Here is a 72,089-nt window from a genome sequence, read left to right on the forward strand (position 1 = left end):
TTCTAGGAGTAGGGACTAGTTTGGTATTTTTATGAAGAACACCCCTAACGCTAACAGTAAAGTAAATTTACAAGAGGAAAGTGGCAAGGTCAACCAAATTACTTGACACCAACAACAAGCTCTCTTGCTAAGAAAACTCCTAGACCTTCTATTTCCATGGTATAAATCCATGCAAAAAAAATTGGAAATGAAAAGATCTCTGATACAACATAAGATTTTATTTTTTATAATCCAACTTTCCATATTATAATGCAGATCTCTTTGGAGAACAAAAAATACCTTCTTGAAAATCAGTTTAGTGGTCAAAACCTTCTAGAAAGTGAACATTGTCCTTTTGAGGAATACCACCATGAAAGCAAGGACTTTCCAAAATCTTTGACGACACCTTCAGAAGTAGAAGACATTCCTTTAGAAGAGATAACACACTAACCCGTCAAAGAAGAATATGACTCCTTCCGATTCCCCATCACGAACATGGACTCAAATTCTAAAGTGAAGAACACTCCTCACTTAGCACTATCAAACTTCCATGGTTTCTCTAAGGAAGACATTGATATATTCATTTTTTAGTTTGATGCACTTTGTCGAAGCTATGATTATGTAACTAATGCTTAGAAGCTGAAGCTATTTCCTACTACATTGAAATATGCAACATTAAATGGGCCTCGACCAAGGTATCATTGGTTCATGGGAGTAGATGATGTAGAAATTATTGAAAAAATACCAAGATTATTGTAAATCCAAGGAAATAAGGGAGGAGGTCTTTAGAATGACCTAACAGGAAGATGAGAGTCTTGAGGATTATGTTCAAAAATTCAATTACAACTTGAGAAATACAAGGAAATAAGACTTAACCCCTAAGACATTATGAGTTTTTTTGTTACGGGGAATTCAATATGAATGCATGAATCTCCTCAACCTAATGGGTGGAGGAGTTTTTTCTTAGTTTTGATATCATAGAGATCTTTTGGAGATATACATGAGGAGCATCCAAAGAAAGTAAAGGACCACAAGAAATGATGGCAAGAAATGTGAAGGTTGTTGCAAATGGAGTCACCAGAGTTAAGTTAGGGAACTTACTGGAAAAACTCAAAATGACCTGCTTATTTCCCTAGGTTCTCAATTGGATTTACTGAAGACTAAGAATAAAGAGGAATTAAAAGTGGTTGTAGATATTTTCTATTTGAAATGAAAAAAAATAAAAATAAAAAAGCATTCACTTAGGGAATGTCGAGTGAATTAGGTAGAGATTTGTGCTATATGTTGGAATGACCATAACTGTAACAACTACCCATATTTGTATGGTTTGAAGGTTGTATATGAAGAAGTGTAAGATTAAGAATAGTGCACTTCATTGCTTCAAAGAAACCATGGTAGCCCAAACCTCCAGATATGGTCCAAGACCAATCTCAATTTTATAATAATACTTATTGGACTAATCATGTTACATAGTACACTTCACAACTATGGAATTTATCAACACAATCAAGGTCTTCTTTCCCCCAAACCAACTTTAGCAACCACGGTGGAGGAATCCTATGGATCACACTAACAAGTTGTTATACAACCTCCCTCACAACTCCTTTATCCACAACTATAAGTGCCCACTGTTGATTTTTCGAACATCCTTTAAATTGATAATTATTTCTTATGATTTCTTTTAGGTTAATATTTTCTTGCACTCATATTCATCATAAATAAATTACAGAGAGGATATCAATAGTAAAACAAAATACCAGTAGGATCATAAACAAAACATCCAAATAAGAACACAAAACATTTACCCTGGGAAAACCCACATAGGGGAAAACCCCAACAACCTTTTCTTAGATGAATTCTTCAGTTCAACAAGAGACAAACCTAGATCTTCTAGTCATTTACAAGGTCAAAATTCCCCACAAAGATGTTGAAAATGCAACAAGAAAATATCAATTTGATTTTCCCTTGGTCAAACTAGAGAAATTTTGAATTTCTATTTTAGCATAAATCTTGGAGGTAGTTAACTGAGGTGACATGGCACTTGTCCCTCAGTTAAATAAATTTATTCAAGTTGGGGAAGCTTGAGTTCAATTCAATATGTTTTATTTCTAATTTGTAGCAATTTTTTTCAGTTAATTTGAGTTTTTGTCAGTTAAACTAGTTCTAACCGTCAAAAGAACTAGTGGAAGTCAAGTTGTGGAACTGGAACTTCAACCACACTCAGTGATCAACTAGTTAACTGATCAATCAACCAAAAATAATTGTTGCATGCATAGAATTCGAGTTACCCAGTTGAGATGGAGATTCCAAAGTAGTGTACTATCAGTTGTAGCATATTCCCATGTGTACAGGTGGTGCATGTAGTCAGAGGAAGGACCTAAAGAAATTGCACAATTCAATAGTGGGAAATTCCTAAATAATAGGGGCTAATTTCCTCAAGGAACAACACAAGGAAATAGGAGCTTGTAGGGCTTAAAAATTGGCTAAGTTTTTTCCAGAGTTAGTCAGACAGGCAAAGGGATAGGCTATATACTTGTAAGTTGTACTCATGATTGAGATTGCATATGTATTTCATCTCTATTCTCTGATTAATGCAATACATATAGGAAGGGGTTTTGAGCAGTTTCTTTCCCCTAGATAAATCTTTGTGCATGTGTGATGTTTCCTTTTCATGTCTATTATTTGTGTTTTATATGATGAATTAACTTCCACATATTAGTAGAGTAGCTTCAAGTCTTGTGATTTAGTAAATTTCATGAGAAATTTCAAATCTACACTTTAATTTCTACATGGTATCAGAGTAGGATTCAGTGTAGAGCAGAGATTTCGAAGTTGTCATTGCAGGAGGATTAAAGTTGTAGGATCGATTCTTCATAGCGAGAAGGATGGTTTTCTATGGACTAAGGCTCGAGTATGCCTTGGAGGGAAGCTTGAATTATGTTTCTTAGAAGGACCGCATGGAGGTAGTTCTAGAAGATAATGGACTGAAGGAATTCATTGATAATGATATCTCGAAACCAACAACATCTGATGCTAAGGATCTAACAGAATGGAAGAAGTGTGTAGCCAAGGCAAGTAGAATCATATTAGAGGGAGTACGAGACCATATTGTCTCAAATATCCATGGGAAAGAGACTCCATATGCAATGTGGCAAGTATTGACAGATATGTTCCAAAGTAGTAGTGACCATAGGAAGCTGGCGCTCAAGGAGAAACTCTGAAATATCATGATGCAAAAGAATGAGACCATTCCATAGTACCTGAGCAGGTTCACACAATGTCATGATGAACTTGGTCAATTTGGTTTTACAATAGCAGAGGATGATTTGGTAAGCCTATCCATTCTATGTCTGCCCAAGAGCCAGCACAACTACCAAGATTCAGTGAATGGGAGGGAGAAATTACCAAATTGAGAATGCCTATGGTATGATTTGGTACATGAGGAAATAAGGAAGAATACCAGAGATGAGACTTCATCCAAGGGCGAGGATGGAGAAAATTGTGCCTTGGATGGAAAGGCAAAGAAGGGGAAAGGGAAGAAATCCCAATCCAAAGCAGACTCTAGTCAACGGGGAAAAAGAAAGACTTATCCAGAATCAAGTGCTTTCACTGTCATGAATTTAGGAGCTATGCCACGAAGTGTCCATACAAGAAGACAAGCAAGAAGACCTTAAAAGGAGTAACATGTGAAGCTTTGGCTTCACAGTTCGAGCTTTATTTTACTCTCATTGCATGAATGGCCAACACAATGTTGAGAAGAGTGTGGTGCTTGGACAACGGTGCCTTGTTCCATATGATGGGGAATATATATTTTTTCGTTGATTTGGAGGAGAAAGATCTCCAGATGAACATCGATATGGGAGATGATGGAAGGTACAATGTGACCAAGATTGGTGCAATCACCTTTCAGAGGGAGTAAGCCTCCCGTCTCAGACTCAAGGATGTGGTGCTTGTTCCAGGTCTTGGAATACGTGGTTATGATGTGATCTTCAACAAAGGAAAGACATTCCTGAGATACATAGCCATGGGATAGGTGAAATAGACTAGAGTTTGTGTGAAGAACCTCTACAAGCTAGATGTGGAGGATTGTGTTGCATTTAGCACAAAGGCAGAGAAGGTGCATAGCCACTATGTCAGTGAACTTTGGAATAGAATACTTGTCCATTTTCATCATGGCACTTTGAAAATCATGCAATAGATAACCACATGCCTCTCCAAAGGAGCACTAGAGCAATGGGATACATGCAAAGGGTGTACCTTGGGGAAGTACACAAAAGCCACTTTCCATGATCAGGTCAATAAAGCACATGCAGTCCTTGAAAGGATCCACTTTGATGTTCGTGGAGCTTCTCGACAACCTCCACTGCCAAGCACAAATATTTTTTCATTTTTATTGATGACTTCTCACAGAATTGTTGGATCTTCTTCATGTGGAATAAGGATGAGACTTTCCCCAAGTTTGTGGAGTTCAAGGCACGTGTCAAATGAGTTTAAAAATTTATGTGAAAAAGAAGGCATTCGATGAGATTTGACAACACCCCATAATCCACAACAGAATGGGGTAGTTGAGTGGAATAACCATAGAATTGTGGGAGCAACAAGGGTGATGTTGCATGACCAAAGCCTACCTCTACACTTGTGGGCTGAAGCATGCAACACAATAGTCTGTTTGCAAAACATGAGTCCTCATCGGATTCTTGGCATGATTACATTGGAGGAGGCTTTCTCGGTGAGGAAGTCGGATATGTCGCACTTCAGGATTTTTGGAGCCTTTGTTTACTACCATGTCTCCAAAGAATCAAGGAAGAAGCTAGAGCCGATAGTAGAGTTGGGGGTATTTGTGGGTTAAACAAAAGCTGCCCATAACTACCGTGTGTACTTTCCATCACTCAAAATGATAGTTATGTGAAGGGATGTAAAATTTGATGAAGAAAAACCCATGCAGTGGTATCTTGAGAGGGAGATTTAGATCCCACTAGAGGAGGAGCTCTTAGCTCCAAAGGAGGAGCCTCTGGATGTTGTGGAGCAAGCACAAGTTGAGGAGAAGAGAGTGGAGACAACCACTCAAGAAGAACCATCAGAGAAGGCAGGAAAAGCACTAGGGAAGAAGAGATACTTGTGTAGGATTCAAGGGAGAATGTGGGTGCTCCTTCAAATTAGCGTAGGCAGAGAAGGTCACCAGATCGGTACACTAGCTACATGTCTCTACTGACTGAGCTAGTAGAAACTGAGCCATCCTCTTTCGAGGAAGCATTAGAGCAACTGGTATGGGTTGATGCAATGGTGGAGGAGTATGAATCCATTGTAAACAAAAGTGTTTGGGAAGTGGTCCTAGGACCAACAGATAAATTAGTTATGGGTTCAAGATGGATATTCAAGGTGAAGCATGTAGTAGATGGAAGCAGAGAAAAGTAAAAGGCTAGATTTGTGGCCAAGTGGTACTCTCATGTTGAGGGGATTAACTATGAGGAGACCTTTGCTCCTGTAGCAAGGTACTCGTCCATCATATCAATCCTTGCTTTGGCTGCATAGATGGGGTGGAATATCCACTAGATGGATGTGAAAACATTATTACTCAATGGAGTTATTAAGGAGGAGGTGTCTATCGAGTAACCAGAAGGATTGGACAATTTTGATCGAGAGTCTCATGTGTGCAGACTCAAGCGAGTGTTGTATGGTCTCAAGAAAGAACCCCGTGCATGGTACACCAGGATCGATAGCTATCTCACCAGTTTGGGCTTCACCAAAAGTGAAGCGGTTGCAAAACTCTATCATATCTTGGTAGAATTTAATTTTTTTATTGTTATCTTATATGTTGATGACTTGTTTTTGACTGGTGATGAGTAGTTGATCAAATCTTTCAAGGAGGACCTTGCAAAAGAGTTTGATATGAAGAACATGGGACTCATGTACTACTTCCTTAGATTGGAAGTATGGCAAGGTGATAAAAAATTGTTTATCTCTTAGGGAAAGTATGCAAACGAGATACTTCATAGGTTCTACATGGACAGGCGTAAACCCATGGAGACTCCTCTAGCGACCAACTGGAGGAAGGAGGATGCCACTTTAGGTGAGGAAGTGGATGCAATTGTTTACAGACAGTTGGTGGGTTCGTTCATGTATCTTGTGAAAACATGACCAAACATGTGGTTTGTAGTCAACCAACTGAGCCAAGTCATGGTTAGAAAAAAACAAACTGTTTTAGAGGGAAGCTAAGCACGTTATACGATACCTCAGAGGCATTACCCAGTTTGGAATTTCATACAGATAGACAGAGGGAGTGAAGTTGTGTGGCTTCACAAATGCAGATTGGGTGGGAAGTCCATCAAACCTAAAGATTACATCACGTGAAATTTTCAGTGTTGGGTCCACAATGGTTTCTCAGTACAACAAGAAGCAAAGATATATGGCACTTAGATTGGCAGAAGCAGAATACATGGTTGCAAGTAAAGAAACATGTGAGATGATCTCGATGAGAAAGATACTTGTTGGATTGTTTGGTCATATGATGGATCCAAATGTGATTTACTGTGATAATCATAGTTGTATCAAATTCTCTAAAATCATGTTTTCATGATCGATCCAAGCATATTGATATCCGATATCATCATTTACAAGATTGTGTGCAGAGGCAGATTATGTTGATGTAGTACATTCCTACAGAGGAACAAGATGCTGATATTTTGATAAAGGCCTTGTTAAGAGGGAAGTTTGAGTTCCACAGGTGTAGGATAGGGGTGGTTGAAAATCCCTTTCTTGCTGACAGGAAGTTTTGAAAATGCAGCAAGGAAGTATCAGTTTAACTTTGCCTTGGTCAAACTAGAGAAATTCGAATTTCTATTTCAGCATAAATATTGGAGGTAGTTAACTGAGGTGACATGGCACTTGTCACTTAGTTAACTCAGTTAATTCAAATCGGGGAATCTGTAGTTTAGTTAAGTATGATTGATTTCTAATTTGTAGCAATATATTTCAGTTAATTTGAGTTATCGTTAGTTAAACTAGTTCTAACTGTCAGAAGAATTGGTGTAGGTCAAGTTGTGGAAGTGGACCTTCAACCACACTTAGTGATCAACCAATTAACTGATCAATCAACCCAAAATAATTGTTTCATGCAAATAATTCGAGTTACCTAGTTGAGATGGAGATTCCAAGACAATGTACTATTAGTTGTAGCATATTCCCATGTGTACAGGTGGTGCATGTAGTCAGAGGAAGGATCTAAAGGAATTGCGCAATTCAACAGTGGGAAATTCCTAAATAATAGGGGCTAATTTACTCAAGGAACATTACAAGGAAATAGGAGGTTGGAGGGCTTGAAAATTGGCTGAGTGTTTTCCAGATTTAGTTAGTCAGGCAGGGGGATAAACTATACACTTGCAATTTGTACTCAGGCTTGAGCAAGCATATGTATTTCATCTCTATTCTTTGATTAATGCAATACATATAGGAAGGAATTTTGAGTAGTTTCTTTCCCCTAGATAAATCTTTGTGCGTGTGTGATGTTTCATTTTGCATGTTTATGATTTGTGTTCTATATGGTGAATTAAATTATGCAGATCAATGGAGTAGTTTTGATTTTTGTGATTTAGTAAATTTCATGAGTAGTTTCGAATCTACACATTAATTTCTACAAAAGAGACTTGTTGAAACCTAGTCCAACAACCTCCTAATCAAGTCATAAGTTCTCCCACTGAACTTGGTCTGATTAGGTCTATTGTTGCCTTGATATATCTCAGGAAATATGGTTTGTCACAAAGATAATGATCTTGGTCTAACTTAGCTCGATTTTCCTCATAATTATCTTCTTCACTTGCCTCAGATTTAACTTCTTCTCTGCCTCAAATCCGATATCTTCTTGGCCTCAGATTCGGCTTCTTGTTTTGCTTAAGAAATTTTGAGTTTCTTGCTTGAGAGGACAAAATGAATGCATAAATAGTCATATTGTGATATTGAATGGGTGCCTATTCATAGGGTCTTAATTGACTAGGAGGAGCACCGCCTTGGCTTATTTTGGAGCCAAAATTTAATTTTCAAATTTTCAAAATCTTATCTTTTAAAACTTACATGAAGAACATGTCAATACTTTATCTTTTAACAATTGTATGAATATCATGCTTATATTTATTACAAATACATCAAGGGATAAAATATTAATTATGAAGATCGACCATAGCTACAAAATTCAACACTCCCTCTTATCTAGGGAGGTATTCATAATGACTATTTAGATGTTCTCATGTAGGAAAAATTCTCTAAGAAAATGTTACAATAATTCATCATCAACATCATTCAATTACCATAATCTTGGTAAACAATTATGACACATGGTAAATAATCAACATCAACACATTAGCATAATTTTGTTTGGTACCTTTGACCTATGGTGTATCCTTACCATAATCCTGGTTGGTACTTCTAACACATGCTACATCATTAGCATCAACTAGTCACCATGATTCTAGTAAGTGCCTCTGGCCCATGGTATATTGACTAGTCTTGGTTCACCATCATCCTGATCAATCTCTTTGACTCGTGGTGAAACCCTAGGGACTCGCTTAACCATATGAGTACTCTGGTCCCAAATGTAAAGGCCTCATTCTAGGCCATGATGCCAAATGTGATCACTCACCTATTTAGAGAGTAATCTAAGCTTTATGCTAAACAAAACCCACTCAACTGAGTGATTATGGGCCTTTAGGACCATTCTTATTAATTTCAATCAACGTACTTGACATGGGAAGAATGATTGTCCTCTACCGGACCATTCTCCCTAATCTGTTCAACATGCTTGATACAGGAAGAATGATTGTCCTCTACCAGGCCATTCTCCCTAATCTAGTCAACATACTTGACATAGGAAGAATGACTATCCTCTGACGAACTATTATCCATAATATGCTCGACATACTTTACATAGGGAGAATTTATGTCCATGATGCTATCAATACTCTGGACCATTTTCCCTAATCTGGTTAACCTAAGCTAGGGAGAATGGCTGTCATGGATGCTACAATTTCATCACTCCCTCTTGTTGAGAGAGACATTCTCAATTAATCCAAGATTGTCCTCGAGGTATGTAGACTTCATCCTAGGATAGAAGATTTTTCAGAAATTTTGCTTGATTGTAGAATAGTGCCGAAGCCATATTGCTTCCTTATATACCATGTATTGGTACTAGATCTCAATGTGCTTTGACTTGTCATCGTGGTCATTACTTGCACCTGACTAACACAATCCCACAAGTAGCCGCTGAAGCCATACTAATTCCAAACTTTCCTATCCAAATGAAATATACTCAGCCTCTACAATACTAAGTGTGACTGATAATTACTTCCTGCTCATCCAAGAAATCATAATAAAGCCCAAACTGAAGAAATATTATGATGAACTCTTTCTATGTTCTGCATTCCTTGAATATGTGAATCCTTGAAGTTGTACTTCACTGTTTGAGGAATATATCAAACCATGATTGTTTGTACCATGACCAACTATACCATGATGGTACTCTAACACATGCTAAGAAACATACCTTGGGTCAACCATAAATTGATCTGCTTCCTTCATTGGATCCATCACCACATTTGCTTTCTTGTCACCTTGATTGTGTGCTCCCTCTTACACTGAAACATATCTTGTTGTGGTAATTTTGGTTACTCCTTTAGCCTGATAGACCTACTGGGTGTGTGTTATATTCTTTTCACGACTATCCCCATGTGTGAAGTAAGGGGCAATATGCCCCCTCTATAGGGTTCAGGGCAATGCCCCGAGAATTTGTTTTTTGGACCCTACCTATGGTTTTGTGCATGGGTTTCACACATGGCTTTTGACATGATGGTTTTTTGCCCATGGTATTTTGTAGATCTGGTCAAGGTAACTGTAACAACCCTGGTGAAGATTCCATGTAAAAATATATAAATACCACGGATGATGGGGCACGCATTTCAAGATGAATGGTGGGAAGGACATCCTAGTGGGTGTTCATTTTATTGTTTATGGTTAAGGAAATTGGCAAAGGCTATGGATAAGGCATTAAAGAGGAAAAAAGGCATTTTGGCACATTTATTTATGAAAATAATGGAAATTAGGAGAAAAGGAAGGTAAAAGGTCACATGTTGCACGTGAGGAGGAAATTGAAGGAAAATAATGGAAAATGAGGAAAATAGAGGTCTCATTAATAAAAAGGCTTATGAGGATTAGTGGACAAGGCTTGATCAGTTAAGTTTTGGAGCTCTCTCATTATTCTCTCTCTCTCTCTCATACTCTTGGATACTTAAATTTTTCTTGGAGCACTCTTAGAGGGTGTGGCATGCTTGGATTCTTGGAGCAAGAAGGCAAAGGAAGAGCAGGGAAGTGCGAGAGGGCATCAACATCATCAACTACATCAAATTTGCTTGCAGGTATCAAGTTGCATGTATGATTTATTCACTAGTTTTGGCATGCATGGAACATGCATGTGGTTTCTTGGTTATGATCTGTCATTGGCATGGAGGATGGCCGGGATTAACAATGGATTGCCTAGCCCTGCCATTTCCTGGATAACCATGGTGATTGTGGGTTTACTTTCATTGCTTTGTTTTGGTTGGTTCTCATGTTTCCTTAGCTTGGGTTGAGTTATTAGTCCTGGAATCCCTGGTTGAACAAACACTCTAGAAGCCCTGTAACAACTTGGGTTGAGTTACTAGTCCTGGAAGCCCTGTAACAGCTTGGGTTGAGTTACTAGTCCTGGAATCCCTGGTTGGACAAACGCTTTGGAAGCCCTTGGTGGGTTGAGTTACTAGTCCTGGAAGCCTTGGTTGGAAAAATGCTCTGGAAGCCCTCTATAAGTTGTGGGTTGAGTTACTAGTTCTGGAAGCCTTGGTTGGAAAAACGCTTTAGAAGCCCTGTATAAGCCATGGGTTGAGTTACTAGTTCTAGAAGCATTAGTTGGACAAACGCTTTGGAAGCCCTGGAAGTCTTGGATGGAGACCAATCTGATGATGGTTTTGATGATGTCCAACCATGAGGTGGAATCACTATTTGATGGATTGAGGTGGATGGCATCTGGAAGCCTTGGATGAGTTTTGATTGATGTGTTCTATGAGATCCCACATTTATGCTTGGAATATGGCACGAGGGTGAATGGATGAAGAGAGATTTGGCTCAGCCATTCTATAGTCATGTGGAACGTGGTAGTCCCATCTCTTGTTGGTTCATTGCATTCATTGATGATAAATACATTCCCTTGATTTTCATGTGTAAAGGTACTGATTTATTTATGGATTTGATGGCTAATAAGTTTATTGTATTTCTGTTCCTATTACGCTGGTTATATGCACATTTAATGACATAAAATACGTATGGATCTTAGCATGTTTTTACTTGTATATGAATGGATAACGTGTTTATGAGTTAATGGAGGATAATGCAGCAAATGGCATGAAGGAACAATGGCTCATAGCGATTCTCAGATAAGTATGAGATCCCTACACTTAATTATGTTATTTACACCTGTAGGTTGCATGTTGATGATATGTTTGACGAAATGCATGTCATGGCTAGTAGAGGTCTGGTGATGATCTTGTTCGTATTATTGCTTTTTCATCATTTTTCCTTGCATCCTTACTAATTCTAAGTGATCATTCCATTATGGGCAGTGTCCCTGGCTTTGGGTCGAAAAAGGTGTCTCAAATCCCCGAATGCTAACATTAGTGCTGAGACTAACTCACTTGGGTAGTGTCTGGAAAGCGCTATAAAGCACCTAGGTAGTGTCTGGGGAGTGTTAGTCCTGAAACTAACTCGCCTGGGCAGTGTCTAAGGAGCATTACCCTACCCTAAGTCTCTCAAACAATAGTAGGACCCAAGGATAGGCAGTCTTTCTGGCTGACTTGTCTCCTGAAGATTATTTGGATGATGTTGGATGACTGTATGTGATGTTCCGTTGATTCCATTTCCTTAAAGTCACAAAGGAGGTTGAATCTTATCATAGTTGGCTCTCATCGCATGTTTACCCCGGTTGGCCGATTGCTTGGGTAGATGTGGGAGGAGGGTGTTATAGGAACTACGATTATGTTCTAATCCAGGGTTAATGGATTGAGGTTTATGAATGATTCGACATGTATATATATGTATTGTAACATTGAAAGGAACATAATGAAAAATCAATCTGGTAGTCCCGGTTTTTGGATCTAGGGAATAATCCTTGTGTATATCCATTTTATGTTTTATGCTTTCGCCATTGTTTTTTTTTTTAGAATTCGTATGCAGATAATTTATGTACAAGGTTAAAACCTACATTTGGTATCAGAGTTGTTTCGGCTTCAAGGGGATGCCTTTTCTATTAAGGGGTTTTGCATGAATGATTCGACATGTATATATATGTATTGTAACATTGAAAGAAACATAATGAAAAATCAATCTGGTAGTCCCGGTTTTGGGATCCAGGGAATAATCCCTGTGTATATCTATTTTATGTTTTATGCTTTCGCCATTGTTTTTTTTTATAGAATTCGTATGTAGATAATTTATGTACAAGGTTAAAACCTACATTTGGTATCAGAGTTGTTTCAGCTTCAAGGGGATGCCTTTTCTATTGAGGGGTTTTGCTCGGGCCTATGGTAGACCTCATTTAGTGGGAGCTTTGTAGGATCGATTCTTGCAGTGAAATGAGATGGTGAGCAGTGGAAAGATAGAAATCGAGAAATTCAATGGTCATAGTTTTGAGTTATGGAAACTCAATATGGAGGATCTGTTAGTGGATAAATATCACTGGATCATGGTAGATACAAGTACTAAACCAACAACAATGTCAAATGAAGACTGGGGGAAGTTGGATCGAAAATCAAAGAGCACAATACGGTTGTGTATCTCAGATTCAATATTGTTGAATGTATCAGGGGAAGCTACAACAAAGGCTTTGTGGGATAAGTTAGGTACTTTGTATCAATCTAAGTCTCTAATGAACAACATGTTCCTACAAAAAAATATGTATAACACGAGGATGAAGGATGGAGACTCGGTGATAGAGCATATGAATGCTTATAATACTGTGGTAATCCACTTGTTATCTATTGATATTAAAATTTCAGATGCAGATAAGTGCATCAGTTTGTTTTGTTCTCTACAAGATTCATGGGATAGTCTGGTTGTTGCAATAGGTAGCAATACAACTTGAAGTTTGATGAAATAGTATCATCCTTGATGTCGGAGGAGATGAGACAGAAAAATATGGAGGGTCAGAATGGATATGCGTTGTTTGTATGAGGACAATCCTAGAATAGAAACAAAAATGAGTCCTCGAGTGGGAGATCTAAATCGAGAGGGAGATCTAAATCTCCAGGAAATCCTATAAAGGTGTGCTGGAAATGCGGAAAGGATGGGAACTTAAAAAATGACTATACATCTAAAGCTCCCGATAAAGGAAATGGATCTGATGATGCTCCTTCTGCAGAGGTGAAAACCACCTCAGATGAAGGTGGGGATGTGTACTTGGCTTCTTATTCAAGTACACATGTAGATCATGAGGCATGGTTGATTGAATTAGGTGCATCTTTTCACTTCACTCCCCATAGGGAGTGGTTATATGAGTATGAGAAATATGATGGTGGTGATGTATTCTTAGGGGATGACAGGAAGGTTAGAATATTCAAACATAGAAAAGTAAAGTTGAAGTTGCAAGGTGGAAGGATTTGAACACTTCCAAGTGTTCTGCATATTCCTGGATTGGCCAGAAATTTGACTTTTGTAAGCAAGATGGATGATGCAGGTGTAAAAATAGTGTTCGATAAAGTTACCCGCAAGATGGTTTGGGGATCACTAGTGTTGATGCGAGGAGTTCATATTGGAAATTTGTACAAGCTTCTGGGTAGTACTGTTATTGATGGGTGCAATGATTTTGTGGTTCATGAAAGTGGAGCAGAAAATCTAGTGGTCTCTGGAGAAAAGACCAGACTATGACATTAAAGGTTTGGACATATTGGAGAGAAGGGCCTTTGAATACTTCATGGTAATGGTGTGGTAGAAGATATGTCTAATTTCTCTCTGGATTTCAATTTTTGTGAACATTGTATATATTGGAAGCATAATCAGGTGAGTTTCCCCTCTAGTGCTAAGAGGGTGAAAGGGATATTAGAGCTTGTGAACAGTGATGTGTTTGGACCTACGTCGGTTCCATCAATGGGTAAGTCTGTGTACTATGTATCATTTATAGATGACTTCTCAAGGAATACATGGATATATTTCCTCAAGAAAAAATATGAAGTCTTTGACAGGTTTAAAGAATTTAAGCCTCTGGTGGAAACCAGACAGAGAAGAAGATAAAGGTGTTGAGGACAGATAATGGTAGAGAGTTATGCAAGAAGGAATTTGAAGAGTTCTGTAAGAAGTGTGGTATAGCACGACAGAAGACTACTCCATACACACCTCAAAAAAATGGATTTGCAGAAAGAATGAATAAGACGTTGATGGAAAATGCAAGAAGCATGCTCAGTGGTGCCGGGTCAAGATAAGAATTCTAAGCAGAGGTTGTGGAGACTACATCTTACCTGGTCAACAGACCACCTTCATCAGTGTTGGAGGATAAGACTCCACATCAGGTATGGACTGGTAAGAAACCCTCTCTTTCACATATGAGGGTATTTCGCTCTGATGCATATGTACATGTTCCAAAGGAAAAAATAACCAAGTTGGATAGTAAATATGAAAGGTGCATCTTTATTGGGTATAAGGATGGTTTAAAAGTTTATAAGCTTTGGAACCTAGAAACAAGGAAGGTTGTGTACAACTGAGATGTGATGTTTAGAAAGGTGAAAGATGTTATTAAACATGAAGTCCTACCAAAGGAACCTGAGAAGATAGAGTTTGAGCTAAAGGAGGAAGAATCAAACTCTATAGAAGAAGAGGAATCATAGGATGAAGAGCCACAAACTCCAATTCTAGGAAGATCAAGTCGAGAAAGAAGGTATCCAAAAAGGTATAGTCCATCTTCTTTCTATTCAAATTTTGCTTTATCTATTACTAATGATGATCCCATAACTGTCAGGGGGGCAATAGATTCTGAGGATGGAAAACTATGGAAAGAGGCCATGATTGATGAAATATCAACTTTAGATAAAAACAAGGCTTGGGATCTTGTGGATTTTCCGGCTGGAAGGAAACCCATTAGAAGCAAAAGGGTGTTTAAGAAGAAGATGAATGTAGAAGGCAAGGTGGAGAAATACAAAGCTCGGTTGGTAGCAAAAGGTTATTCCCAGGTGCCAGGAATTGATTTTGGTGATATTTTTTCTCCTGTTGCCAAGGTAACTTCTATTAGATTGCCTTTATATATTGTTGTTGCTTTTGATTTCGAGGTAGATCAGATGGATGTGAAGACAATGTTTCTTCACGAGGATTTAGAAGAAGAGATCTACATGAAGTAACGTGAAGTATTTGCGGTTAAGGGAAAGAAATAATTGGTATACATGTTTAAAAACTCTCTATATGGGTTAAAACAGTCACCAAGGATGTGGTATCCAAAATTTGATACATTTATACGAGGACTTCGCTTCACAGAAGCAAAGTGGTTCACTGTGTGTATTTTAAATTAATTGGTGACCATTTTATTTATCTGGTCTTGTATGTGGATGATATGTTGCTGATTGGAAATGACAAAGAAGTTATCCAGGATTTGAAGATCCAATTGTCCTCTAAATTCGAAATGAAGGATCTTCGTGCTGCAAACTATATTTTGGGCATGGAAATTAAACGAGATTGAGCAAACTTAGGGAGCTCTGGTTAAACCAGAGGAAGTATGTCGAGACAATATTGTAGAGGTTTAATATGCAGGATAGTAAACTGGTGAAGGTTTTTATTCTTGTAGGTGTAAGGTTATATGTTGAACAGTGTCCCAAGACACAAGAAGAGGAAGAGGACATGTTTCGTGTTCCATATGCAAGTGCAATCGGTAGCGTAATGTATACAATGGTCGGCACTAGACCAGACATTGCACATGCAGTGGGAGTATTGTGCAGGTTTATGTCAAAACCAGGGAAGGAGCATTGGATAGCAGTGAAGTGGGTTTTCAGGTATTTGTGTGGCACTAGTGATTATGGTCTATGCTGCTAAGGAAGACCAAGATTGGATAGAGTTTTGGACATCCGTGGATTTTTTGATGCAGACTGGGCTGTAGATCTGGATCAGAGAAGATCTACAAGTGGGTATGTTTTTAACCTATTTCGAGGTGTAGTCAATTGGATGAACAAGAGACAGTCTATAGTGGCACTTTCAACTATAGAGGTAGAATACATGGCAACCACTCATGCAAGTAAGGAAGAAATTTGGTTGTAGAGATTGTGTTCAAGTATGGGGTTAGTACAAAGCGATATAAGGATAGATTGTGACAGCCAAAGTGCAATTTTCTTAGCAAAGAATCCTGATTATCATTCAAAGACAAAGCACATTGATATTTAGTATCACTTTGTGGGGGATATGGTTGAGGACAAAAAGGTGTTGCTGGCAAAGATGGACACTTTGAAGAATGTTGCAGATGCATTGATGAAGTATGTGAGCAATGAGAAGTTTCCTTGGTGTAGAGAAACGAATGGGCGTTGTAGGGTTGGATAAATGACTAATGTCTATTGTGCCCCCCTGTGTGGAAAGAAAACAACAAGTGGGAGAATTTTGAGTGTGTGTTATATTCTTTCCATGACTAGCCCCACATGTGAAACAGGCAGTTAAAGGGGGGGTGGTAGGCCCCCTTTATGGGGTCCGGGGCAGTGCCCTGAGAATTTTTTTTTTGGACCCTATATTAGGTGGGCAGACCTACCTATGTGTTACACAATATTTTGTCATGCCTCCTGCACTTCCATTTGTCATACCCCGGAGTGCCCAAAACTTGACAACTATGTAGTGTACCCATCTCGATATGCAGTCCAGATCCTCCCTGAAGAACTAATGAAAAGTTTCCTTCAGCTTTTCCTGAAGAAATGAGCTCAAAACCCTACTTTCTGGATCAATGCGACTGTGACACTGACCACTCGTGATGATGGAAGGTTGCACCACATAAACCTCGTGTTGCCATCGTTGATTTGGCCTCGATACTCGTTTTGATCCCTAAACGAAAAGTTTTCCCAAAGAGGAGTAGAAGATTCGTGATCTAGAGGCTTCCAGAATGATGAGATGGATGATGTTCGTTGTGGATGTGGTCGAGTTCTCCCAATGTTACCCTTTGATCTTATTATGAGCTTCATCCTTGAGATGAGGACCTTCCCCTATATTTGGTGAGATCCTAACTCCCTCTCCCTACCTATATATTCATTCCCCTATATTCCCAAATGGTTGGTCTTTGATTATTTTCACCCTTATGCTGGGATAATGCCTACATGCTATTCACTTTGGCTTGGAGAAGGAGTGTTTGGAGAGCTTGAGCTTGGACTTGGATATTCACATAAGGAGGGCTTACTAACATCAAGGCCTAGGTTGTATGATTTCTCTTTTGTTTATTAATATATACAACTGATGGTTCACTTTCCATAAATGCTTGTGTCAATGCTTCATTTATCTTAATGATCCTTGATCTATTAAGTGGATTACATTCACTTATGCTTGTTACACTTTTATACTTTGTTGTGTCTTTGGCTTATTGTGTAGGTATTCAAACGTTGTGAGCAGTAAGGAGTGTGCCTGAGGAGCAAGTGATCAAGATCTTCAACAAAGGAGTGCATTATAGCATCAGAACGAGGTAAGTCTCCTTCCTCTTCTCTCATTTTGATTGTAATTTAGGAAAGTGTCTTGTGGATTGTATCGTTTGTTGACAGATCCACTCATTGGGCTAGAGGGATCATCTCTGTCTGCAGAGAGGATTTACGTAGACAACACTATGGTTTTGTGCATGGGTTTCGCACATGGTTTTGGGAATGATGGTTTTCTACCCATGGTATTTTGTAGATCCAGTCAGGGGAACTACGGTTATGTTCTAATCTAGGGTTAATGCATTGGGGCTTATGAATGCTTCGACATGTATATATATGTATTGTAACATTGAAAGGAACATAATGAAAAATCAATCTGGTAGTCCTAGTTTTGGGATCCAGGGGAAAATCCCTTTATATATCTATTTTATGTTTTATTCTCTCACCATTGTTTATTTTCTGTTTTTATAATTCTTATGCAGGTAATTTATGTACAGGGTTAAAACCTACAAGACCATCATCTCAACCTCAGAGATCAACTCCCTTTGAAGCTAAAACAAGCCTCTTTCATTGTTCCTTTTGTTATAGAAGCAATTTTTTCTTCCACAACTACTCCCTCTAGAACATGATTCCTTTTGCTTCCATCATAGACAAATTAAATAGGATCAACATCAATCCAAAATACCAATACCAATGTGTCTTCCAGTGTCTCTCTACATTATTTGTGTATTATCACCTCTACACACATGCACATTATGGTGCCCCACTCTGGTTGAATGGCCTTGACATTACATTTGACTAGATATATCCTTTGGGATCAACCATTATTCTTTAGGAGCTCAAGTCGAGGATCCGGTTATTTGACTTTTACTATTAGTAGAGGTGATAATAATTGTGATATGCTAGTTTGATGTTAGGATGATAATGGTTTTAATGGATATGTTTGATGACTGTTTCTAATCATGTTATGGTTTCATTATGTTGTCTTATTTATATTAGCTTCTTACTTACAATTATCGATGATTATTTCATGGTGATGATTTATCATACACAATTATATCAGTGACTAACATTATGAACAAATATCACTGATGGTTAATGAGTGTGGTAAGAGACCACCCAGATGCACTTGCATGTGATGAGTCGATGACCTCTAATTTGATTGAATTGCATACTATTGTCTCAAAAATTTAAAGTTCAAGTTAATATTCTATTGTGATTCTAATGGAAAAGTTAGTGATTGCAGGCACAAGTTAGTTGCTTGGTTGGATGACTCGCACATGGGTGATGGGGTTGTATAAATAGATGGAATTTCATGGGAGGGGTGGGCCAATTCCCCTGATTTCATCCACTAGCACTCTTGTTGTGACTTGGGTTGGAAGGTGTCGGGATACCTTCTCCTTGAAGATCATGATGCCATGGGGTAGACCCCAGATTGGGTCGCTCATGAGGACTTACTCAGGGCATGTGCATCAAGGTATATTCCTTGATCCCAAACACCTATAGTATCACTATAGATGGCAACATAGGATAGGATAGTGGTCTCCATTGTCACACCTACTTTTTCCCCTCTTAATCACGAGGTGTCTAAAGGGAAAGCGATGTGTCACCCTTAGAACTTCAAAGGGAAGTTCTTGAAGGGAAAGACCAACTTGGAACTCTTGACATAAAGAAGAGAGGGGAAAGTGACATGGAACCCTTGGAACTTCAAAAGGGAAGTATTGAAGGGCGCGACCATCTTGACACCCTTGGCATAAAAAAAACAAAGATGAAAGATAATAAATAGCTGAAAATCATACCATGATGAGCACTAATTCACACCATGTAGTAAGTGAGGGTTTAGAATCAAATAAAATAAATCAAGAGTAAACCTTGGGATAAAGGGAGAACAAGAAGAAATATAAAAATTGGACCAATTGATCCTGCTTTTGGTTTAAGGGTTGGTCTCCCTTAACCTCAGGGGGTATTCCCTGTAACTTATATATTTAAATATTTTATGATAATCCTTTAGAGATGACTAGATTATAGATAAAGATTAAAAGTTTAAATGGTTTAGATTCAGATGGGAAGAAACTTATAAGAAATACAAGACTTCTAATTCAGATGAGAAATTCGAGTATGCAATTCGAATAACTAACACATAACATAATAAGATCACAGGTAACATAACTAAATAGCAAATTTGAAGAAAGAAAAGAAATATAAACAAACTTCTAGTATAACTATATATGAAGCGTAATTTTGATTGTTATAATGTAAGTATGATAAGTACAAGACAACTTAATATCATGTATAAATTTACTTCACATATGGTACACAAAACAAATAGTTGAACACATAGGATCCTCCAATAGTATGTAACAAAAGATCAATAAGATCAATAACCACCGTGACAAATCAACAATGATAATGTCAATTATTTACCTAGTTATCATTTAGTAAGATAAACATGTACAAAATAATTAAATGAACACAAGGACAAAAATGATAAATGCATAAATTGATATTATGATATCTTGTATGAACCACTGTGATTGAACAATCAAAATCATGCATTGTTGTATTCAATTAACAACAAATCAATCAAATATCTCAATTCCAAAAACTTCAGATAGTAATATATCAAGAAGAATAAGTGAACCAAGTAATGTCCTAGTGAAATATAAATCGGTCATGTTGATTGAAACACAAGTTTGAATTAGAAAAGCATAGACAAAAATAAAGGAAAAGAACATGAACAAAATTTTCTTATTCAGCACTGCATATTATTAAACCTCAAAATATTCGCAAATCTAGTCAACAAAACGTGTGTAAAAATAACGTTGCATAATAAAAATTGAATAAAACTATTTTCGTGAAACATTTTTATTATTCAAATCTTGTTTTACTGCTTTGGACATTTTCTTTTGTGTGACATCTAGAACTTGGACTTGAGGACTCTGCAAGTTATTTTTCTTAGGCTTCAGGATGATTATCGCGACTTAAACTTCATTGTATGAATCTTGGATCTATTCAATCATTTATTGCAGAGGCAGAATTGCCTCAGTGCCTTGTGTAGCTATGGAAGTGACATCATGTTGGTTAAGATGCCTTTTAAGCTTCCTGGATTTGTTCCACTCTGGAACTGATAACCACTGCACTTTTTTAGTTTTTGAGTAGCTGAGAATAAGCTTGGATTTGAGTTGATACTTGGTATTTTGTAGCTATTATATCATTCTATCAAGGAGTGAAAATACATTGAATTATTTGAAAGGGGAATTCACTACTAGCTAGCCAGAGATAGTTTCTTCCTTGGTGAAAGGGAGACACCTGGAGTATTCCTATGATTTCTTTAAGTTATCCTGAAATTGTTGCTCCCCAATTAACCATCCTGTATTCATTCAAAGGGAAGGGATGTCAAATATCTGTATAGAATTCCATTCAGTCTTGAATTTATTAATGATTTTCATAGCTCTATCAAAATTCATCATCCATTTCTTGAACTAGCATATTCGTTTCTTTAATTGAAGAAACGAACATAATGAATTCATCTATGCAAGTCAGTTCTAAGGGTTCTATACCTTCTTCCTCCAATGAGTTAAAACAGTCAATAATTTGATCAACCTCCTTTAACCTTTCTTCAAGCAAGGGGCTTATATTCTTGGTTTCTATATTCACATTAGTTATTATTAATTTTTCACAACCAAGTAAGATATTAATATAAGTCCTTATTTAAAATATTTTCTCATTAATCATCTCCCAAATATATTATTAGCTTCAACTAGAGTATCCCTTCCTAATGTGGCTTCTGCTAGACATTTCTGCAGAGATTGAATTTGTTCGTCTATTTTTTTTATGTGGATTGAAACTCTTCAATTATTCCTTTATTTGTTGATCTAGTTTTCCAATCCCTATTTCAACTACTCTTTCTCTTATTGTTGATCCTATATTGTCTTTTCAAGTGCACCAATCTTAACTTCATAAAGATTGTCCTTATTAGGGGAAATGTTCCCTGATGCATCCTTCCTGAGGGCTTCATCAACAATAACCTTATAATATTCTAATTTGTTGATGTATCCCTTTTCTTTTTCATCAGATTCTTTGGTAATTTTATTGAATTTGTCCTTCAAGTCCTTAGATTAGGATTCTTTCATAGTCAATTATCTTTCCATCTCTTGTAACATATTATTTTGATCCTCATGATAAAACGTTTCTACTAGGTTTGTCACATTATAATATGGGGTTTTCATAACCAACTTTAGATTCTTGATTTCCTTTTCATTTTCTTCCAGCAATTTCTTAGTGGCAAACCCATCCTTGGGTAGACCTAACAGTATAATTATCTTATCCTCAAGCTATTTGATCTTGTTGGATTTGGTTTTAATAGTGACATCAGGGTTGTTCATGTGTGCCTCAAGTTTGGTTAGGATCGTTCACAACTTTTTGTTGTTGGCGGTGGATTCTAGTAACCTCTTTGTTACTACTTCATTGGTTTGATTATACCATTCAAATATGTTTGAATTAGTGACCTTAGTCAAATTAATGCTAATGGAGGTTTCCCTTTAACTAATTAGCTATGTTTTTGCATCAACCTTTTGTTGAACCATAGTCATATTGAACATATTCTGACTGAAATCAGTCATTGACAGAAATCTAGGGCCTATGTAGGAGGTCATCTCCTTTACTGCAATTTCAACTGTGAACCAGGTTTTTCCTGAAGTTGTCATTAATTATTTGCCTTTAACCCTTACATACCCCTCCATAGTAACATTATTTGTGATTAATATCACTTGATTCCTAGGGTATTTGTCTTTTATTTCCTTTAGTGTGTCATGTACCTGTTTTGATAAATATCCACTGACATTCTAAAAAGTAGAGAATTTGTCATCATCAATTGCCTTTGTCATTAATGACAGTTCTATGTCATCAAGATTTATTTCATCTACTTTCTTTTTTAATGAATTTTCCTAATAATTTTTTTTTCTATGTAAGGCTAATTCTATTAATAAAAACAAAAAATATAATTACACCGAGGCCTCGCCTCAACTGCTGTTGCTAGAGTTCATCAAGAGAGTCGAAACTGCCCCAGATTGGGGAAACCAGTTTGACATTGCAAAAAGACCAAACATATATCCCGGGACTGTCACCAAAGGAAACCCATACATAGGACTTGGATCCATGTTTTGAAGCAAAACCCAGAAAAAGATACAACTCAGCACCACCATACTCGACAATAGAACAAAAAACCCTCTGATCAGACAAACAAACAGCAAAAACATCAAATGACTAGACCAACCCGTCAACAACAGAAGGCTGAGCTGGCTCGTGGGTGGCAACGGATGCCACGTGGCGTCATTTGTTGTCATCCTCGTCAGGTGTCTCCTCGACAATGAGGCAGGCATACTGGTCCCAATCTTCATCCTTCTCTGCCACGTCGCCTTTCGCTGCACCACCTGGAGGCCCCCTTGCATGCTGGGTGCCACTCGAACTGCCAGCGAACCCTATCGTTATTGCAGCTCCTGCAGAGCTGCCACCAGCTCGCTGAATGTCACCTGCGTGAGCTTCTCCACCATGCAGTCTGTTGTGGCTTGCGCCCCCGCCATCATCCTTCGACTTTTTCTCAGAACCCCTACCCATTTCTGGATTTCTCACCTCCTGAGAGTGCTCTTCAGAATTCCTCGCTTGGTCATTGTTCTGCTCATCTTCTTCAGAGAAAACGATAGTCACATTGGCAGTTATAATGGGTCTATTCAGACTACTCTGGAACCTGAATTGGGTCGAGTGAGGGACAGAGCCTGGATGCAGAGGAGAAATTGCAGTATGGAGCCTAATATCACTGTGCGCAGCCATTGAGGCCGACCCTTGCCCCCGCCCACTGCGCGTATGGGGATAGTGACTATGCGGCGACCTGGGGGGAGGCGAGTTTTCATGGTGCTGAGGGGGAGAGGCAGGAGCCGAGCTCTGCGCTGCCTGAGGGCGAGCGCTGCCTCCTCGGGTTCCTCCTCTATGACTCCTCATGCGGTGATGGACCATACCAGTGAGGTTGGAGTGCAAATCAGCTGGACAAGCAGACGGGAGGGAGAACGGGTTGTGAATACAGGGCTCCTGAGCAGGATTTAAAGGGCAGTGCCTGGAGTGGGAGTAATGGTGCCCATTTCCAAGATCAATATAGCAGAGGAGCCAACATCGTCTCCCTGTGGCTGTTCTGCTGCAAGAAATTCCAGCCTGAGGCAGACAGAAGCTAAGGAACGGGGGATGAACAGAGGGTTCGAGAGGCGCCATATGAATATCATCTGCTTCCAAATCTCGGCCTGAGGGGCCATTTATTGCAGCATGCACGCTGGCCAGGTTTCGTCTGAGATGAGCCTGGAGCAGAGCGCAACCCACCGCCTGGCAGGTCCTAGCGCCGACAATCCGAATGGTGGCCATTAATGATCTTGGGTTTCACCCGCATCCGGGTGCGCTTCTTCCTCCTGAGCCATTTCACTCTTCACCAATTCCTTATACTCCAGTATCTGGTGTTCAGTGGCTAGCGTAGAGAGCATACCTGTATGTAGATCCTTTCCGCTTTCTACTCCTATATTTGCCAGTAGGTCAGCTACTTTGTTTCCCTCCCGTCGTATGTGCTTGAGATTGATTGCCCTGTGGGAGGAGAGCCAGATTTCAATGAGTTTTAATTGACTCGCCATTCTCCAGCTGTTGCTCACCTTACTTGAGGGTGTTCCCTGCAAGATTTTTGTGACCATATTTATAAGGATCTGCGAGTCTCCTTCTATAACAAGTGGGAATAGTCCATGTTTATGGGCTAAAATAAGACCCTGCCATAATCCTTCTAATTCTGTTGAGTTGTTAGTGTCCCATCCATTTGAGCCGAGGTAGATTAGACAAGGATTACCTTTATGATCTCTGATTATTCCTCCAAATCCAGCCTTTCCTGGATTCCCTTTTGAGGCTCCATCAAAATTTAGCTGGAACATGTGACGGGGAGGAGGAATCCACTTATCTGGAGTACTTCTTTTTGCTTGAGTTTTTCCTTTGATTATCATTTCTTGATTCCACTGTAGATTCCAGTTTGTCCATATGGTTTGTTCCTGTGGGAGGGAGGGGAAGTCCTCCTCAGACCAAGTTTGAAGAAGTAAAGTTTCCCTGATATTCTGACATACTGTATTCCAAAGAGATTCCACGGGCATAGATTGATCCTTGAAGATACATCGATTTCTCTCCTTCCAGATTGTCCACATGAGAAACCCCGGTATTAACTTCCATAAGGAGTTTAAAAGCTTGCTTTTGAATGGGTTCTGTGCCCAATTGCGAACAATAGAGATAATATCACCTTGTATCCGTCCATCCTTTTGGCATCTAAAGTTGACCTTTTCCCAGAGCTTGTGCGCTAGTGGGCAAGAGTTCATAATATGCTGAGTGGTTTCCTCTTCTTGCTTACAGTTGGGGCATAAGGAGGGGCCGTGGAAGCTTCTCTTCCTGAGGTTGTCCCATGTTAGGATTTTGTTGTGACATAAGAGCCATAGAAAGGTGGAGATTTTCGGCCAAATTTTGGGGTCCCATATTTTATTCCAGAGAGGATCCTTGACAATGTGTTCCTTCATAATGATGTGATATGCCTCCCTTGTAGTGTAGGTGCCTTTTTCCTCATAGCCCCACCTAAGAACATCTGTTTCCTCTGAATATTGTATTCTTCTCTTTGTTAGTTCAGTTCCTAGAATCTGTTTTGCTAATTCCGTTCCCTGTCTTAATATGTAATCCGTGCTACACCATTGCCTGTTCCCCTGCATTGTGGATGGAAGCCATAAGTGCTTGACTATGCTCGATGTTTGCAATTCCTGTTCCGGGATTTGATGAGGTAAGATTAAGTCCTTTAATTTGGGTTGCTGCTGCCATGAGTCATCCCAAAACCTTGCTGTGTTGCCGTTTTTAACTTCCCAGAAGCTATGTTGCTGTATTAAGAGCTTGTGTTGCTTGGCCGCATTCCATATTAGTGAGCCTGGGCTGACTTCTGAAATTCGGATTATTTCTTCTGTGGGTCGACTGTTAGCATACTTTGCAGTCCAAAGGTTGGCCCAGGGGGTGAACGGCATAGTGAGCCATTTCCACCAAATGCGAGCGCCCATAACAACGTTGCTGTGATAAGGATCACACAGACCCGTTCCTCCTGCAGACTTTGGTAGGCAAACTGTGTCCCATTTGACCAGAGCCCATTTGCGTTTTTGTTCAGTATTGCCCCACAGGAAGGATCTCTGTATACGTTTGATATCTTTGAGGACCCATTTGGGTGTAGCTAGGATCGAGAAGAGATACAACAACATGGATTGGAGAACCGCCTTGATCAGGACGAGATGACTGGCCATATTGAGGGTCCTATGAGTCCAGGAGGATAGGCGCGCCTCCAAATTTTCTAAGAGCAGCCTCCATGAGGAGTGTTTCAGAGCAGAGTCAGTCAAAGGAGCACCAAGATACTTGGAAGGGAGAGTGGCAATTGAGAATCCAAGTATTCGAGCTATAGAAGCTTGGGTGACAGTGGGAGTATGGAAAAAGAATAACTGAGATTTGGCTTTGTTTATTTTTTCTCCTGAGGCATCTGAAAAATCCGTCAATATAGAATTGAAGTGACAAGCTTCCTGGACTGAAGGGTGACCGAAGAGCATATTGTCATCCACAAATTGCTGATGGGTGAAGGCGGGAGTGTTAGGAAAAGACAGGCCTCTGAGTTTCTGGGAAGACAGAGCAACTTTAATACTTCGTCCTAAACCTTCCGCCATTAACACAAAGAGGAAAGGGGAGAGAGGGTCTCCCTGTCTGATTCCCTAGGATGGTTGGAAAGGTGAAGAGGGGATTCCATTGATCAAGATTGAGAAGAAAGAGGAAGAGATGAGACTCATGACCCAGTGAGTCCAAGTTATGGAGAAACCAAAAGCAATTAGGATTTTCTGAATATAAACCCAACTTAAGCTATCAAAGGCTTTTGAGAGGTCGATTTTAAGGAGCATACCTAATCTCTTGGAGTTCTTCAGGGAATGGATGATTTCATGAGTTAGGATTATGTCGTCCGTAATCTGCCTGCCTTCTACATATCCAGACTGCTCCGACGATATGAGAAATGGTAATAGTGGTTTGAGTCTTGAGGCTACGATTTTTGAAACAATCTTGTAGATGATGTTGCACAGGGAAATGGGCTGATATTTGTCAGGGGTATTAGATTGAGCCTCTTTTGGGATTAGCACTATGAATGTGGCATTCATAGCCGGCAGCATCCATCTCAGCGTTCTCGATTCCTCCACAACCTGCCAGACTTCCATTTTAATTAACTCCCAAAAATTATGGAAGAAGTTGGAAGTGAACCCATCAGGACCCGGCGCCTTTCCCTCTTTTAGTTGATGTACAACATTTTCCACTTCCTGTAAGTCGATCGGCCTAAGTAAAAGTTGATTGTGCTCCTCTGTGATGACTTTGGGGATGTTCCTTGTTATTTTTCCTATAGCTTGCATTCTGTCAACCTGTGGTTCTTGATGGGCTTGCTTAAAGTAGTTGAGAAGTTCAAGTTCAATTTCTTCATGTTTTTCCACTCTTATCCCCTGCTCATTTTGTATGTGAGTGATATTGTTATTCATTCTGCGTTGTATACTGGTTCTGTGAAAAAAATCTTGTAATTTTTCCCCCTTCCTTTAGCCACCTGATTCTTGATTTTTGCCTCCAGAGTGTTTCTTCTTGTTTGGCCCTTTTTGAGATCTGTGCTTCAAGAGACTTTTCCTGTTCCGAATATTCCTCTGTTCTGCCCTCTGTGATGATCCGTTGCTGCAGCCATTTCATGTCTTGGTCGAGTGCTATTTGAGCCTGGAAAATGTTACCAAACGAAGAATGGTTCCATTGCTTTATTTTACTTTTGAGGTATTTAAGCTTCTGCTGAAATTGGAGCATTTTTGTACCATTTGGTGGAGTATAGTTGGTCCATTCTGAATTTACTAGATTAACGAAGTCCGGATGTGTCATCCAAAAAGCCTCGAAGCGAAAAGGCTTGCGGCTTGTATTGCCTGGTCGAGACCATTGAAGGGAGATTGGCCAGTGGTCTGAACCTGAGAATGGCAGTATTGAAGCTGAGAGGTCTCCTCCTAAGTGGATTGCATTGTCAGAGATTAAGAATCTGTCCAGGCGAGACGCAATTTGTTGGGAACCTGCTCTTTTATTATTCCAGGTATAAAGTCCATTGTTGAATGGCATGTCAATGAGCCAATTACTTTGAATGTATTCTTTTAGATTATTACTTTCCTTATCCAGATTGTTCCTTCCTCCTCGCTTCTCTTCCATCTTGGTTATCATGTTGAAGTCACCCCCATTGATCCAGAGTGGATGAGACCTATCAGCATTGATTGAGGAAAGGGTATTCAGAAGTTCTACCTTATGCATAGCCTCCTGGGGAAAATATACATTAGTTAAGAGACCATGTATATTGGTTCCTGTAATGTGGAAAGTCGCTTGAAGGAAATTCTTGTTAGCATGAGTGTTGTTGAGCTCAATGGTACGAGCATCCCATATAATTGCCAAGCCTCCTGAGGCGCCAGAGGCATCTACTGCTGCTACTTGACTACCTGGCCAAGCTTTTGCCGCAATTCGGTCAAGAGAGATGGAGTTGCATTTAGTTTCCTGCAAAAAGAGAATTTGGGGCTTTTCTTGCTTTATCATATTTTTAATCAGTCTACATTTCCCGGGGCCATTGAGCCCTCTGATGTTCCATGAGATGAGCTTCATGATGGAAGGTTGGAAAGAGAATTGTAATACTTTGTGAGCTTGGAGTACCTTGCTAACTCCACTAGCATTTCCCCAATGCGTATGGTGCGTTGGAGATCCGTTTTTCTTCCTCTCTTTTTGATATTTTGGCTGATTTTTTTCTCGTCCCAGAGGCTTTTAGTTTGAATACCTAGTGATATTTGTCTTTGAGCCCTGGAGAGAATTACTTCCAGATTCTCCAACTCTCTCTCTGGAATTTTGTCATAATTCTTTGTTTTGCATGCCTGCTCTAGGCCAAGAATATCCAAATCCCCAATATCTATACTTTCTGGTTCTTCTTCCATATGTTGTATATCACCTATTCCTTCTGTTGTTTCTGATGCCTTTGTAGGGTCGGGCTGCGAGTTGTCTACCTCCATTACTTGAGAGAACCAAGCGGGGATTGTATGCGCAGCCGTGGGGGAAAGATATGTGGGTAATGATTCTTTTTGGCTTTCCTTGGGATCAGAATGTGCAGATTGTATGTTCAACAGAGGATCCTCCTTAGAGGGGGCGTGGATCTCAGGGTTGTGGATATCTTGCTGGGCTAGCGCTTCAAAACTGTTGCTCGTGGAGGGCTTTGATGTACTGGCTTGAGGCTTCTTAGGGTTTGAAGCAGGTCTCTTGTGGTTTTTCCTGCGATTGGAAACTTTTGTGAAGCCACTCAGATCAGGCTCATCTGAGGCAGAGATATTCGAGGGTTTCTGAGTTAAAGGACAGTCCCTAAACAGGTGACCCAGTGCATGGCATCTCCTGCACCGAAACGACACATGTTCATAATCAATTAACTGAACCCATTCAACATCATCATGAAAGATACTTACCGCATCCGGGAGTGCCTTACTGAGGTGCATATAAACGCAGATTCGGGCATAGGATGTGTATCTTCGGAGTTTTGTCTCCTCACTGTTTTGACAAATTCGCCGAGACCATTTCCTATGGTTTGTAAGGTCTCTTTGTCCCAGTATTCCATGGGGAGAGAATAAAGATGGATCCAGACTGGCACCCAGCTGAGATCTTCTTTGTCTGGATTGAAGCACTCCACCCAACCCCTCAAATAAAGACCAGCTGCGTTGAAGAAATAGGGCCCTCCATCTAATACTCTGTTTCGGTCCTCTAAGCAGTTAAATATGGCCGTGAAGAACCCTTTAGGTCCTAGCTGCAGTGTTATGTGTCCTTTCAGCTTCCACTTAGCCGTTATCCAGCCGTGCAACGCTTTTTCTGTTGGCCACATTCCTATGAATTTGCCTATCAATGCATGGTCTCTCATGTACTGGATCTGGGCATTGATCCGATGACTTGGGAGTTCTATCTTCGGGCGTTCAGCAGCTACCGGTCTACAGGTGTTCGATGTGATCTGGGGGTTCTCTCTGTCATTCGTTTTGGTATCTTGTGGTTCTATTTCTTCTTTGTCTTCATTTGGTTCAGCTTGTTTGGTACCTTCCTCACGCCGCCGTGGAGAGTCGTTAGCGCTTGGGGGAGGCGCAGCGTCCTCCCCCTGGGGGATATTCATGATTCTCTCGCTGCTCCTAGTTGGATGCGGACTTTCGTGATACTGTTGGTTTGACAGTAGTGCAGAGTTCTGGTCAGATCTGCCGTTGCAGGTTTTGCAGAAACCCTACTTCGCTATTCCTTCAGACATCCATCCTAAGGAGCAATCCCGCATTACCTGTGTTGTTGATTTCCAAGCCCAAAATAATTTGCCAAAGTATCCATCTGACACGTTCCTAATAATTATCACCCGCAACATCTGTTATTTGATGAATCACCTTACCCATCTCTTGAAATGATTGAGATGTATTACACTAAATATTGCTTACCTCAAGTTGAATTGATTTAGTCATGGCTTCTTGGGATACCTACATGCCAACTAGACTTTGATCATACTAAGACAAAGGGTCAATATTAGCCAATTTTTCAAGTTCAAGATTAGGGTCATGCATATGAGCTAATAATCATACTTTCTTTCATGCATTCGACATTATATACATAGGGTATCAATATCTCCAATATTAATCTCTTTCTAACACATATGATATTAAATCCCTTTCAATAATTTCTAAAGTAGATTTATGTTTAATCATTAAAGAACATATTCCAAAATCCATTACAATTAGTTCTTTCTTCCTCTTTGAAGTGAAATGAAAGTCATTAACATGAATTCTCTGCATTGTAACTTCCAAGGAAAAAACATGGGTAAGAATAATTTTTGGCAAACAATATGGTTTTCCCTCAAAACTGTAAATTCATATTACAAAATAATAAACTAAAATGTACCAATCACTTATATTGGTCTCTTCTTTTATGTGTAAGGTCGTCTTGAAATATTTTGATATTCTATCAAGGGTCTTCTTTAGATATTTAACTTGTAAATAGAGTGACATAACTTCTCTGGGGATCCTTCCTGGATATAAAATCTATGTCCATGCATCGATTTCCCTTTCCTACCCCTTTTCATCCTTCAGTTTTTGTACCAATTTTTTACTAACAAAGTACTCAAGGTAATTAAACATAATCAACTATACCAAGTCTGTGTAGTGTCCGTAAATCTGAAGGTTGGGATTGTATTGAAATATACATAAATATTTCTAGCCAAGTAACTTGGGAAGTTAATCACAACTTCACTTGGATTCGCTAACATATATCTTAAATCAATGAACATTAATTTGTCCATTTTAGAATCATCATAACAACCTTGGACAATAGCAGAAGTGATGCCATGGTTTGATACAAGGGTTTAAGTAATTTTTTTGGTATGAGCAACGCGACTTCTAACACCTCATTAAGGTTTCTAAGAAAATCTTGTAATAATTTCAACTTCTCATCTTCATATCATGTGATAAATTCTTCACTCAATTGTTTATCATCTACATTCTTGCTTGAAATGGGTAAATTAAGCATTTTATTCAAGAGTGGTTCAAATATATCTAGAAAGACTTGGTCGATGGAAAGGTAAACGATATTTCGTGAGGGTTATAAAAATTATCTACTAGCAGCAGAATGGTGTCAGGTTCAAAATGTACAGTTGATAAGGTTACCCGAAGCAATCTAATTTTCAACAGGAATTCGTCTGAGCTAAAATATCTAGTTCCAGGCTCTAATTCTCTTCTCAAAGTGTAATTGTCAATATTCTCTACTCGAGTATCTATAATTTGGGCCAACTTGTTAATAAAAACCTCCTTTGATGAATAGAGAGCCATTTTTACCCTACGAACTTGAATGAAATTGATAAAATCAACGTTACAGTTTTAATAGCAAAGCTGAAGGGTACTTACTGGTATTTTGAGACCTAGTTTAATACTCGATTTCGTAGATATCATTTTTTGGGATTCAAATGTGTTAAGTAAGTCATTCATCTATGACCATGTCCATGAGAGGTAGTCGTAACTGACTAATTTCTCATGATTTTTTGAATAGTCCACTTAGCACTCATTACATCGGGTGATGCTCACAGGGGTGAAGAAGTGAGATTGAAACTAGTGAAATAAATCAATAAATCACATAGGGTCAATCATCACTTCTGGGGCTTGCACCTGGTAACCAGGACTTCCCGGGAGGTCACCCATCCTAGATTGCCTCTGGCTCAAGTGCGCTTAACTGTGGAGTATTCCCCACAATCAAGCCCACTTAGCTTGCTACCCCATTTGTAAAACCTTAGCAAGTATTGTGCCTCACGAACCATTCAAGTAGAGTTCCCTTCACTCTTTTGAATTAAGTATTGGGGGTGTTAGAGTCGGTCTGGTCAGCCTTCCGTCAGAGATCAAAACTCTTTATGCATTTCATTTTTAGGTGTCCCGCTCCATTCATTCAACTACATTCCGCTAGGGGCATGCCATGATCTGACGGAGAAGGTCATGCTAGTCATTTCCCCTCATGTCTGGCTCCTGCTGGCTTAGGTCTTTTGTCAATGATCACCAAAGTCCATGACAGTCAAGGTCAGGTCCTTTAATGGACAAAAGTCATTTTCAGTCATTAGGTCTAGGTATTAAATCAATTTGGTCTTTAAATATGTCCAGTAAAGCCATGCAGGCCAGAGTGATGCCCTTGTAAAGTAATGATTCACAGAGTTTCATCGTCATATTGATAAACTTCGACTGTTCTCCAAAACTTTGTTTTGAAGAAAAGTCAAACAGTGTCATGGGTGATAAAATTTTCAAAAAAGTCTTCAGTTGATCTCTTCAGGTGTAATCATGGTTTTCGTGGCCAAATTTCCTGTCAAGCAATCCATGCAAAGAGTGTCAAAAATTTCATCACTTGAGCCAAATTCAGAGGAAAAGTGAAAATCAGGGTTGTTTTAAAGTCAGTGAAAAAGTGTCAAACATAACATTATAAAGTGGGTTTTTTGAAAAAGCAAAATTTAAATCACGACCTCCAAGTCTATATATACAAATTCCCACCAAAATCAAAGTCATTGTGCAATCAAAGGCAGAGGGAAAACATTGCAAAGTCGTGGAGAGTGCAATCGCATGGTTTGGAGCAAGTTTGGAGGCCATTACAGGCGTGCGACGCATATAGGCAGGGGTGCGGTGCACATAGAGCCCGCCCGCAGTGCAAATTCCTAACTTGCGCGGTGCACACCCAGAGCGCGGCGCACTGGGTTTTGCGCGCGACACACACAAACAAAGCACCAGAAACGTGCAAAAACTCCCTCAAATTTTTTGTGAAGCACATCAATTGCAAGGTAGGCTCAAAACATCACTTGTTCATCAAATTTTATGAGTGATATGGTGGTTTTATGCCTGTGATTGAATGCAAAAAATTTCATAAATTCAACCACAAGAAGACACCAAAAAACCATTGATGCTAGGGTTGTATAAGTGTATGTTGATGCCAAGGCTCTATTTTTCCCGCCCTACCACTTTTCCTTATTCCCCTATGCCATTTTTCCTATTATCACTACCCTAACACTACCAAACTCATATTCCCTTTCCCCTCCTCCTATTGGTCAATAAAAACCCCAAACCCTACCTTATTAAAACCCCAAACCCTAACCTATCAAAATACCCAAAACCCCTACATATCCCTAAACAAAATTCTCCCTATAACCCCTATTCCCATTACATTACTCCCCTCCTAATACTCCCTTTGTTTCATTGTTCCCCTTGGTGGCAGATATCACAAACAACACCCAGCTTCACCATCATCAAAGGGCAACCTTAATACAGTATATAAACAATAGTCATGGCATTTGAGGGTTCATCAGAGTATGAGGTGGAAACTCACAGTGATACAGCTTCAGGAGAACAGGCCCCCAGGAGACATCACAGGAGTGGAAAACATGTTAGGGATGAGCCAAACACCCTCACTGAATTGCAGGCATGCCCTCTTGCTATGTCATGTTTCCAGCACCTAGCATGTTTTGAATTTTTTCAAAGGGTGGCAAATGTTAGAGTTCATCATGAGTTGGCCCGTCTTTTTGTGCTTCACCTACATGGAGGTCAGTCTATCTTGGCCGGGGTCACCTTCACATTGACACCCGAAACTATCTCAGTGGCAACAGGCATACCAAATGTTGGAGAACAGTGGCATAAGAAGAAGAAGGTGGATAGGCAATACTATGAGCCTTACATTAAGGCCAGTTGTTTGAGGCACCTCACAAGAGTCTTCCCATTCAGATATTTGAAAGATGAGTATGCTCCGCTCATGAAATTGATCATGAAGTACTTCAGTTGTGAGGGGAGGTTCTCTCGCCTATATGCCTATCACATCAGGTTGCTCATGCACATTACCAGGGTGCGGATGACGAACCTCCCATTTTTCTTTTGCAGGAATATAGAGAGGATGAACAATTTCATGCAGCATAAGACCCCCTCAGCAGCAGCACAACAGTGTTTATCACTTTGCTCTTATCCGGATTTTGGTGGATCATCAGTTGGGATTGCAGGGCATTTCTTGGGAGGACTTCATCTCCTGTGACTTCTTCAACACTCCACAGGTAGTATCAGAGGCAGAGCATGAGATAGGTGGTCCTTCAAATCAGTATGAGCACCATGAGACTGCTAGTATGCTAGTATTCATCACCTATCAGAGAGGCAGTAGACATTTATTTACAGCGGCAAATCAAGTGTTATCTCCACCCAGGGTGGAAGGGGCCTTGTTTCTGACATTAGCATCACAGTAGCAGGGCAGAGGTAAGGAGCCAGTGCAGGATGAAGGGCCATCAAGTGAATGAGAGACCGAATTCGTTCTCCTTCATGATGATGAGTCAGAAACAGAACCAACAAATGCAGAGCTTAGAGAGATCATCCAGGAGTAGCATTCAGAGATTGAGGCCTTATCCCTTGACTTGGAGAGGGCCACGTGGAACATGAAGTACCTGGAGTAGAGAAACAAATAGCTAGAGGATCAACAGGCAATTATGGAGCTACAAAACATTCGTGAGCATCGCCAAGTTGCGCAAAGGAGAAGAGTTGAGCTCACATCATTGGAGCAAGAAATCAATGAGGATCGGGAGGCCAATCTTGAGAGAGTCAACATGCACTTGGAGAGGCTGTTGGACAAGGCCGATAAGGACCTTGCCTTACTGTGACACATGGATTTCCATTATAGGGCACGAAACATGAGTGCAAAGGCCCGAATAAAGAGTTTGAAGGCGAAATTGAGCAAAGCAACAAGAAAGGAAAAAGAGGCAAAAGAGCAAGATCGGCTTCGAATCTTGGCTGAGGCTTCTTTGGCATAGCATAGCACCCCATAGAGAACCTCCAGCCCAAATTGGGGAAATTTTGGTCAAATGACAAATTTTTGGGCAAAACATAGGTTTTTTCTCCCTGTGCGTCGCACCACTGGCGTGGCGCTAAAAATTGGGAACTCCAAATGAAGAATGGTTTGGATTTTTGGATTCAGCATGAAAAATCACGACTACTGGTGCTTGGACAAGAAATTTGGGCAAGATCTGAGTCTCCAGGAGGTCAAAAATACCCAAAAAATGACCTCTCTACCCCTATTTTGACACACAGGAAGAAGTCTTGGGAGAATGAATATTTGGAGGGGAAAATGAGCACCAAATTCAGAAATTCTAGTTGGGTTAGAAAGTAGACAGGACAAGCTTTCCAACAAGCACACTTGGGCACATTTTGGACTCCTACAAGTGCCTCAAAACAGGCTCCCAAGTGGCGCGACGCACAGAGAAAATGGCGCGGCGCATACAGGAAAAAATGCCAAATTTGCCTCTGTTTCGCGAAATTTCGATTCACGACTTCTCCAAGTGGGCCCGCTCATCTACATTTCAGTTTTTTGGCACCTAAGGCGGCATTTAAAGTATTTTCTCTCCAGATTGGCTTCTATCCAAGTGGCGAAGGAAGGCAAACGGTCACCCAAGCCATTTGTCATGTTTGTAACGCTGCACCTGTAGCTGATGGTTGGCTCTTCATCTCCATTTTGTAATGATTCGAGTAACTCCCCAACCCTTGGGTGTTCTATCTCTTCATGGCACATTCTATATATTGTATGCAAACCATTTGCAAAGGGTTGGTTGGCTTGTAACTTCTGGGAGACTGTGGGAAAGAAACTCTGTTTCTTCACTGTATATTTTTGACAGAGAATTAATGAAAGGCAACGGCTCTGTTTCATGAGATTCATGTGGTTGTGAGTGTAGTAAATGTGTCTCTTATGTTTCATATGTATTTTGTAATGTTCATAGTTCAATTCATATTCATTTCCAGTGAAATTTTCTGAGTTAGATAAGGTAGAATTCAATTTTATTGCTCTGCCTGTGGGAAAATTTCATGTTCAGTGTTCTTCTTCTGTTGAAAAGGATTCATGTACTTATGCCCTTTTCACTCTCCTAAGCAATCTCTCCATTTCGCATTATTTCGAACTAAATTGCTACACTTTCCGCCTGTCTTGCCTCACGGAGTAATCTGTGCCTTTGTATTAAATTCTCTATTCATTGCTGTCCGTTGGTCCCATAACATCCCAGAAGCTCAGTCATTCATAAAAATTGTTTCGTGTATCCATATTCACTTACTAGCCTAAGATCAATATTTCACTGTAAGTCATCTCAGACTGTTTCGTTTATCTATTCACTGAGCGTGACTCGGAGAGAGCCCTCTCCTGTTCTGGTAGGGCTAGCTACCAGACTGAGTGTGGTTTGTGGTTACCCTGAATTTTGCCTTCCTTCAGCCTAGGGTAGATTTAGGTGCTAACAGGGGGTTTCCGCAGTGCATTATATTAGATATCATTTTTTGGGATTCAATTGCGTTAAGTAAGTCATTCATCTATGACCATTTCCATGAGAGTTAGTCGTAACTGACTAATTTCTCATGATTTTTTGAATAGTCCACTTAGCACTAATTGCATCGGGTGATGCTCACAGGGGTGAAGAAGTGGGATTGAAACTAGTGAAATAAATCACATAGCGTCAATCATCACTTCCGGGGCTTGCACCTGGTAACCAGGACTTCTCGAGAGGTCACCCATCCCAGATCACCTCTGGCTCAAGCGTGCTCAGAGCCAGAGGCGATCTGGGATGGGTGACCTCTCGGGAAGTCCTGGTTACCAGGTGCAAGCCCCGGAAGTGATGATTGACGCTATGTGATTTATTTCACTAGTTTCAATCCCACTTCTTCACCCCTGTGAGCATCACCCGATGCAATGAGTGCTAAGTGGACTATTCAAAAAATCATGAGAAATTAGTCAGTTACGACTACCTCTCATGGAAATGGTCATAGATGAATGACTTACTTAACGCAGTTGAATCCCAAAAAATGATATCTAATATAATGCACTGCGGAAACCCCCAATACTTAACTCGATTTCCTGTTGAAATCCCAAAAATTGAAAACACGGAGGAAAATCTATTGTAATGACAACATATAGCGCGAATGAGCATTTAAAGTCATATTATTAGTCTATTAATGGATTGTGTATTATGTATTAATTTGCTAGTACGCTACCCTCCCTGATAATTATTAGGTTTAAGTGAAAAATAAAATGTGAATGACCTGGTTTTGAATTTGGGCCATCTGATTAACACAACACAAGTCATCCTATGTATTGAGTCAAGTCATGACCTATAAACTTCACCCATGTTGTTTCCCAATGCGACATGTGCGTTGTTGATCTACTCACCTTTCAGTCGGATCTCATCAGATGGTGAGGGTCGCGGTATTGAGGCTACGCCTTCCCATATGATGTGTTATTACAATCATTTGATTAGCTCTATGTTGGTCATTTGATCCCATAAGATTGCAAAGGCTACTTTATTTTCCACGTGACTTGCCATTTGATGTGGCTTGTGGCCATTGGATCAGAAAAGTGTTAACTGTATGATATTGTTGGGTGATGGTATGTGCATTGAGTAGAGAGTTGTGACAAGCCCGATGACCATTATATATCTCCAGGCTTAGATCATTATCGTTGTTAAATTGAATTTGACAATTACTAAGTATTTACACCACCACCCAGTGTGATTTCCAAATTATACTTTGTACAATAATCATTCAAAGTGAAACAAGGGCACATAATTGTGAGGCTCAACAAACTGAATGTTTAAGACTTGGAGTGGATTTCAAAAAAATCATGAGTATTCAATCAATTCTTAACGATAATGAAAAAAATAATGAAATATCACAAATTTCGAGAGGAAAATATTAGAAGGTTTAACTACAACTACAACACTCTACCATTCCCACATTTGAGAAATCTTAGGTAAATAATGTGCATTTAAAATAAATCCAAAGTATATAAGTGTTATAATAAGAAAAATGGTAAAGGGACATAGAGTTAATAGAAACATCAACCCTAGGATAGTTTAACCTCATTAAGAAAATAGGGTGGTGAATGAAATTAAAGAACAATAATTTAAAATTAGAAAAATTTAGTTTCATGAGAGAACTTCCATGTGGCAAGACCCAACACAGATATCTCCATCTAAGAGTTCAATTTGAGATAAAATAGGGTGTAGTTTGGGAACCAAATCTAAGACCTACCATTTGACTTCGGTAATGAACACAAAATAAGGAGTATAAAAGGGGGATCAAAAGACAACTAAGAGAAGAAATAGGGTGTCATGTTGGGCTGAGGGAAATTATGCTTTTTAATAAGAATTTAAAATAAATAATTTAGGAGAGCCTTGGTGAGAGGCTGACAAATGGATGGATGACTAATCAAAATTTTAGATTAATAAAAAGTAATTTTTTTTACATAAAGTGACAAGTGTCACCTATGAAACCTCCTATAAAAGGAGGAGAAAAATACGTGAGAGGGATTTTTTTCCCTACGGTTGGATGAGTTACATAGTGCTATTGTGATAGTGACTATGGTGTCTATAAATTTTTTGGTGTAGTGGAGGTCATTAGAGAAGGAACTCTTGAGCCAGGAGTGCTCTCCTGCACTAGCTAGTATTATTCATCTACTTTACAACCCCATTGCAACTTGAGGGTTTGTGGGGAAGAAGAGTACCCAAGGAGTATGCTAGGAAGTTAACAAGTGAGTCAGTGACATTCAATCAAGACACAAAATCCTTCACATGTGTATGTTGACATCAAAAAGGGAGTGCATGAACCAACAAAGTTGAGACCAAGACTCCACCCCTTGGTGCCGGATATATTGGGTTTTTTGTAAATTTCTATTGCATGCTTATTTGTTGTATATAATTATCATATTGTAAAAGTGAAGGATATGGCATTTGAGTTGTAAAATTGTGGATTATTGATGTGCTTGTCTTAAAATTATTATGTGCTTCTTATGTTTGATATGCCTTGACCCTTATGTGATTCCCATATTGGATGTTGCAAATGGATGAATGGTTTTTTAAAAGGAAATATTGATATTACATCATTAATTGTATTATATTAACTTATATTTGTCCCTCTTATTTCATTAATAAAATGGGAGTATGGTTTCTGATGAGCCCCGAATTGGGTAACTTATTGGGCTCATTTTGCCTAATTGTCCTTGATCAATCCACCATTTTTCATAGATTATGCATGTTTTTGAGTATTTTTATGTTATTTGAACGAATAAGGGTGGTCACTTTACCAAGGAGGCTAATACGTGGTTATTTCAGGTTTTTTGGACAAATTTTGGAGCAAAGCCAAGAAATTATGAGCTAGGTGACAGCCAAGCATGAGGAAGCAAGGGTGAGGATTCATAGGGAGGTTGTCTCTTGCATTAAATGGCCCTTCCTCGAAATCTCCACCCTCAACTCGGAGCTCAACAGGCCACCAAAACGAATCCTAAAGGCAGCCGAGCAGCTTTGTGAAGAGTGACTATTTACTGGCAGTTTGAGCAGCCGAGTCCCTTGAGTTAAGGAGGGCTGCTAGGACCCTTGTAGGGCATAAATAGGGAGGCCTCAACCTTTGTAGTTTACTTTTGGAACGGTTGGGTTTTGCACTATAGTTTTGTCATTTTCTCAGCTCGTTTTCTTGTAGCTACTGCTATATAACTTTCTTGTGATGATTATTTGTGAGTAATGAAAAGAAAATTTGCTTGGCATCAGTTCTGAGTTCTTTATAGGAGTCTGTAGCTCTTGGGGTTGGGCCCAACCCAAGTGCCAAGGCCTCCTTTCTGTACTGTTATTTGTTTTTATGTCTTTGCAAAATAATTTCTATTAAGTATATTAAAATCTTGTTGATTAACTAGGTCACTGTTGATGATTAGAAAGGATTTTGATGTTCAGATTGAGTTGATAGGTTATTGACAGGGAAAAGCTTCAGAAAAAGGCCATCAAGCACCTCTGATTTCACCTCTCCCTTAGTGGGATCAGGAGCTGGGATCAAGGTGACCTTGCTACCAACAAAAACACCGTCTTTGCTTTGCCATGCAATCATTAGTGTTCGATTTTTATTTGCAGAAGTTGGTTACATGTTCAGATTCTTGATTGCTTCATTGCATAGTTAGTATACAGGGTTTCATTGCAATTAAACTTCTGTTCATTCTCTTTACTGCTAGCTAGATCAGATTAGGTTAACGTAACTAGGTCTCTGATTTTCCAAGTCTTCATTGGTTCAGTTGAAGAAACAACTTGCAGAGCACCCGTACCACTTCTCTATCTGCCCATACTCCATCAATCCCATCTGCTCCATCCCCTAACGTGGATTCTTGCCTCACGTTTTCCATTTGCTCACATAACCCTAATTTTTGTGCAACATTGCTTCCCTCTTCCGTGAACAAATCCAGCCATATTCATCTTTCCTCAGCTCCATCCACCAAATCCTGGACCTCCTCACACCCTTATCCTACCTCCATACTCACTCTTTCATCTTTCCTCCTCCATCCATCCTCCAAAATCCCATTTCTGAACAACCTGTAGAAAATTACAGACATCCTGTAGAAATCCCAGAACATCCTGTAGAACCCTTGCAGACTTCCTGTAGAAGCTCACGAATGAGGTTTCTTGATAGCCAAACTCTGTGGAACTCTTTGGAAGGGTGTTAGGGAACCCTTAGGCCCTCTCTGAACCTTCCTAACCTCCTCATAGCATTTCCTCTCACCAATCCACCTCTGCACAGTCAAAAGCAGTTAAATCACATGCACGATAATTCTGGCAACTTATTCAAAAATACAAAAAGATGTTTTTTTCTTCAGATGTTACTGTAGAAGTAGCTTAGGCACATGCATTTTACCTTCCTAGAAGTCAATGGCATCTCTTTCAGTAGCTTGCATCCTCTTTCTTGCATCAGTAGGGTTAGCTGGTAAAATTAGGGTTTGCTAGGGTTTACATTTCCTTTCAGCTTTCCAGTTTCTTTCTGCAAGTAGATCAACCTTCTTTGAGTTAGCTTTCGTCCATCAGTTAAAAAGCTTCTTCTCAAAGCTCATAGAAGTTGGCTTAATCTCGTAGCAGACTTGTGCCAGCTGACCAAGTGACAGTTGCGGCAAGAGCTAATACTTGTGCATACAGCACCGTCGCTTCCAAGTTTGTTACGAACTACCAGGTTGATAAAAGTAAAGAAGGGAGTCCCAGGAGTTGCAGCATTATTGCTGCAATACTGGAGCCCACCATCTTTTTGGCGCCATTGCCAAACTTGTAGAAGATATTTTCCCTTAAAAACTCAGCCACCTTTTCTTCTGTTGCTGCTTTGATTGCCTTTGTTTCTGCCCACTTTGTCAGATAGTAGGTGCACACTTGACCCTGAATCTCTAAAGCTGGTTCTGCTCTGAGGAGTCCTTGAAGATCTTCTAGATACCCTTCACATGCTAGCTGGAGGAGACATCTACCAAGTACCTTATGGGGACATAAAGACTATGTTTAGAAACCATTCTAGGGAAGCCTGGAAAAGAGGTAGGGGGAATCCACTTTCAGCTAGTACCACCTTTTCCAAGAATGAGTTTGCTAATCAGATGGAAGACCTCAAAAGTGAGATGAGACAGACCATTGCCATGCAACTTGACACTTTCCGAATCCAACAAAATAAAGAGGAAGCTGAGAGGGCTTTGGCCATTTTTTGTCCCAGATGTACGAGGAAGCACCCTAAGAACGAGTGTCCATTACACTCAGTAGAGGTATGTTTCGTTTGTGAGGAAAACCACCCCACAAACCAATGCCCAACCTTACCTGGATTTAAAGCCATGTACCAAGGGACTGAGGAAACCACTGAACCTCTCTACTTCCTCAACCAAAGGAGGCCGCATGGGCCCAGACCTTACCAGTAGGGGATGCAAGGGACATCCCAAGCTTATTATAGCCCCAACCAATCTGCTCACATACCTTCTTGGGGTCCCCCTGCTCATCCTTTCTGGTCCGCACCTCCTCCGTGGTCTTATCCATCTCAATACCATACTCAACCCTCTGCTCACTTGTTTCACTCACATGTCCAGCCACAACCTCAGTGGAATGCACCTCAACCGAGGTGGAGGCCCCAATACAACTCTCCTCTCGCCATTCTACCTCCACCACCGGTTTAGCCACAACCATTACCTCCTGCTCCTCCAAGACAACCCCAGATGCCTGCTCAACCGAACCCGAACCCCAACAACCGACAAGCCCAACAGGTATACACTGGGGAGACAACATGCCCTACCTATGCTGTGGAGATCCAGGAGATCAACCTGTGATCTGGGAAGACCCTTCCAGATCGCCAACCTCCTCCCCCAGAGGACGAGGAAGAGAAACAGGAAAGTGAACCCAAAGCCATTCCACCCTTTCCTGAGCAACTAACAGTAACCACGCAACCAAACCCAGAGGAGACTGAACTTCTGGGAGAACTTAAACAGTTGTGTGTGAAAATACCACTTCTCCAGGCCATAAAAGATGTACCAATATACAACAAATTGATTAAGGAGAAGTGTTTCAGGCACCCAGGCAGGTGAAAGAGAGATGCCTCGACTATCAATGTCATAGGACAACTGTTCGATCTAATGTTGGGGCAAGTCATCTGTCTAACGTATTTGGACCCTGGGAGTCCTGTAGTTGATGTCCACATCAATGGCACCATAATCCCCCATACCTTGATTGATCTAGGGGCCGCCATTAATGTGATGACCAGGGACACCATGCTTAAACTCAACCTTCAGAGTTGCTTAAGGAAGACCTCAACAGTCCTGCAGTTAGCAGATCGCTCCACCGTGACTCCCAAAGGGATTGTGGAAGATGTCTTGGTCTCTGTTGACTCTTGGGAGTACCCTGCGGACTTCTTGGTCCTTCAGCCAAAGGCAAAGCTCACTGGATACCCCCTCATTCTAGCAAGGCCTTGGTTAGCCACTGCGGATGCTTACATCAGTTGTCGAGCTGGAAGCATGACCATAAAAAATGGGCCCATGTCCAAGCAGCTAGTCTTATACCCTCCTGCCCAACCTCTGCTAGAACATGAATTACCACTCTGGTTGGAAGAGGGAGATGAGGATGAGGTCTACTCGACACCATTGTGCACAGTAGAAACCACCAGGGGAGGCCCTCAAACCGAGGATGACTTGATTGAGAATTTGATTCAAAATCCACCTCCCAGTGCACTGTCCTTAGAGGAATTGGTGGAAGATACCCAAGCCAGCACTTTAGTGGACCTCTGTGTGACTGATCCGACCTCTCCCAGAGTTAAGAATGTGGAGTTTGGCCCCGAAAGAACTTTAAAGATGAGCTCCTCCCTATCTCCCTCCCAGGAGAAGGCACTGTGTAGCTTACTGAACAATCATCTGGATACTTTTGCTTGGAGCTATAAGGAGATGAAAGGAGTCCACCCTTCGGTCTGTACCCATCACATTTACATTAAAGAAGATTGTAAACCAGTCAGGTAGCCTCAGAGGAGAATGAATCCAACCCTTAAAGAAATTGTCAAAGAAGAATTGCAAAAATTGTTGGATGCAGGATTCATCTACCCCATCTCCGATAGTGAGTGGGTCTCATCTCTAGTGCTTGTGCCCAAGAAGAACGGGAAGTGGAGAATCTGTGTGGATTTCTGAGAACTTAACAAAGCCACCAAGAAGGACCATTTCCCTTTGCCTTCATAGATCAAGTGTTGGATGGACTGGCAGGGAAGAAGTTCTTCTCTTTCCTAGATGGGTTCAACGGGTATAATCAGATCCAAATCAACCTAGAGGACCAAGATAAAACCACCTTCACTTGTCCATGGGGTACCTTTGCCTACCGAGTCCTCCCCTTTGGGCTATGCAACACTCCTGTCGCTTTCCAGAGAGCAGTATTGAGCATATTCTCTGAGTTGGTCCACGATTCGGCAGAAATCTATATGGATGACTTTACTCCTTATGGGTCCAACTTCAGAGAAGCATTGACTAATCTGGGAAAAGTTCTAACCAAGTGCATTGATATGAACCTGTCCCTCAGTCCCAAAAAATGTGAATTCCTGATGACTGAAGGGACCGTGCTATGCCATACCATTTCTTGGCAAGGATTACAGGTGGATCCTAACAAGATTGCTATCATCCAGAAGGTCCCACCTCCTCAAAAGGTGAGAGATGTTCGGAGTTTCCTAGGCTTAGCAGGATATTATCGAAGATTTATTAAAGATTTCAGTAAGCTAGCCTCGCCATTGTTTGGCCTCTTAGGGAAAGATGTTGAGTTCAAATGGACTGACGACTGTCAAGGGGCTCTGGAAGAGTTGAAAGATAAGCTGGTGTTCACCCCGATCTTGAGAGGTCCAAACTGGGCCCTACCTTTCCACATCCACACTGATGCCTCGAACAAAGCCATAGGGGCAGCCTTAGGACAAGTTGAAGAGAAAATGCCATATGCCATATACTTCGTCAGCAAAAACCTGTCCAAGGCAGAAATGAACTATACTGTAACCGAGAAAGAGTTCCTGGCTGTAGTCCATTCCATAAACAAGTCCAGACACTACATCACCGGTTATCAAACATTTGTACACACTAATCATGCTGCGATTAGATATTTAATGAATAAGCCTGATGTCAATGCTCGTATCATTAGATGGTTACTTTTGTTGCAGCAATTTGATTTAACTATTGTCGACAAGCCAAGTAAGGAAAATGTTGTTGCTGACTTCTTGTCTAGATTGGATTTGCCTGCAGGTGAAGAAGGAACAGTGGATGACCAGATGCTAGATGAACATCTGTTTGCTATCTCAGTACTCTCTCCATGGTTTGCTGATATAGAAAATTACTTGGTCTCAGCACAATTCCCTCCGCATCTATCCTCAAAGGAGAAGAGCAGAATTGTAAGGAAGAGCGCCCCATTCACTTGGATCGGGGGCAACCTGTTTAAACTTGGCCCAGATCAAATCTTGAGGTGTTGTGTTAGGGAGGAGGAAGTCTTTGACATCCTTCTAACCTGTCATGATGGACCTTGTGGAGGCCACTTTGCAACAAAAAGGACTACCTTCAAAATTCTACAGGCAGGATACTATTGGCCTACTCTTCATCAAGATGTCAGAAGATACATCAGCTAGTGTGACAGATGTCAGAGGATGGGGAAACCGACTCCAAGGGATGAAATGCCTCTCCAACCTCAAGTGACCTTCAAGCCAGTTGAGAAGTGGGGCATGGATTTTGTGGGTCCTATCAACCATCCTTCAAAGCAAAGGTCTTACATCATTGTGTGCACCGACTATCTGACAAAGTGGGCAGAAACAAAGGCAATCAAAGCAGCAACAGAAGAAAAGGTGGCTGAGTTTTTAAGGGAAAATATCTTCTACAAGTTTGGCTACCCAAAAGAGTTAGTCACCGATCAAGGAAGCCAGTTCACCTCCAACCTGATTGAAGACTTGCTCACTCATCACAAGATCAAGCACAAGACTTCCACCCCATATCATCCTCAAGCAAATGGGCAGGTGGAAGTCACTAATAGAGCATTGGAAAGGATTTTAACTAAGGCGGTGAGCAACAGCAGAAAGGATTGGGCAGATCGCTTGGTTGAGGCCACCTGGGCCTACAACACCACTTGGAAGACTACAACAGGTTTCACACCTTATGATCTGGTCTACGGGAAGAAAGCTTTGATGTCCATAGAGTTCGAGTACAATACATTGAGGGTGGTAGCTCAGCTGGACTTAGATCTCAGACATGCTCAACGTGAAAGATTACTGCAACTGAATGGATTAGATGAATAGCGAATGCAGGCCCTCCTCCACTTAGAAGTAGTTCAACTTCAGAGGAAGATATGGCATGACCGGCACCTTAATGAAAAGCAATTCCAGCCGGGAGATTGGGCACTGCTGTATGACTCAAGATACAAGGATTTCAAAGGAAATCTGAGGACAAGATGGTTAGGACCATATACAGTGGAGAAATGCAATGACAATGGTTCAGTCCTTATCAGGACCATTGATGAAGAAGCCATCCCCATGCTTGTCAATGGGCATCGATTGAAAATCTACAGGAAACCCCTTTCGAGGTAGGAGTTCATTGAAACTGTGGAAAAATCAGTGCTGGTAGTAGAGCAGGGCTCTGCCTCTATTCCGGCCACACCTTGATCATCAAAAAAAAAAAAAAAAAGGAATAAAAAGATCCCTGGGTGAAAACCTCTCTGAGGCGCCCAGGGCAGATAGTGGGGGTGAAAACCTCATGGAGGCGCCCCTGTTGTCCCTCAGAAAATAAAGAAATGGAATAAAAAAAAGATCCTTGGGTGAAAACCTCTCTGAGGCGCCCAGGGAAGATAATGGGGGTGAAAACATCATGGAGGTGCCCTTGCTGTCTCTCAAAAAAAAAAGGAAGAAAAAAAGAGAAAAAAAAGAAAAAAGAAATAAAAAAGAAACAGGTCTAATCTCTGTAAAATTATTGCAGGTTGCAGGGAATACATTGCAGATAAAGAAGGCCGCGCAAAACAAAGACAGGGGTCCGTACCAGGATACAGGACATCCTTAAAGACACCCCCATAGCCACTCACTTTTCCCAGGATTTTAACACATTCGGGTCGAGATTCCACCTCCTACAGGAAGTTCTGGGCTTTCTACAGGAAGTTTTGGGGATTTCTATAATAAGTTCTGCATTTCTATAGGAAACATCCTGTAGTGCCTTCGGGCAGGCCAAATTCGATTTTAGAAGGGGATTTGAAGCTTGAAGTCTGTTGATTAGGCCTGCAGCCACCCCTCTCTTCCGTCCATGACCTGTTTCATCCCTTTCCACCGCCATTGCAACCATCTGGTTATGTGTTCCTGCAGTCATGCAAGAAACTCTGTTTTCCTCAGATTGAATTTTTTTTCCCAAGTGAAAAATCAAGCACACAAAGGCTCGCACACTCTACCTGTCAAAGCTCCATCAGGACTCTTCATCAGCGAATAAAACCCTGCTCGTTTAAGAATGCATCCCAGGAGGAGAAGCAGCAACAGGATATCCTACAGGAATCCTGTAGCAGCTGATCTGTCTGGAGTAGACACTCTGGAGTCAGTAGCAGCTAAAATCGACACAGGGGCATGTAAAAAGCTCTGCTTGGACGTGAACACATCCTCAACAGCTGAACCAAGATAGAACATGTGCATGCAGCGTTTACAACCAAAGGATCGGGTCCCAAAGCCGTGTATACAACGTCAACCAATTAAAGAAGGAGTTCCAATGCCTGTGCACGAAGTAGTAGCGAGCGAAGCCGTCGTTCCAAGTCCTGAAGCCTGCAGAACATATCCACGACCACACAGGTAAGTGTCTAACCTTATTCGTCAAATTGTATAGACTATATTCCGAAAACTACATATCTGTGAAATGGTTCAGATTGAACGAATTCGATGGCCAGTCAACTGGCCACCCACAGTCAGTCGAATGGCTTCGTGGTTCAGAGACGTGTAGCCGACACGTGGGAAGTGTCTAGTTGGGGAGAATCGGCAGGATTGGCAGGGTGGCAGCAGTTAACGTCAGAGGAGAGGTAATGGCGGTCAGAGACATGCAGAGGAATGATGCCCATGACGTTGGTTAACGGATTGGCCTGGCCACCTCACCCCCTCGCCATGAATTGCGCTGTAATTCAAAAATTCTTGGCCGAAGAACTCACGTTACCCGCTGTCATTTACACTTGCAACCATTCTCAGCAAAGTATGCCTCCTCCTCCTTCGCAGTCTGTTAGCCCGAGCTTCTCGACCTATTTCAAAATTCTCCCACGTCCCAGGCTCGTTTAGAAGTGCCATAACGTCCTCTAGAAGCTGGCAAAGCGTTCTACAGGAAGAAGCTCTATAGGGAACACGACATAGCCTCCCAGAGCAGAGAAACCTGGACTTTCTACGTCGAAATTGGAGTTTCGAAGAGAGGTAGGCTCGAAAACACCCTTCCAATGCATGGTGTATGTCGAAAACATGGTGAATTGAGCTGTCTTGAATTGGAGGGTTAGAGACAAGTCTTCCTGTGAGTCAAAATAGCAGTTTACTTGTGGTTGCATGAAATTTCTTCGTTGGTTTTGCGTCCAAGTTTTTCTCCACGGTTCCTGAAGAAAATTCCTCCTGTAGAAAAGTTAAAGCACTGTCAGGGCTAATCTGTGTAAGAAAAATGTGAATTTTACATGGTTATATGTATGCTGGGGGGTGGAAATTGAGCTCTGCACTCTGTCTGGGGAAACCCAAGTCTTCCTTCCGTACACGGACAGTTGAGTTTTTTTTTTTAAACCAGGGAATTGGTGCAAGGTTGAAACATAAACACCTGAGGGATACTGTCTTCAAAGTTCAGGGGAGGAAACCATAAAAAAAATTCCCCTTTCTGATCAGAGAACAAGCCAAAATAGAGCACTCTCACCATGCCAGGAGGGTTTATCAGAAAGGAACCCTCGGATTCTAGGAAATTGCGAGAAACTCCCGAGGTGGTGAACCTATTCACTCGTGCCAGTTGGATGACCTTTTGTGACAGAATTCAAGGTCATGACGATGAGGTAACATAAGAGTTCTTAATGTCCCTGCAGCCTAAATCAAAGACACTGGCCACTGTAAATTTCAGAGGGTTGAACTTAAAGCTTACCTCATAACTCATTAGTCGAGTCACTGATCTGCCATTGGGGATACCCTGGAGCAAAGAGGAGAGGGCATTGGGCCAAAAAGCCAAGAAATAATTATTCCTACCAAAGGAATAGTTTTCAGAAGATAAGAATGGGGTTCGAAGAGCTAGCTTACATCCTTTTTGGAGCGAAGTCAGTCTTCAGATCATGAAATACATTACCTGTGAGGGGCGGTTCAGTATTGTCTACGGTTATCACTTCCGGTTGCTAAGTGAACTTAGACATGGGATGGATTTACCCCCAGAACAAAAGTTAAGCATCCCCTATTTCCTCCTACAATCATTAATTGAGTGTGGCACAAAATTGAAGGAAGGGACACCGGATCAGCTAGCCCATCATGGGCTTATCAAGATTCTAGTGGAAGACGCCCTCCATACCTACACTGTCCCTCTCTCCTAGGAGATTTTCCGCAACATTTCCAAGGATGATGATATTTGAATTCTAGCCGAGGAACTCACTTGATCCAGCAGTGAAGAAAGGGAGTACATTGAGGTAGAAGAGAAAGCTCGGGGTAAGGAAACACAGGACAGACCACCACAGAAAGAACAAGAAGAGAAACGAGGGAAGGGCCAAGCTGCTGAGCCCAAAACTGTGGGTGGAACAAAGGCACAAACACCAAGAGAGAAACGATTGCAGAGTAGGGCAGAGAGGACTGAAAATGTCCAATCAAGTGAGGACACAACCAAGACAACCACACCAAAATTAAAAGGGAAGGCACCCCCAGCCAAGCAGACCAAAACAGTGAAAACAGTTTCTACAGGAAGCTAGAAAACAGTTTCTACAGGAAGTTTGGAAATAGGGCAACAAAAGGAAAAATCGCCTAAGATTTTAGCCAGGGAGGCAGCAGCTGTGCTGGCTACCCTGAGCACATCTCCAAAGCAAAAAGGGAAGCGAAAGAGGGAGCCTTCCATGTATTTTAAGGCAAGAAGGAGCATGCGGATAAAAACTGGCAGACCCCAGCCACTGTCAAAAGAGCCAATCACGATTTTAGACACCCCAGCTACACAAAAGGAGAGGTCTCCCTCAAAGGCATCCATCACCTATGAACGGGGAAGCTCGAAGACATCCACCTAGAGAGAAAGAATGAAAATGTTGGACACAAAGGCCTCTCTACAAGATGCTGAGACTGTTCTACAGGAAACATTGGCTAGGCTAAATGAGACTGAAGAAATGGAAGGGGAGGCACCTAAATCACCACAGGAGGAAGAAAAAGTGGAGAACATTGTGGAACCTAGCCCCCAGCCCAACTTGGGCTCCTACTATAACTTCTTAGAGGCCGGAAAGATCATTCCCTAAAAATTCACAGTGCCACTTTTCCTTGCACTAGAAGAAGAGAGAGTGAGGACCCACACTTGGATGAAGATCGCTAAGTCCAAGGGTGTGGCAGATATAGGTCCCCTGGAGGAACAACTCAAAGAGGCGAGAAGGGAATTGGCTATGGTACGACATGTGGAGAGCTGCCAGCGGGCCAAGCTACAGGAAGAAAATGAGCTGCTTAGAAAACAACTACAGTTATAGGGACAGAAGAAGGAAGACAAGCCTCACATCTTGGGTGAACAACATCATAAGAGAGATGGGTTACTGGATGAAATTGAGACACTAAATAGACAACTACAAGAGAAGGAATTGCAAGTAGGCCAGGAGAGACAATCTCTGAAACAATAGGTACAAGACAAGGAGGCCCAACTGGCCTGCATGGCCAGCTGGGCAATGGAAGCTCTTCAGTATAGGCAGCCTGCCAAATCATACGCCCTATACCTTAAGGATCAGTGGTTGTAGTTTCAAATCAACACCTTGGCCCAGAGGGGCATCACTCCATTGCAAAATTATCACCAATTTGCAGCTTTATGTGGTAGTAGTTCATCACAGGACAATGCCAAATTATCAGAGTTTTATTTGCACAACTTAGCCCTTCCAAACATGAATGCATGGGATCCCAACACTGTGATAGGAGATGTCCAACTTATGGCCATGGCCTCTTGGATGAATCATGAGGAAAATAGAGCAGCAGAGGTCCGCAGTATTATGAGCAGAGAACTTAGTGAGCCACTAATGATCAGAGCAGAGCCGGATGACCCCTCAGTAGTGATAAGCACCCACCAGCACTTGGCCGACAACCCTCAGGATTTACCAGAATACATTGAGCAACAAGCTCAAGCTATTGCCCACTTTGAGGACATGGAGAGACTGTTGGGGGAAAACTGCCTTCATGCCTGCACAAGGCGGTGGAACACTCTGCCTCACAGCTTGAATATAAGAGAATATCACTCTCCACTAGGATGAGGGAGGCCTTGGAAAGGGTACCTCTCTACAAACAGTTGATGCAAAATATACAGGCCAATTGGATTGGCCTGAAATTAAGTCCTCCTTTGCTTTTGGGATTGCTAGAAGGGGTTAAGGAAGAGGAGGAAAATAGACAGTGAGAGGAAGTGGAAAGGAAAGCAAGATTTCACGACCGGGAGGAAGATATCACCGCGGAGGCCTGGGATGTGAGGGAGGCGGTCAAAGCCATAAAGGATGATGAGCTGGACTAGTTGCTGAGAGGATGAGCAACCCATTTAGCAGGGGGGTGATGATAAGCCCCGACTTGGGTAACTTATTGGGCTCATTTTGCCTAATTGTCCTCGATCAATCCACCATTTTTCATAGATTATGCATGTTTTTGAGTATGTTTATGTTATTTGAACGAATAAGGGTAGTCACTTTACCAAGGAGGCTAATATGTGGTTATTTAAGGTTTTTTGGACAAATTTTGGAGCAAAGCCAAGCAATTATGAGCCAGGTGACAACCAAGCATGAGGAAGCAAGGGTGAGGATTCGTAGGGAGGTTGTCTCTTGCATTAAATGGCCCTTCCTCAAAATCTCCACCCTCAACTCGGAGCTCAGCAGGCCACCAAAACGAATCCTAAAGGCATCCGAGCAGCTTTGTGAAGAGTGACTGTTTACTGGCAGTTTGAACAACCGAGTCCCTTGGGTTAAGAAGGGCTGCTAGGACCCTCGTAGGGCATAAATAGGGAGGCCTCAGCCTTCGTAGTTTACTTTTGTAACTGTTGGGTTTTGCACTATAGTGCTCTCATTTTCTCAGCGCGTTTTCTTGTAGCTACTGCTGTATAACTTTCTTGTGATGATTATTTGTGAGTAATGAAAAGCAGCTTTACTTGGCATCAATTCTGAGTTCTTTATAGGAGCCTGTAGCTCTTGGGGTTGGGCCCAACCCAAGTGCCAAGGCCTCCTTTCTGTACTGTTATTTTTTTTTATGTCTTTGCAAAATAATTTCTGTTAAGTAGATTAAAATCTTATTGATTAACTAGGTCATTGTTGATGATTAGAAAGGCTTTTGATGTTCGAGTTGATAGGTTATTGACAGGGAAAAGCTTCAGAAAAAGGCCATCAAGCACCTCTGATTTCACCTCTCCCTCAGTGGGATCAGGAGCTGGGATCAAGGTGACCTTGCTGCCAACAAAAACACTGTCTTTGCTTTGCCATGCAATCATTAGTGTTCGATTTTTATTTGCAGAAGTTGGTTACATGTTCAGATTCTTGATTGCTTCGTTGCATAGTTAATATACAGGGTTTCATTGCAATTAAACTTATGTTCATTCTCTTTACTGCTAGCTAGATCAGATTAGGTTAACGTAACTAGGTCTCTGATTTTCCAAGTCTTCGTTGGTTCAGTTGAAGAAACAACTTGCAGAGCACCCATACCACTTCTCTATCTGCCCATACTCCATCAATCCCATATGCTCCATACCCTAACGCGGATTCTTGCCTCATGTTTGCCATTTGCTCACATAACCCTAATTTTTGTGCAACATTGCTTCCCTCTTACTTGAACAAATCCAGCCATCTTCATCTTTCCTTAGCTCCATCCACCAAGTCCTGGACCTCCTCACACCCTTATCCTACCTCCATACTTACTCTTTCATCTTTCCTCCTCCATCCATCCTCCAAAATCCCATTTCTGAACAACTTGTAGAAAATTACAGACATCCTGTAGAAATCCCAGAACATCCTGTAGAACCCTTGCAGACTTCCTGTAGAAGCTCACGAATGAGGTTTCTTGATATCCAAACTCTGTGGAACTCTCTGGAAGGGTGTTAGGGACCCCTTAGGCCCTCTCTGAACCTTCCCGACCTCCTCATAGCATTTACTCTTGTTAATCCACCTCTGCACAGTCAAAAACAGTTAAATCGCATGCACGATAATTCTGGCAACTTATTAAAAAATACAAAAAGATGTTTTTTTCTTCAGATGTTACTGTAGAAGTAGCTTAGGCACATGCATTTTACCTTCCTAAAAGTCAATGGCATCTCTTTCATTAGCTTGCATCCTCTTTCTTGCGTCAGTAGGGCTAGCTGGTAAAATTAGGGTTTGCTAGGGTTTACATTTCCTTTCAGCTTTCCAGTTTCTTTCTGCAAGTATATCAACCTTCTTTGAGTTAGCTTTCGTCCATCAGTTAAAAAGCTTCTTCTCAAAGCTCATAGAAGTTGGCTTAAGCTCCTAGCGGACTTGTGCCAGCTGACCAAGTGACAGCTACGGCAAGAGATAGTACTTGTGCATACAACACTGTCGCTTCCAAGTTTGTTACGAACTACCGGGTTGATAAAAGTAAAGAAGGGACTCCCAGGAGTTGCAGCATTATTTCTGCAATACTGGAGCCCACTAGTTTCCCACATCTAGTAACTTGTTGCTATTATGTAGAGTTTGGTTGTAAGAAAGAAAAACAAATCAATACATATATTTGTAATTATTGTCATAAGGAAGGTCCCTACAAACTCTAACAGAGCTTTGTAGCTTCTTGGGCCTACTAACTTCTACGAAGGACTATACCAATATTTTCTCATATCGCTTGGCCCTTAATTCAAGTGACCAAGTCTGGAGAAAAAGCAAAGTATTTTTGGTTTGAGTCGCAACAAAAATGATTTGAGAATCTAAAACATCACATTTTCTCTATATCAATATTTCGCCCTACCAATCCTGCAACAACCATTTATGATTGAGATAGATGCATCTAAGTATGTTATTGAAGCAATCCTAACTGAACAAGTACATCTTGTGGCCCATCATAAACACTCTTTGATATTGTTTGGAGATACTCCAGCTATGAGGAGGAGTTGTACTCCATTGTGTAGGCATGCTAACAATGGAAACATTATATTTTGGGGAAGGATATGATCATTCAAACTAATCAAATGCCTATACAATTCATGTAGATACAAGGAAAAATACATAATGACTGCCATAAAAAATGGTCCACATACATGCAAAAATTCCACTTGAACATAAAATACAAGAAGGGTAGCACAAGTGGTGTTGCAGACTGCCCTCAATCAGCCCCTATTTGTGGCCCTAACCATAGTCCTTAACTCTTGTGGGCATAAGACCTTTGGGTGGCCACAATTATATAATAGTGACTCTGACTTCAGTACCACATGCAAGATGTTGATCACAGGTAAACAAGTTATAGGCTTCCACCTTTAGGATGTTCTATTGTGCTACTTGGTCCACCTTTGTGTTTATTCAAGCAAGTGTGCCAAGATGATCTACGAGGAACATTAAATTGGGCAGTAGTTCACTTTGGTGTGGAGAATACAATACTTCAAAGTATTTCTACAAGTTAGATTTTTGACAGGATGTCCAACATATATCGAATTATGCACTGCCTGTGGTATTCTAAACCATCCACCAAGAAGAAGGGGTCTAAAATACTCTGCCTACCCTAGACGAGCATTGGGAGTCAGTTTCCCTGGATTACATGTTAGGTTTTCCATCTACCAATCATGGTAATGATTTTGTGTTTGTGGTTGTCGACCAATTCTCTAGTATGGCCATTTTGGCACCGCAAAAGAAGAGTATCAAAGATAAAGCCACTGTTAAACTCTTATTTTAGTGTGTTTTGGTTCATTTTGGTCTTAGTCCATATCATTATTTCAGATATGTACAATAGCTTCCTAAACATTGTTTGGTCCAACCTATGGTGTCTGATGGGAACCAAGTCGAAAAAATTAATCACCTTTCATCCCCAATCAAATGGAAAAACAAAGTAGGTCAACATGATGGTTATGTATATATTGTGCATGTAGAACTCCAAGCATCCACTTACATGGGATGAAATCCTTCCATATGTTCAACATATATATGACAAAGCCCTCCGCAACTATATTGGCCATAGTCATTTCTAGGTGTGCTTGGGGTACCAACCATTGACCCCAATTGATGTAGTTATGCCCTTTGGATCTTCTCCAGTAGAGTCATCCCATGCTCAGGTTAAGTAAGATAGAGGAGACACATTTTTTTAATTGATATAGTACCTTCAATAATAGGTTCATGGTATCCTGCAAAAATCTAATGCCAAGTAAAAGAAATGACATGACCAACATAAGGTTCCATACAAGTTTCAGGTTGGTGATAAGGTGTGGTTACATTTACAAAAAGAGTGATGCATAGCCCCACATAGGAAGCTCATGTTACTCCAATATCAAACTTACGCAATCATAAATGTTGTGGGTGAAAACAATTTTGAATTGAGTATTCCCCTTTTCCTTGGCTTGCACATAGTATTTAATTTAGAGCTACTTCAACCATATTTTCTACCTTTGTTTGACACTACTGAGGACACTAAGAAATTCCCCCCCACAAAACTCAATCATGACTACATTTAACAAGATGGATTATATCATGGACATTAAGGCAAAGTATACTCGCCAACAACACATACAACTCTATCAGGTTGTCAAAGTAGGGTGACTTCATAACCAAGGCAAGTGGCTCACTAGGAGCCAAATTCAGAAGAAGTTTCACCATATGGTCACGATACATGACATAATCAATAAAATTTCTTCCTAATTGGATATGATTAATCTAGGAATATATCAATGAACACCCACCTCTTCCACTATCTCAATGGTTCTCTATCTTCTTGGTAGTTTTTCTATGATAATGGGGTACCAAACTTTCAGGGTTGTTTTTAGTCCCTAAACATTAATTTTTGGAAATTTCGGGGGCAAATGATTATCATGGCATGCCATGCCCCTAGTTGAAATTTATAGTCCTCAAATATTTATTTCTAATTAGCTATTATGTGCCCCAATTAGATATTGTATGAAAAATTTGCACCCCTAGGAACTTGATGTACCAACTAGCCACCTCAAGTCCTGCAAACATTTTGTCATTTCATCTTCTAGGATTAGGATTTTCAACCTCAAAGGTTATTTATTTATGTGAAAATTTCATTCATCCAACCTTTTATAATAGATTTTGTGAATGTGCACAACTTCCATCTCTCTCTGTTCAGAGATATATACCACCATTCTAGCTAGTTTGTGTTCTGCAATATTCTATTATTTCATTTATTAATAGAATTTGGGTATTCACCAAATCAATATGCTTTCTATTATATTTCTATGTGTCTAATTGATTTCATTTCCTCCCTTTAATTTCATTCTTTTTACAACCTCAATAAGTGTATCAGAGCAATATGCTCTTGTTATTTCTCAGTGCATGTCCTCAATGAAGTTAGGGTACAAGGAGTTGGGTATCAAGCTACTTTTGTTGGAGAAAAATCCTCTAGCCAACCCAAGAAACCTCCCATGGCAGAAGCAAAGAGAGATGACAAAGTAGGAAATGGTATCAAGTTTTTTCTCAAGCAAGCACTCACACGATAGAGGAATGAGATGACAGAGAATTTCACCTCGATCCTTCAACTACATCAAACAACAGCTGAGGCACCTTCAACCAATGACAATTTTGGAGGTGCGACACCATTCAAGATATAATTTAACTTTGATATCATTGTGTTTGAAGGACAAATAGATGCAAATGATTTGGAGAAACTGTTAAATATGTTATAGGGTTATTACTTTATCCAAAATAAAATGATAATGAAATGATCACCTTTGTACTCCTAAAATCCCTTCCCCGTGTTAAAGATTAGTGGGAAGGTTACTAGGAGAGGAAAAATGAAGATTAGTATGCAATATTCAAGGTAGGACCCACTTGGGAATGTTTTTTTGATGTTTTTAAAGAGGAATTATACCTTGTATTGAATTATGATGACCAATACATGAGATAGACAACCTTGGGATAGGATAGAGTCCAAATGATACTCGAGTACACAAATATTTTCCATACCTTGCGCTCAAATTTGGGTATCATAGAATTTGAGTAGCACTTGATTTTGAAGTAATACAATGATCTAGATAGGTACATGCAAACGAAGATGGATTTCTATGATATCTCCTCACCAAGATTCGCTTACTAATATGTTGCTACAATTAAGTAGAAATTGAAGTAGAGGAATAAGAGGGAGTTTAGGTCTATAAATCCACTACAACAGAGGTCTGAAAACACATTAAAACATAAGCTTAGAAAAGGAAACCCAAACTTAAAAAACAAGGGGCTGTGTAAGGAGTGCCAACCTCAAGGCAACTAGCCTAAGTCATAAACAAAGAAGGGAAACTGGACATTAAAAATTGACACTAGAAGGTGGTGTGAGTTCCACAAAATCCCCTAGCGCAACATTAATGAATGTTTCTTGAAAAAATCATTGGTAGCAATGTTTAAAGAAAATAAAATAGACTTTGGCTCTTATTCTAATATAGAGCAGGATAAAGGAAAGTAGATCATTGTTGCAAAACACAATGTTACTGTTGACCACACTTTGTCAATAGTCCAAGAAGCAAAGTACAAAGTGGAAGATCAATCTTTTCCATATCAATGTCATCATGCAACTTCTAATATTATCATTGCAAACCCAATTTATGCAAATTTTATTGTAAATGATGCTAGTATGACCATTGATTCATGTAAATGAACGTAGGTAAACCTGTGATTTTTGTCAAAAATTTCATCCTAGGATTGTCTTTTAACCTCCCCGAATTATGTGTGTTTGTAAACACATATAATCGGTCGAGTTTTTCTTCGAGCTATAACCTGAAAGGTGGGTTGGAATTCTTTGGCAATGTCTTAGGTGAGTCCTAGTGTTTATCAAGTCTATTGTAAAAGTGTGTTTAGGAATAATTTTAGTGCATGGTCCCTTATAATGAGAACACCATGGATAAATTATTTGATTATAAACACACTTGGTTTCATACTAGATCATATTGTGTTGTAGAATTGGGTAATGTCTTTAGGGTATGGTCTAAATTTGTATTTCCCCTTCCGAGGGTTGAATTAAAATTGTAATATTTTGATGTAAAAACATTTTAGTACATGGTCCCTCCTAATTAGACACCATGGCTAAAATATTTGAGGGTGGAAAAATAATTAAATCCCTTCTAGAGTCAATCAATTATTTTTTCTCACAAAATAAAATAAAAATCCTAAGCCAAAAAAAAGTAATTTAAAGTCAAAGAATAATTTTAGAGAAATTAAATTCTCTCCAAGTAGAAAATAATCATAAATTCACGGGTGAAAAAAAAATTAAATTTTTGGAGGTCCTCCACCAAGGGAAAAATGGATATTTTAATAAAAATGAGCCCTTGGACCTTGGTGGTGAAGTCAAAGTCAATTTTTGGAGAAAATTAATCTACGATACTAATATTTGGATTAATAAAAAATTACTTTTAAATTTCCTCAAAAATAAGAAATCAACGGTGGAGATTAAAAGGAGTTGGAGTTATTTTTGACGATCGAGATTAATTTGACGAGGATCAAGCCAACTAGCCGTTATTTTCCACTTGGAGTGGTTTTCTTTATATAAATAAGCTATCCAACTTCTAATTCCCATCTTTGGGTGGAGTAGTTTTCTACATATGTACTGAGCTTCTGCTCTACTGGAATTATTTTTCTCATAATAATAATACTTTGGGGTTCCAGTTCATGGTGTTCTTTTATATGTTGATTTGTGTTATGTGTTAGTTTATTTGTGTATACTCTATATTGTGCCAAATATTGCATATGTTATTTTATTTGTTGGTGATAAGAACATTCTATTGATACAAGTTATCTGAGAGAATCTGATTCACTATATGATCTAACAATTATTTTTAGGATTGAATATGGATTTATAGGTGCTTTAGCCCTTGGGCTCCAAGTTCACAGATTATGGGGAGGGATTGACCTTGTTTGAGCACTAAGATTTCATTGTAACGAATTATTTCGCAGGAGGGATTTCACCAGTTATATTTTTCGAAAATATTCATCCATAATTATTATTCAAAAATTCTCAAAATTTAATTTGATCCTAGGCTACAAAGATTTAATTTGCTAATGAGAGCTAATATTTAAATATTTGTATATCTGTAAATAAATCTAACACTTATTTTAATTTTGTAGCATTTGGGGTATTGGGATATATATATATATATAGGGGTTTTGTGAATTCTTTGTATTCATATGTGCTGGTGATTCTTCAAGCCCTCAAAGAGATCAAATTTATTTCGTGGAGGAATTAGCCCTAAGGCGGGTTTGAAGGGTTTCTTCTTCCAAGCAAGATCTCTAGCCTTCTTGAGCTAAATCATTAGGGTTTTGAGGTAGATCTAGGCCTAGGAAGGCAATATCTAGCCCCTAGCTACCCTCCAAGCTCAATGTTTAGTCAAGAGAGGAAGACGTTGGCCTTACAAGGAAAGATTTTGGCATTTTTGTGGTTATTTTTTTTGCTAATTTGTGGGTGTTTTCAAGTGTCTGAGTTCTTTCTAAGTCTCCAAGCCCTAGTTGCGGGCCTAAATATGTCTTTTCGTCCTTGTCATGGCCTCTTATAGCTCTGTCATCAGCCCTTAGGGCCTTTTCTCTTGTGTCACAACCTCTAACCCTTAAGTCGCTACCTTATATCCTCTTGTCATGGCCTTAAAAGGCCTCATATCCCTCTTGGAAGCCCTTCTAGGGCCTTATTCCCCAAGTCGTAGGCTTATTTGGGCCTTTGGGCCTTGTCGTGCCCTCCTTTACCCCTGTTGCAACCCTTATTGGGATCTTCCCTTGAGTCACAGGCCATTTTTGGCCTTGTTTCCCTAGTTCATATGCCTATAAGACCTTCCTCCCTCATCCACTACTATTCCCTTGGCCTTTTAGCCCTTGCGTTCGTCTCTTATCCCTATCGTTTGCCTTCTTCTACCCCTAGCCTCTCCTTCTTTGCCATACCTCAATGATATCTTGAGTTAGCATTGGTTTTGTGGCTCTAACATCTTGTTTTGTAGGCATCTCAATTGAATTTCAAGGTATGATATATCACTTATAGCTACCATAGGTCACCTACAATAGTGGTATAAATACATAAGAGTGGCATAAATTCTAACATATAATCATCTCAGTGTTGTTAAGATTTAGTGGAGAACATAAATTTATTACTGAGATTTACAGAGAGGAACAACCAGCAACAATACACATAAACCATATACACAAATATTTATCTGGGAAAACCCATCCCAATGAGATCTCATTAACCTTGGCCAACTCAACCAAGTGAGCCTTCACCGCTCACCTCCCTGACCTACATTACAATGAATTCCTCTAAGCTTTTTATAGGCTCCATTACATGCAATACCATGCGCATTAATACCATGGGTACACTATACCATGTGCCCAAAACCACTATTGATTACCCTAGTCAAGTTTGACTCAAACCTCGAGTCAATTTTACCTAACAATCCCCCCCTTAAACTTGACTTGGGATTCTCTGACTAAATCCAGCCAAAACTGCTAAGTGAGACAACCTTGCTCACTCTAGCCCTTACCCCCCTCAAATTTGTTACTCGAGGTATTGTTAACCCGACATCCGCCCTATCACCTAGGTTTAACCCAGACTTCACCAGTGGTTACCCAGGGGTATGCATGCCTTACCAGGTCTTACAGTCATATGCCCATTTACATGCAATAATTAACTCCATTATAATAATATTAATTATTTATGTTTTGTTGTTGTTGTGGAGACATATCCTCTCGTCTTGCTCTCTTTGAGCCTGCTTCTCATAGCAATACCCTAGACATTTTTCCTTGTGTTTTCATTCCAATGCTCACTACAATTGAATCCAATCAAAGATAATGTCACACCATTTCAAACATTGCTTTCATGTTGTGGTGCCTCTGTTGACTCCTTCACATAGCCTATGCATTGACGTTCTGCTCCCTTATGCATATTCAAGCTTCCCATTCGACATAGTCTACATACCATATTGTCGAATATCCTGCACCAATTGATTTCCTTTATAGCATGTTTCAAATGTGATTCCTCTCGAGCTTCAAATTTGCAAAAGGCCCCATAGACTGGTCATTACTCACTTATGCGCATTCATGCATCCAAGGACCAACCTAAACGCCATGAGGCTAGCACAACCTATGCAATCATGCACTTGATCTCTTTCTTTGGTCCTCATTCCAAAAATAGTCATTGCTTCATCGTTGAACCTATGATGACCATGGCCTCCATGGCCATGCTGATCCTTGTTTTGTCTGTGCTCAAACCTTAGCAGCAACATCAAAAACGACCCCTATCATATTTACCATTGCCAAGCAACAAAAGCGCTCAAAGATCTTGATCTAAAGTGCCTGCACTGATGGTATTAATCCATAAAGCCACATTCGCCAATATCATGGCATTTGGCCCTGAGTTATCGCCTGAACGAAGGCACTGAGCGCAATTCCATCTCAAAAATATCTTTATTTCAAAGAAACACTCGGGATCTGATCCGAGAGTCATGGATTGATCTTGCAGATCACACTCATGCAAGGCCAATGCAATATTATCCATCGCCTTCTTTCTTTGCTCCTTAAATTCTGGCATGCGCTCATACAACATCACTGTTGGAATGCACTCCCATAGCGTCTACCCTTGCAACCAAGCCTCTATTCATACTAGATCTTCGGAGACCATCGCAAGAGAAACTTCTAGACAATCCTCAACAAGGTCGCAGTTTCCCATTGTGTGCACTGCCCAAAGATCCAATCCATGCTACCTATTTCCAGATCTATATTTAAACTCTCGGTCTTTGTGTCGATCTCTCAATCCAAGAGGTCAAATCTAATTTCTCAGCATTAGTGCGAAAATTAAACAAACTCAATTCACAAATCTTGTATCAATTCTACAAATTCAACTTCAAAGTTGTCATCAAAATCCCTCTATAACTTGGCTCTGATACTACTTGTTAAGATTTAGTGGAGAACATAATTTTATTACTGAGATTTACAAAGAGGAATAACTAGCAACAACACACATAAACCATAAACATAAACGTTTATCCAGGAAAACCCCAAATACAGGGAAAAACCCAACCCAATGAGATCTCATTAACCTTGGTCAAAACCTTGGCCAACCTGACCAAGTGAGCCTTCACCACTCACCTCCTTGGCCTACATTACAATGAAGTCCTCTCAGCCTTTTATAGGCTCCATTACATGCAATACCATGGACAATAATACCATGGGTACACTATACCATGTGCCCAAAACCACTACTGATTACCCTAGTCAACTTTGACTCAAACCCCGAGTCAATTTTACCTAACACTCATCTCATTGGTAGATCATTTGCACGGTTGGATTTTCATATTGTTTATGATTTTGAGAATTGTTCTGATCATTTTCTTGGCTACCATCTCTTGCATTTATTGCACTTTTCATATATAAGTGTATCATTGTTTGCATCCTCATCTAAGTAATAAGTATAAGTGATCTCACTAAGTTGATTTTTCTAATTACTCTAAAGGTTGATTGACATTCTTGACTGAATTGGAAATTGTTGCATGAGACAAGCTTGTTTCCCTCATTTAGTTGTTCTCTTAACATCAAACATATCATATTTCTCTAAGTTTCCAAGTGGTTTATAGATTGAAAAGCATTGATACATTGCTAGCTTCTATTGTGCCATTGGTCTTTCAAATAATTCTTACTTGTCATTGTTATCATTGTTAAGGGAATTGATAAGTGGTTACATTTCTTTCATTGTTATAGTGGAACAAGCATTTCTTGTGGATTTACTTTGTAAACAAGTATACTAATATTGTGTTTTGCAAGTGAGCATCACATCTAAATCCATAATCTTGCAAATCAACTCACTCTTAAAAGCACCTAATTGATTATCATACTGTGATAAGAGTAATTTTAGCATCTAAGTAATCTCAATAAATTGCTAATTGTGTTGGAAGATTGTCTTTGGCACTCTAATATTGTTAAAGAAAGCATTTGACTTGTGAATTTTTTGTCCTTTCATCATGTAATTTTCAATTGTGAGATTGCTAATCTTGAGATTACTTTTACATAACATTTTCTAGTGCCATCTAATTGGTTTATTTATCACTGCTTTTGGTGAAATTTGTTATTGACAATTTTAAGTATGTTTTCTTCATTGTTCTAAAATCAAATATTATTTGTCTCAAGGTGCTTAAAATATTTAACAATCTCAGTTAAAGCTTATCACTCATCTTGCGCCTGCATTTTAGGAGTAGTAGAGCATTGTTAAAATTTACCCCCAAGCATAAGCTTGGTTGAAAGACGATAGGACCACCTCTCTCACCCAGCTTGTGGACTCTAGACCCTGTCTTGTGGTTAACATAGTGGCCATATAGTTGTTAGAGCCACAGTCCCTGCAGTGTTGGAGGCATCAGGTGGTTAGAAATTCCAGGGGAGGTATCATTAATATATATCCTTTGCTATCTTTCCCTAGGTTTCTCTCCACAACCTACACTTGAGACTAGCTTCAAAACAATTGAGAGAAAGGATTCACTTAGATAAGAATCTAATTTAAAATTAACCAAGAGTTTGCATTTCACTTAGTTTTAGGTGTCGCATCGTATATAGCATAGTGTTCATCCTAAGTAGTATTTGTTCATTCAGTAACTTGGTAGTTAGTTTATATTATGCAAGTGATTTAACTCCACAAAGCACAGGTCTCTCAAATAATCTAATAAAATCGTGTTGATAATTAAATTTGTGAATCATCATCAACCAGGTTGCTAGGCTATTTAGTTATATCTCTCGGACTAGTTGAATCCTGACAAATCTTTCATCCACACGTTTCATAGTGACTACCCTCCATAGTCTATTGTTTGGATACATCTAGATTGGAGAGAGTAGGGACCAGAGTGATAACTCCTTCCTCGAGTTGTTGTCGCATCCATATATACAATTTGAGCGACAACATTGTTTGGTGTCATTGTCGAGGAGAGGTTTATCTTGTTCTTGACACTTCCACGACATTTTCTCCATATTTTATCTTCATCTTTTCATTTAATCTGGAAACGCCACAACATTTTTGGCATCATTTTCGGGGATAAATTTGTCTAGTTCTCGATGCTTTAATGACATTTTCTCCAAATTTTCATTATCATCCTCTTCAACCATCAAATGACACATTTTATGGTGCTTTGACATCCTATCAATTTTCTCATATGTTTATCACTTTGTTCACCATCACTTTTTCTATCTGCACCTTTAGCACTTGGACATTTGGGTTAGTTTCCTATTTGGTTGGCAACTCCACTAATTCATCCATTCACAAGAGATTATACTAAGAGTAGTCCTAGTAGCTTAGTTAACCTTGCTCTCAGATTTCGGTTGAAAAAATTACATTCTAGTAAGCATTCATTTTCTCTCTCGAAGAAGCCTTACTTGATATTCACTTGCTAGATTTTTTCTCTTTCTGGTTCTTAACTAAGTTTTCGGGGATTTTAGAGTTAGATTCATGTTCAAGTGACGACTCCACTTATTTCATTTTTTGTAAGAATTTCTGTTAGAAGATCCTTCTTGTATACTTCTTGTTTTTCTTGAACAAGGATCTCTCTTTGGCATCCATTAGCTCATTTTTCCCTTAAACAAGTCATCATGAATGATCATGTTTTTTTTAATAACATTCAAGGCTATCCTCATGACATTTTGGAAATTGCCATTAATAATTTACCTTCTTTCATGGGTAATAATGCAACCATTGATAGATATCATCTCTTGAATTTTAGTATTTGTTTGGAAAAATGGTGTTCTACTCATTATAATCATGACGATATCAAGATGCAACTTTTTGTCCTTTCTTTAGACGGTGATGCTAAGAATTGGTTTTGTGATTTTCTTGACAATTGTTTTGATTCTTTACAAGCCATTGTGAATGCTTTTAAAAATAGATATGAATATCAAATGGATTCACCTTGTGCCAATTACAATGTAAAGAAGGATGGAAGTGATATTGTAAAGGGCCCAACTGTCGTAGAAAGGTTTCAAGAGAATGCGACACATCAATCTTTACCATATTCAAAACCTTGTGAAATATTTCATGATGAATCCGCTTCTGCCATTACAAGAATAATCCTTGATAGTGGAAAGGAAAGGACAAATGATCAGATTAATATCGATGATGAAAAAGAAAATGATAATCATTTATCAAGGAATTAACTCAAATGATTAAAGACATGCAATTTATTCAAGAACAATTAATGAAAACCATGGAACTTAATCAAGAGAGATTAATAGAAAATCACACCAAGGAAATGAGATCCATACAAAATTAGTTGATCCCCATGGAAATAAATGATAAGAAGGAAATGTGCTATATCCAAGTAAATAAAAATAAATTGATAAAGGACATGGAAGCTAGCCAGATCTCTCTTCATAACAGGTTACAGGTTATGGAAGTTACTCGGTATAATAAGATGATCACCTTTCAGAACATGATGGATACCATGGAATCAAATCATGAAAAGGAAATGAGTGCTATGAAGGTTGAGCATTCTAATCAAGTGGTTGTTATTCAGAATAAGTTGGACAAAGTTGAAAGAGCATACTTTCATAGATCCTAGCTTAATCCAGATAATGAGCGCAAAGGGAACAAAGAACTTATGAAAAATCATAATTCTCTGAGTCCACTGAAGCAAGCTCTATCTTATTATGAGTTCATTGATTCCAATGAGAAATGAATAAATGAAGATAACACAGGCATAAAGGAAACTAGTGGGAATCAGATTGATACTTTCAGGATTGATCCACCATCTTTGACAGAGCAAGTTCATGAAAAGGTAGAAGAACATGTCAAAAAAGTCTTGGATGCTCCAAATTTTCCGTATGAGCATTTTCTAGATCGGGTAGAAATTTGTGCAACAATCGCATGATCATCAACATCACAGCCTTCCCAAGATAAAAGTAAAAGTAGAAAAGAAAAATGAAGTAATTTGATGCATCTAGTGGTCGAGAACAACATGATATTTGGATAAGTCAAATTCCTAGCATCGTCAGAATCCAGCACACCACATCAAAAAAACAACCCATAGATTTGCTTGGAATTCCACAAATGCTTAGTATGCACTTCGTTGAAGACATCTGATGCCATAGGGCATATTGTTATAGAATCTCTAACCCTACTCTCTTAGATAGGATTTCATTTCTATCATTAGTTAGTTTCCTTTTCAAGCATTTAAAGTTTTATGTCTTTATATTTCATATGTTAGAATAGTTTTTCTATCCCAACAATTTTTCTATATATTTGATGATGTATACATGATGATTTTGATCTTGAGTAGATATCTAGTTGATATCATTTTGTTTTCTTGGATAAAGGATTATGGATTCTCACATTCCTTCAAGCAAAGCAACGTGTCCCCAAGTGGAGCCAAATGTTGACCACATTTTGTCAACAATCCAAGAAGCAGAGTACAAAGAAACAAATCATTTTTTTCCATATTAATGTCATCATGTAGATTCCAATGTTATCATTGTAAACCCAATTTCTGGAACTTTTATTGTAAATGATGTTAGTATGACCATTGAGTCATGTAATTGCACCTAGGTAAGCCTATGATTTTTGTCAAAGGATTTCATCCTAAGAAGTTTTTTAACCTCCCAAAATTATGTGTGTTTGTAAACATGGATAATCGGTAGAGTTTTTCTTCCAACTATAACCCAAAATCTAGGGGGTGGAATTCTTTGGAAATTTCTTAAGTGAGTCCTAACATTTATCGAGTCTATTGTAAAAGTGTGTTTAGGAATAATTTTAGTGCATGGTCCCTCATAATTAAAATGCTAGGGCTAAATAATTTTATTATAAGCACACTTGGTTTCATACTAGATCATATTGTGTCGTGAAATTGGGATATGTCTTGAGGGTCTGGCCTAAATGTGTATTTCCCATTCTGAGGGTTGAGTTAAAATTGTAATATTTTGATGTAAAAAAAATTAGTGCACGGTCCCTCATAATTAGACACCATGGCTAAAATATTTGAGGGTGGAAAAATAATTAAATCCCCTCTAGAGTTAATCAACTAATTTTTCTGGCAAAATAAAATAAAAATCGTAAGCTAAAAAATTAATTAATTTAGAGTCAAAAAATAGTTATAGAGAAATTAAATTCTCTCCAAGTGGAAATAATCAGAAATTCGTGGGTCAAAAAGAAATTAATTTTTGGAGGTTCTCCACCAAGGGAAAAATGGATATTTTAAGAAAATTTAAGCCCTTGGACCTTGGCGATTAAGTAAAAATCAATTTTTTGAGGAAATTAATCCAAGATATAAATTTTTGGATTAATAAAAAAGGGTTGTTAAGAGAAATTCGAATTTTCCTCAAAAACTAAGAAATCAATGGTGGAGATTAAAAGAACAAATTATTTTTGACAGTCGAGATTAATTTGATGAGGATCAAGCCAATTACCCATTATTTTCCACTTGGAGGGGTTTTCTCCACATAAAGAATCTATCCAGCCTCTATTTCCCATCTTTCGGTGGTGTTCTTATATTTGTTGATTTGTGGTATGTGCTAGTATATTTGTTTATGCTCTATATTGTGCCAAATATTGCAATTGTTATTTCATTTGTCAGTGACAAGAACATTCTATTGGTATGAGTTATCTTAGGTGATTTGATTCACTATACGATCTAACAATTATTTTTTAAGATTGAATGGAGATTTATAGGTGTTATAGACCTTGGGCTCCAAGTTCACAGGCTCTAGGGAAGGATTGACCTTGTTTGAGCTCTAATCTTTCATTTTGATGAATTATTTTGTAGTAGGGCTTTAGCCAGTTATATTTTTCGAAATTATTCATCCATAATCATTATTAAAAATTTCTCAAAATTTTATTTGATCATGGGCTACAAATATTTAATTTTCTAATGATCGCTTATATTTAAATTTGTAAATATTTGAATATTTGTAAATAAATATAACCCTTATTTTAATTTTGTAGCACTTAGGGTTTTGGGATTTATTTATTTATTTATTTTGTATATTTTGGGGTTTTGGAAATTCTTTGTATTCATTTCTGCAGGTGATTCTTCAAGCCCTCAAAGAGATTGAACTTATTTTGTGGAGGAACTAGCCCTAAGTCTAGGGTTTGAAGGGTTTATTCTTCCAAGCAAGACGTCTAAAATTCTTGAGCTAAATAATTGGGCTTTTGAGGTAGATCTAGGCCTAGGAAGGCAATATCTAGCCTCTACCTACCCTCCAAGCTCAACGTTCAACCAAGAGAGGAAGACATTGGCCCTACAGGGTAAGATTTTGGCATTTTTGTGGTGATTTTGGTTTCTTTTTTTTTTTTTTCTAATTTGTTCATGTTTGTATGGGCCTGAGTTCTTTCTAAGGCCCCCAAGGCCTAGTTGTGGGCATAACTAGGTCTTCTAGGCCTTGTCGTGGACTCTTCTATCTCTTTCGTCAACCCTTAGGGCGTTTTTCTCTTGTGCCGCAACCTCTAACCCTTAAGTCGTTTCCCTGTCTCCTTTTGTCATGGCCTTAAAAGGCTTCCTATCCTCCTTGGAACCCCTTTTAGGGCCTTATTCCCCAAGTTGCAGGGTTATTTGGGACTTGTTGTGCCCTCCTTTACCCCTGTCTTAACCCTTAGTGGGCTCTTCCCTTGGTTCGTAGGCCATTTTTGGCCTTGTTTCCCTTGGCCTCATGCCTATAAGGCATTCCTCCCTCATCTGTTTCCATTCCCTTGGTCTTTCTGCCCTGGAATTAGTCTCTTAGCTCTATCGTTTGCCTTCTTCTAGCCCTAGCCTCTCCTTATTTGTCATACCTCAGTCATATCTTGAGTTAGAATTGGTTTTGTGGCTCTAATATCTCATTTCGCAGGCATCTCAAGTGATATTTTGGAGGATTGTGGTTGAATTTCATGGTCTAATATATCACTTACAACCACCATAGGTCACCTACAACAGTGGTACAAATACATAACAGTGACATAAAGGCTAACATATAATCATCTCATCTCATTGGTAAATCATTTGCACGGTTGGATTTGCATATTGTTTATGATTATGAGAATTGTTGTAATCATTTGTTTGGCTGCCATATCTTGAATTTATTATACTATGCATACATAAGCATATCACTATTTTCATCCTCATCTAAGTAATAAGTATAAGTTCTTTCACTAAGTCAATTTTTCTAATTACTCTAAAGGTTGATTGGCATTATTGACTAAATTGACAATTGTTGCATGAGATAAGCTTGTTTCCCTCATTTAGTTGTTCTCTTAACATCAAGCATATCTTCATTCTCTAAGTTTCCAAGTGTTTTATAGATTTAAAAGCATTAATACATTGCTAGCTTCTATTGTGATATTGGTCTTTAAAAGAATTCATACTTGTCGTTGTTATCATAGTTAAAGGAATTGATAAATGGTGACATTGCTTTCATTATTATAGTGGAACAAACATTTATTGTGGATTTACATTGTAAACAAGTGTACTAATATTGTGTTTTTCAAGTGAGCATCACATCTAAGTTCATAATCTTGCAAATCAAGTCACTCTTAAAAGCACCTAATTGATTATCATATTGTGATAAGAGTAATTTTAGCATCTAAGTAATCTCAAGAAATTGCTAATTGCGTTGGAAGATTATCATTGGCACTCTAATATTGTTAAGGAAACCATTGGACTTGGGCATTTGTTATCATTTCATCTAGTAATTGTCCATTGTGAGATTGCTTTTACATAATATTTTATTGTGTCATCTAATTGGTTTATTTAGTACTGCTTTTGGTGAAGGTCGTTATTGCCATTTTTAAGTAATTTTTCTTCATTGCTCTAAAATCAAATATTGTTTTTCTCAAGGTGCTTAAAACATTTAACAATCTCACTTAAGACTTGTCACTCATCTTGCACTTCCATTTTAGGAATATTAGTGCATTGTTAAAATTTACCTCCAAGCATAAGCATGGTTGAAAGATGATAGTACCACCTCCCTAACCCAAATTGCAAAGTCTAAATCCTCTATTGTGGTTAACATGGTGACCTTGTAGTCACCAGAGCCATAGTCTCTACAGTGTCGAAGGCATCAGATGGTTAAAAATTCTAGGGGAGGCATCGTTCATATAGCCTTTATTATCTTTCTCTGGGTTTCTCTCCACAGCCTACACTAGAGACTAGCTTCAAAACAATTTAGAGAAAGGATTCACTTAGATAGGCATCTAATCTAAAATTAACCAAGAGTTTTCATTTCACTTGGTTTTAGGTGTCGCGTCGCATATAGGATAGTGTGAATCCTAAGTAGAAATTGTTCATCTGATAACTTGGTAGTTAATTTATATTATGCAAGTGGTTTGACTGCATAAGGCACCGGTCTCTCAAATAATCTAGAATCAAATCGTGCTGATAATTAAACTTGTGAATCATCATCAACCAAGTTGTTAGGCCATTCAGTTGTGTCTCCCGGACTAGTTGGTTCCTCACAACTATTTCATCCACACTTTTCATAGGGACTACCCCCTATAGCTTGTTGTTAGGAGACATATAGAATGGAGAGGGTAGGGATCAGAGTGACAGACCTTGCCTTGAGTCATTGTCGCACTCACTTGTACAATTTGAGCGACAATAGTTACCATACCAAGCACAAAGATCCAACTAGAAGATCTAAAGGAGCCTTAAGAGGGGGATCATCTCTTTCGTTCACAAATGTGGGTGAAGGGGACACAACTACATTTTAGCATTGACAATTTAAGCCAAAAGAACTTGATATTAGCTAAGGTCATTAAGAAATCTTAGCTTCTAACAATGCCACACATATGTGTTAAGGACAAGACATCAATGTCAATTAGAAGTCATACATGTGCTATGGCATGAAGCCCTTCAAAGATGAGGTATCATGTGATGTTTCCCTATTTGAAGTTTGTGATATTATTTTAGGACAAATTTATATGTGGAAACATCATGTTGTTTATGAGACTTGTCCCCATAGTGTCAGTGTTGCTCTCAGAGGTTGGCTCTAAAAGGTACCATAGGTAGCTCTAACCACTACAATTTCATTGATCTCAACAAAATAGTGCAAAAGGTAATCTCTTAGAATACAAATTTTTTCTGCTTTATAGTTTAGTCATAAGGTGAAAGGAATGTCACTGTGACTATCACAACTTCAACATGAGTCCTCTTTGCACAATAAAAGTAAGTGTACAAGATTGTAAAGGCATACAAAGATATTTTTTCTCCATATTTGGGGGTGCCTCTACACTGCCAAGTTAAACACACAATTGATTTGATACTTGGTGCTTCTTTACCTAATGGCCCAATATATAAATTCTCTCTCTTGGAGAATGAGGAAATAAAACATCAAATTCATGAGCTCATCCAAAAGGGCCACATTCGACTAAGCTCCTCACCTTGCAAGAGTCCAAATATTTTGATGCGGAAGAAGGATGAAACATGGGGACTCAGTATTTATTATAGAGCCTTAAACAAAATCACTATCAAGAATACATAGTCGATCCCCAACACTCATAATATTCTTAACCAAATGAAGGGTGTCAAGTCCTTTAGTAAGATCGATTTGAAGTTAGGCTACCACCAGGATCTAATTAAACAAACTGATGTATGGAAGATAGCCTTCAAATATAAAGAAGTCCTTTTGAGTGGTTGTTCATTCCCTTTGGATTAATTAATGTTCCAACAACATTCATGAGGTTCATGGATGATATCTTACAACTATTGAACAAAAAAAAATAAAAAATAAATGTGGTTGTGTATTTGGATGACATCCTCATCATCAGTAGAACTTAGGTCGAGCATTTGTATATTATTCAACAGGTCTTGAGCACCCTACGCCAACACAAGTTTTATGCCATTCAAGTGAAATTCTCATTTGGCATGCAAGAAATTTAATATTTGGGATACATTCTTTATGAACAGGGTTGCATGGGGACCCAACAAAGATCTAAGTCATTCAGTATTTCCTGGCTTCAATGACTCTAACAAAGCTCTATAGCTTCTTGGGCTTTGCTAAATTCTATCGAAATTTTATGTTGGGGTTCTCTCATATAACTTAGCCCTCAGGTCAAGTGACCAAGGGTGGAGCAAAAGCAACGTTTTCCCAGTCTAATTCACACCAGAGAGCATTTGAGAATTTGAAACACTACCTTTTCTCTACACTAGTCCTCACCCTGTCAGACTTGCAATAGCTATTTGAGATTGAGATAAATTCCTTTGACTATGCACTTAGCTAGTACATCTGCTGGCCTATCACAATGAAACAAACTTTGATACTATGTAGGGATACCC

General features: G+C 39.5%; 1 protein-coding gene across 1 annotated transcript; it reads right to left on the reverse strand.

Moving 5' to 3' along the window:
* Nucleotides 1–27,218: 27,218 nt before the first annotated feature.
* On the reverse strand, nt 27,219–29,892 carry LOC149206598 (uncharacterized). The gene is made up of 3 exons (XM_089397746.1): nt 29,204–29,892; nt 28,568–29,132; nt 27,219–28,256 (listed from the first exon to the last, which is right to left on the reverse strand). Exons 1-3 carry the CDS (start codon nt 29,890–29,892, stop codon nt 27,219–27,221), a joined length of 2,292 nt encoding a protein of 763 aa, XP_089253872.1.
* Between the last annotated feature and the right edge of the window lie 42,197 nt (nt 29,893–72,089).

Source organism: Pinus tabuliformis, chromosome 1_2 (genome assembly GCF_031772625.1).
Source record: "Pinus tabuliformis cultivar Carrire ecotype Pingquan chromosome 1_2, CPIR1, whole genome shotgun sequence".
In the NCBI taxonomy this organism is placed as follows: Eukaryota; Viridiplantae; Streptophyta; class Pinopsida; order Pinales; family Pinaceae; genus Pinus; species Pinus tabuliformis.

Bases quoted from the DNA above. Each gene is read 5' to 3' on its own strand.
- LOC149206598 (XM_089397746.1), bottom strand. From the start codon at position 29,892: ATGAATATCCCCCAGGGGGAGGACGCTGCGCCTCCCCCAAGCGCTAAC. The intron at 29,133-29,203 runs GTAAGTATCTTT...GTTTCGGTGCAG, and splicing joins GTAAGGCACTCCCGGATGCG to GAGATGCCATGCACTGGGTC. The intron at 28,257-28,567 runs GTAATTCTCTCC...CTCTTTTTGCAG, and splicing joins GAGAGTTGGAGAATCTGGAA to GAAACTAAATGCAACTCCAT.